This window comes from Zootoca vivipara, chromosome 2 (genome assembly GCF_965207765.1).
Source record: "Zootoca vivipara chromosome 2, rZooViv2.hap1.1, whole genome shotgun sequence".
In the NCBI taxonomy this organism is placed as follows: Eukaryota; Metazoa; Chordata; class Lepidosauria; order Squamata; family Lacertidae; genus Zootoca; species Zootoca vivipara.
Window position 1 is genome coordinate 93,525,276 of NC_142584.1, and position 72,089 is coordinate 93,597,364.

A 72,089-nucleotide genomic window follows, 5' to 3' on the forward strand; every position below is an offset into this window, starting at 1 on the left:
CTCTCTGATGGCACTCAAACAGCAGCAAAGCTGGTAACACAGCAGCCACTAACAGAAGAAACACAAAAAAGATAGATTGAACATTTTGTCTGGAAAACTTTGAGAAACATCATTGCTAGGTACTGTTAGTGAAGTTAAAAGCTCTAGATAAATATTATATGTCATTATTAGTGACTATTCATAAATAAAGTAGGTACTAGAGATTGCCAGATCTTTAAGAAGTATTGCTGTATCTCCTCCGGAGTAATTGCTGCAAAATCTGAAGAACATACTGTATGCACAAACTGTCTGATATTACAATGGCCCTATACCAAAAGTAATAATTACATTTATGAATCTACTTCTCTGTGGAACACACTAGCATTTCAGCTATGATAGTCCTGTGAGAGGTTAGACTGAGCGAAAGTAACTTGCCCATACTTCAAAGTGAACTCTGGTCATTGCTCCACACTGGCTCTCAGTGTGATTATGTCAGTATATACCTGATGGTCAGGGGCGTTTACAGAACAACCAGAGGACTACTGTAGTACGGTAGAAGTTCAAACTTCTCATGTGTTCAGAAGGTCATGCATCTCACAGAAAGGATCACAGGAAGCATCCAATTGTAGCTTCTATCTTCAAGATGGAACCATATACCGTAACTGGGGGGGGCAGTGGGAAGAGGCTTATTTTTTCAATCCATGTGGCGATTTTTATTTTATTTTTGCAGAAAGGGATCGTGCTCCAACTGAATAGTGATGAAATTTAGCCAGTTAATACAAAATGACTGTGTGTGCATGTATGCCAAAAAAACCACAAAAATTCATGAGGATTCCCCCCCCCCCAGCTCATAGTGCGCTGTCCAACCATGTGTGCTTGTTATTCACAATCTGCAAGTGCAATTCATGCACAAAAGAAGCAGAACATGACACTGATTGAAACAAACCACGAGTTCTTCATACATTACGTGTAGAACTTGAATGTACATGTGGGGAAGCAGAATCATGTCCAAAGATTCTGGCTGTGAAAGACCTTACCTGTCTGAACAGGTAGACTGGTAAAAGAGCCAGTGGAAAGTGTTAATATTTGTCCAAGAGGCTTCAAATTCCACCTCAGCCTACTCTGGATGCTCAAAGTATACACGCCGGTGAATTTTTCTGCGTCTCTGCCCACTGAACAAAGCTGGTGTAAATGGGGCAAACCCAATGAAGGCAGCTGAGTTTAGGCTGAGGTGGAATTTGAATCCCAGCTTCTCGAACAAAACCAACACCCATCCAGATTCAATTTATCGCAACGGCTTGGTTTAAAACTCACTTATGGCGAGTTAGAAAGCGGGCCTGTTGTCTTTGTCCATGGAGTTTTCTTGGCAAAATACTGGAGTGGTTTGCCAATTCCTTCTCCAGGTGGATCACATTTAGTCTAAACTCTCAGTTATGACCTGACCGTCCTGGGTGGCCCTGCACGGCATAGCTCATAGCTTCTCTGAGTTATTCTCTTGAGTTATTCAAGCCCCTTCGCCACACAAGGCAGTGATCCACCTCATCTCATGAGACGAGAAGACTCACTGGAAAAGACCCTGATGCTGGGAAAGATTGAGGGCACTAGGAGAAGGGGACGACAGAGGATGAGATGGTTGGACAGTGTTCTCGAAGCTACAAACATGAGTCTGACCAAACTGTGGGAGGCAGTGGAAGATAGGAGTGCCTGGCGTGCTCTGGTCCATGGGGCCACGAAGGGTCAGACGCGACTAAACAACAACAACAACAACAACAACAACAACAACAACAACAACAACAACAACAACAACAACAACAACAGAAAGCGGGCAGCGAAGAGAGAGTGACAAAAACCCACCCGGGGACTAAACAACAACAACAACAACAACAACAACAACAACAACAACAACAACAACAACAACAGAAAGCGGGCAGCGAAGAGAGAGTGACAAAAACCCACTCCGGGATCTGCTCAAAGGACCAGCTGCGCCTCCCTCTACTGTGACGAGATTGAATGGAGGAGACATGGGAGGGAGAGGAGACTGCAAGCCGCTCGGGGCAGGGGGCCGCCGCTCAGCCAAACCCGCGCGCCAAAGGCGCTATAAATAGGCGAGATCTCCCCCAGCCAGCGAACGAGCGAGGCCTGCCTGCTCGGCGTGCCAGGTTTGCAGCGGGCGGCCAGAGCCCCCTGCTGCCCGCCGGCTGTGTACGCAACAAGGCGGGCTTTCGCCGAGCGAGGCGGCGCTGACTCAGCCTGGGCCGAAGAAAGTGCAGGGCAATGGCGCTCAGCCCCCCCGAGAGGCAGCCGGGCCCGCCCGAGCCCCCGAACCCGGCGGCGGCGCCGGCGGCGCCACAGCAACACCAGGCGGACGACGAGGCCGACCTCGACCCCGACCCGCAGCAGCAGCTGAGCGGCCTGGAGCCCGACGCCGGCGAGGGGATCCCGCTGCACTCGCCGTGGACTTTCTGGCTCGACAAGTGAGTGCGGGGCCGCCGGCACACCGGATGGGGAAGGCAGCAGGAGGAGAAGGAGCTCGCGGGGAGAGAGCGCGGCCTGGAGCTCGCATCTCCCGAGCCGGCAGTGTGGGGAAAAGGCGCGCTCGAGGGGGCAGAGACGGGGGTGGGCGGCGTAGGACCGGCCTTTGTTCGCCGCCGCCTCCGCTCCTGCTCAGCTCGCTCCTTCCCCGTCCCCAAGGCGAATTAATTCCCTTCTCCGCCGAGGGAAACGAAAAGGGGGGTGGGGGGGTCTGTTCTCCAGCCCCACCGATTGCTTCACGATGCTTAACCCATCCAGAGCTGCTGCTTCTGCCCTTCCTTGGCTCGCCCCCCCCCCAAAACCAAACCAAACCAAACCAACCCTGGGCGCCCTCAGGCTCGCTTTCTCCTCCTCGCTATTTCCAGGGCTCTCAACGCGAGGTTTTGAACTCTTGAGACCTCTTTTTCCATAGCCGGGGATCATCCCTGTTAAGCGTGTTGAAGAGATAGGGGCTCTCAGAGGGAAGTGAGAGAGGCTCAATTTTGCCTGACTCGGTGGTATCCACACACAATGCACGCGCGCACCTAGTTTGCAGGCAGAAAAGGCAACAAGTGCAGCTTTACCCCTCCTCAAGGTTTGAGACGCACAAGAGCCTTGGCCGGGTGGGAAAGGGGCAACATCACTCGGTGGGTTGCTTGGAAAAGGCTTGCCTCTTAGGATAGAAGAACTTGGGGCATCCTAGCTCTTGTGTTTTTATCCCATTGGATGGCATTTCTGCTCCGCTTCCCTTTGTTGCCAGTTTTGGAACTTCTTTTTAATGCTTCCAGTGCTTAAGGTGGTTTGTTTATTGATTTAACCAACCTTCTCCTGATAGTTTTCAGACCAGCTGCTGTCTGGAAATATATTCCCTAGGGGCATGGATTCCCTAAGCTAAAGCAAAACAAAACAAAGTATTTGTTTTGCCCTGGCCTCCTTTGGGAGGAAGGGTGAGATATAAATTTAACAATAACGTTTTTTAATTGCATGTACCATAAAACAGGCCTTGATGAAAAACTTATTGTCGTGTGCACCCCGTTTTCCCCACTGGTGACAAGAAGTTAAAAAGGGGTATTGCTACTTCCTTTGCAGCAGAGGACACTGCAGTCCATATGCTTTATTTATATAAAAAATGGCATAAATTGAGGCAAAGACTTAGCCATAAAAAGTTAGCCATAATCCTTTACCCAATATCAGAGAGGGGCTGTGCCACCCTAAGGCCTCTTTTACCAGCTAAACAGTTTCTGTCTTTCCCTGCTTACTTTCAAGACTGTTTACTATTGTTTCCCCCACTCATTCTTCCTAGTCTTCCCCTTAGACCCAACTCCACAGGTAAATTTGAGGGGGACACATCCACACCCACTAAAGAACATCCTATACACTTTTACCTGGGAGTAAGTCCCACTGAAACAACATGTAGGATTGTGCTGCAAGGTTCTTCAGTCCAACATCACGGAGTCACTTTAGAAGTCATCTTGGGAGGAAAGCATAGTGGTAGACCCATATAGGTAATACTCACAATTTAGAAATGACTCTTTTTTTCGCCCTTTAAAGGTGTGCATTCCAGGCCACAGTGCAAACCGATGACTCCTTAACAACCATTAACCATCCTATTTGGCATTGTTGGTGAAGTGGATTATAATGAAAGTTAGGGAACCAATGGTAGTTATTCTGGATTAAAGGCAAATTATTTACTCTTAGGTTTCACACACACAAAGACACTTACTGAACATGTATCAATGGCAAACATTATTTCAGTACAAACCTTACAATCCGTGCTTGGTTGCCCCCTTCCACCTTTCCTTTAAAGTCCTACGATGGACAGACATTCAACAGGTCTTCAGGGCGAGCATTGGCAATTTTTACAAAGGATTAACTACGGTCTCTTCCCTTCTCATTAAGTTTTGTGTTGCTATTTTATTTTATATCAACCCATATTCTTGAAATATCCTTCTATGGTTCAAACTTTGATCTGCTCTTAACTGTCCATAATTTGCAACATGATCTCTTCCTACCTTGTTTTTCATTCACTGCTTTAAAATACAGTAGAACTGTCTGAGAATTCATCCTTCCCTCCACTCATTATTAAAAAAAAACCCAAACCTTGGTATCCCTCTCTGTTTTGCTATGAAAGCATAATCCTTTCTTAAAATCTCTATCCGGTGTTTATTTTCCACAAGATTCAAAACCATGTAATACTTGTTCCCAGTGTCTCTCACTCCAGATCCACTCCTACAGTCATTACAAAATAAGACTGACATGCTTGCTTTCTTATACTGCATCAGACTACAATTGGTTGCTTTTTTAGCCTTGCTTTTAATAACTCCATGATATCCCAGTACTTGTCACTTCACACACACGCACACGCACACTGTCCAGTCGGAGCTTGTCATAGGTGGTTGGCTTGTTTTCCTGTACCAATCTGCTTTTTACAGGTAGGTAGCCGTGTTGGTCTGAGTCGAAACAAAATAAACAAATTCCTTCAGTAGCACCTTAAAGACCAACTAAGTTTTTATTTAGGTATGAGCTTTCATGTGCATGCACACTTCATCAGATACCTGATCAGGTATCTGATGAAGTGTGCATGCACACGAAAGCTCATACCTAAATAAAAACTTAGTTGGTCAATCTGCTTTTGTAACTTGAGAAAGAAACATGTCCTTGATCAGGTATCTGATGAAGTGTGCATGCACACGAAAGCTCATACCTAAATAAAAACTTAGTTGGTCAATCTGCTTTTGTAACTTGAGAAAGAAACATGTCCTTGAGGTATAAACAGCTTTCTCTGGCAAGCTAGATAAACCCTGCAATGTTCTTATGACCAATTTCATTTTATTAGCACCTTTTACAACCACTGAAGGGTTTGCTGAAATGAAATACTAAGGGACAAGCTAGGATGTGACCATGGTAGTTTTGTGTACTTAAAAATGGAACTCTTGATATCATGAAGATAGTGTGAAGTGCATCTGATTTTAATAGCAAAAGGAACCTCTGACAACCAAAGTCACTTGATGTATTGGAGCTCAGCAAAAGCAAAAGTACTTGGGAAAGAAGATGCAAGGAGGTAAGGAAGTAGCATTCTGCACTCCTCATCTGGTTCCCCATTTTTGCTGCTAAAATCACATCTCATTCTCCACTTAAACTCATCAGGAAATTATTCTTTTTAAATTTTTTCATAGCTTGTAGGCCAAGATTGCTTCTGCTGCCTTTAAATTATAGCCATCTTGGACCAGGTATTTTAACACATGGCAGGGCATCTTGCTGTAGGATAAAGAATGATCTAAGCTACCTCACCTTACAAACCCCTTCGGTATAATCCACATATTGATTGTAGAAGCAAGCAAGGTGCCAAAAACAGAATGTGTCTGCAGGCCAGGAATAGTTCAGCCAAACCATTCAAAAGGCCTTGGGCAAGCAAACCAAGCAACAAAAGAAAGTGACGAGAAATCTCTAGGGTCACTATAAGCCAACATTTATATTATTTAATGTATTTATATCCCACCTTTCTCCCAAGTTGGGATTCACCAAATGTGGCACTGAAGATGATGTTAGGTGCTTTCCTGTTGTTGCTTTTTTAAAAAATGCCCCCCTCCCCTCGGGACTAATACATAGCATCCAGTTTTCACCAGTTACATGAAGTACCCAAAGGGTTATATACTGTGGTGGGGTATAAATGAGTTTTGTTCTAGTTTCTTAAGGCCAGGAATTGTGAAGGAGAGATAATATTTAAGCGTGCAGAAGTAGAGGACAGGGATAAACAATCAAATCTCTGTCCAGATTGTAATTTACTTACTAAATCGGGGGTATAGCCAACATCAGGCAGAGGCAAACTCTGGTCCTCCAGATGTTTGGGACTACAATTCCCATCATCCCTGACCACTGGTCCTGTTAGGTAGGGATGATGGGAATTGTAGTCCCAAACATCTGGAGGACCAGAGTTTGCCTATGCCTGGCCAACATGGTGACCACCAGATGTTTGTTGGACTACAGCTCCCACCTCTAACAGTTGATCATTCTGAACGGCACTATGCTGGCAACTACTTCCCAAAGCTGTTAGCAAAAGCTGTTTTGTTCATTAAAAAAACAACCCTTCATACTCTTGAGTTTCTATTATTGTTATATTATGTGCTGGTTTCATGCATAATTACACTCACGGAGCCATAGATATTTACAACCTTTCATTTCAGTTGTCTGTATCTCATGTTGTTGTTTTTTTTGAAAATAAATAAAATATTGGGCCTTTAATGATACAAATCCTTCCAAAGTTGTTTAATTACTTGGAAGCCAACAGTAAGACATTACTGAAAGGTAACAAACCCAAGATCAGCTTGCAGAAATGCCACCAAAGTGAGTGAGACTCACATAAATGGAATACTCTGAAATTTCTGTACATGCTGGTTATACTGCAAATTATGTAATGTGCCACACAAGGAGAGAATCCCCCACTCAAGATGTGCCTCCTAATTTGAGGGCTACTTTAGCAGGAAGTCAGCCCACTGCACGTTTTCCATCACAGGCTTGTTTTCAGTAAGGAAACATTTGTAAAAGACTTTTCTTCTGCGGTTACATCAGTGACCCTACCCGACCCTAAGCTATTATTAGAAGCCATAGTCTTGAGGACAGAACAGGGCAGCTGGGCACTTTGTGAGGTTTATTATTATTTAGATGATTGGAAATTAGAGTAATTGGCAGGCGAAGTCTGGAACAGGACTCCACTTCTGCCTTCAGTTCCACCCCAAGTTAATCTGGCCTGCTCACATGCAGAATGTTGTTGTTGTTTAGTCATTTAGTCGTGTCCGACTCTTCGTGACCCCACATGCAGAATAGAATCTTCTGAAATACTTTTTGCAGAGGTGGGTAGGCTGGGGCCCTATGGATGCTGTTGGATTCCAGCTTCTATCAGTCCCAGTCAGCCTCATCACTGGCCAGAGATGATTATGTGAGTAGTAGTCCCACAATATATGGAGGGCCAGTGTTTCCCTACTCATGTTTTAATGTTAATTAAAAGTTTCTGTACAAAAGTTTCTGATGGACTAAAGTGAGGTGGTCACATTTTGCAGTCCATCTGAGGCATGCATAAAAGCTAGGCCAGCTTAAAGGCCCATCTATTTTGCTTAAACAGTGGCCAACCAGATTCAGGTAAAGTTGGTTCTCATAATAAATACCAAACACATGCAAATAAACACGTGCCCATAGTAAGCACACAACGCCTTCTTTGTATGAAAGAGCAGAAGTCATTGGTTCGTTTTTTGGTCGCCCTCCTCTTCACATGTTCCAGCTTCACATGGTAGGTAGTTTGGCTAGATTACTGTGACCTATGGTCCAGGAGGCAGGATGAATTCCAATTGGGTCAAAGCACCTTTGGAATTTCCCTACTTGGCAGATTACGACTGCACAGCCTGCAATTGACACAGCAGCTCTGTGGATTGAAGGCAGTTAGCTTGGTAGCCAAAGTGACAACCTTCAACCTTACAGGCTATTCTACAAAAGTTACCAGTTTATTTACCCAGCCATATGTTAGCTATTCACGCCATTTAGATTGTGTGGGAAGAGAAGAACCTGTTCTTCCAACTAAGTTACCCCACCTGATTGCCAAGTGGTGAATCTTGCAAGCTGCAGTGTTCGGCTGCTTGAATATTAGAATCTTAAGAGTTGGAAGGGACACCAAGGGTCATCTCATCCAACTCCCTGCAATGCAGAAATCCCGGCTAAAGCCTGTGGACTTTTAACAAATATTTGTATGCCAATTTTCCAGACAAAACCCATCCAAAGCAACTTACAACAATAAAATTACTAAGTATAAGGAATTATTGTATACACTAAGAGTAACTGACAAAACTGAAACAGACTCAGAACTCCTGCCCCACAACAGTACTCTAGATTGCAGTCAGTGCTAGGGTAGGCCAAACAAAAGAAATGATTATTTAAGGCCTTCTGAAAAGCCTGAATAGTAATCACATGCTGCCACTCTAGGGGGGGGGATTTAATAGTGTGGAGCCACACCAGAAAAAGCCCCCACTTGTGATCACCCACCTCTTAGATCCAGGAGGTTTTCACAGTCCAGGGGATGCCCTCAGATGCTAGGGCCTCACTGACAGGAGATAAAAGCCTCTCACTAAAGTATTCATAAGCAAGGGTAGCATTGCAGAAACAACACAGTCCAAACCAGGGGCCGGCAATTTTTTTTAGCCATGGGCCAGTCCACTGTCCCTCAGACCTTGTGGCGGGCCAGAGAAGCAGCACTGGGGGGGGGGGAGCTGGAAGAAGAGGCGAGGGGGGCAAGTAGTCCTCCCCAGCCCCAGCCGCTACGCTTGCCTTCCCAGGGGCTGCCACCGCCACCGCTGCTTCTGCTTCTTGTGGGTAGGCAGAGCAAGCTCGTCCACTCCACTCTCTGGCCCACAGGAGCACAAGGGCAGTGGCAGTGGAGTGAAGATGAGCGGTGTGAAAGGGCTGGCTCTGGAGAGGGGCTGCTTAAAATGGTGCTCAGCCAGCTCAGCTCAGCCCCCTTCCTCCTCTAGGCAGGGCAGTGAGAAGCCAGGAGGAGGGAGGGAGGACACCGCCGCAGTGTTTGTGAGGGGGGGGGGAAAGGAATGGTGCGGGGGGGGAATGGCGCAGCCCAAACAAACAGAATCCCCACACCGATCCACAGACAGTCGGCGGGCTGGATCCTGAAGGCAGTTGGGCCTGATCTGGCCCGCGGTACTAAGTTTGCCAACCCCTGGTTCAAACAAACCAGGATCAAGCATCAAGAATCAATCTAGATTCAAATGTGACCTAGGGAGAAAGTCAGGCAACAGTCCAAGGGCACTATCCCAGGTAGTTCAGGTAAGGCAGAAAAACTAGGAGCTAGAGACCTGTGTTATTCCCAGCAAGTGGAAAGCTCGAGATAGAGGCCTTACACTAAATAGCCTTTTAAACCACACCCTGACCCCCAGCTGCTAGCGTTGAAGGAGTAAGACCCAGAACAGTTTAGGGGTTGTGGGGTGGAGGGAAGAGGGGATATGTCTCATTGTGTGAGTGGACTTCCATCCATGCACACATTCCCCACTTAGTGCTACATTGAATTTCATCCATAATCGTAGAAATAAACCTAATGAGAATCAGCATCGCTCTGTATAGTACTGTTCTGTATGGCATTGTTATAGTGATCAATTAGCCTCTGTTCCAGAAAGAGAAAGAAAGAAAAGGGAATAGGTAACTTGGAGAGCTTCGTTTGCACATATCACCACCTAGAGGCACACCTGACATTTGCAGCACAGTCATTTAAAGTTCGGTCTGTCACTCCACTCTGCAGAAGGGGAGAGGAGGGAGGTCATAAGGATTGCAAAACTTGTGCACATCTGGGATTAGCACATAACTGGATCACCAGATTTAGAGGTTGTGGTTTCCAGGAGTCTCAGCACCTTTGTTACTGCTAGAAATGTTAGTAGTAACTTGAACCAGGATTTCCCAATCTGACTTTTATCTCTCCGTGCTACTGCACCACATTCTTCTAATTGTGAAACATTAGATTTTACTCTGCATGTATTTGTTTAATACTACTGTACACTTTTTGCGTATTTTGTGGTTATAATTTTGCATGAAATGTAATGTACATGTACATTTTTAGAGAGCCCAAAAATATTCATGATGTAGACTAAAAACTTAGAAAAATGTTTGTTTCACCTAGCATACTTACATTTCTCTGGGGTGTGTGAGGGGGATTTATGGTGCTGTATGTGTTATGCATGGTTAAAAAGACAGGGTTGTAGTCAACTATCTTTTACTTGGAGTAGATCTATTGAAATTAATTGACCTAAGTTAGTTGTGGTCACTAATTTCAATGTGTGTACTATGCATAAAAGTTGACCACAGCCCACTATGAGTGAGTTAAAAGCACTGCAGCCAGATGTTATTTAACCAAAAAAGGTTTAGTTTAACATGTTAAGTAAGGGTTTCTCATGTTCACTCAGTGGCAGGAAATTTAATTTAATTTGTACAAATATCTATATACTGCTTATTCATAAATGATATCTGAGTGGTTTAAAACAGTCATACTTAAAACTATATAATAAAAAATATTTTTAAACCAGAGATCAACTAACTATTTCAGAAGCGTATAAATTGCAGCTATTAAGGGACACACACCCTTAACAGACATGTTGTTTAGGCATCGGTTGTATGTTATCCTCTGCTGTTGTTAGTTCCAGTTTCACTGGAGTAGGTTAGTTCTTACTCCACCATGGCATAGGGTGACTGTCAGTGGCCATCTGACATTTGCCCTCTTAATTTTAGGGAAGTAAAAGTAATGAAAGCCTTGTAGAGTAAATTACTGGCCAAAAACAACTTGTTGTAATCACCATAACTACATTGAGTATCTTCTGAAAGCGGCTGTATAGGAACCACGCAACAAAATTTGTTTCAGGCATGCACTGTTGTCTGATTACAGTCACTTAATTTACACTGAAATACCATTCTCAGCCTGGCAGGCCAAGGTTACCAGGGTGGATAAAAATCAATGATTTTTTTTAAAAAATCAAAAAAATCGGATTTTTTTTTATTTAAATCGGATTTTTTTGATTTAAATCGATTTTTTTGATTTAAATCTGATTTTTTTAAAAATAAAATGCTTTTTGAGGAAAATATATTACCATCCAAAGGTTATTCCATCATGAAATAAAGATTAGTTTTTTAATTATGTAGAATAAGGTTGTATATGTTTATTTTGGGGGGTAAATAAATGCCATTAATCAATTCACAATGTCATGCTCTTCCAGAGGTTTTTGTAAGATTATTGGGCAGATTCTCTGCCTACAAGATATTATCACAGATGCTTGGTTTACTTTTGCAGTTCTCAAAACTGAATTTGACTCAACAGAGATCACATGCCTCTTCTTCACAGCAAAAATGTTATAACATGAACAGAGTTGAGAAAAAGACCTTAATCCTATTGTTCTACAAACCTATGAATACAGAAACAACCCCTTCAGTGCTAAGTTTCAAGAAGTTCAGTGAATAGAATAGAAACAATATTTTTCTGATTGTTTGGAGTGGACAGTATTTAAGTTTTTCATGTGATTTAAATCGACTATGATTTAAATCAAGCCTTACTGACTAGTGATTTAAATCGTGATTTAAATCATGATTTAAATCAGTTTGATTTAAATCAAATCCACCCTGAAGGTTACTCTTGGAGAGCTTACAGAATGTTTTCACATCAGTATTAATTGTCCCCTTGGAACTCTTTCATGGACATTTTGATATTGCCAAACTTACTTTGCTGTGCCAAGTCTCTCCCTCCCTTCTTCCAAAACGTATTTTAGTTTGCTAGAGAAAGTAGTTTAACGTTCAGGTGGGAATGTCAACCCAGGCCCAGTCCTGGCCTGTATTCCAAACCTCTATAAAGTTAATGATAAATCTCTCATTGACATAACCAGATTTAGACAATGGCATCCTTCGGAAACATATTTTACCATCTGATATAGCAGGAGAGCTACATTTTGTCTACACTATGGGGCAGATTCAAAATGAGGATCATTTTGCTTCATGGATTCAGCACTTAGGTCTGTTTCACACCAAGATACATGTTTGTATTAAGGTAGTTGTTCCATAAACGGAAGAAGAGCTTCACTTACAGAAGTAAATTCATATACCAAGGCTGCCAGGCAGACCCTGCTTTGCACCCATCTGCTTGTTTCTGTTTAGTGAGGTATGGTAATCCAGGATTTAGTATGCAGCCTGTGTTGGACAGGGCTGCCCTCCTCATAGGAAGTTGCCTTTCACCAAGTCATGCCATTAGTCTTATCTAGCACTACTAGGGACGCAGGTGGCACTGTGGTCCAAACCACTGAGCCTCTTGGGCTTGCCAATCAGAAGGTTGGCGGTTCGAATCCCTGCGACAGGGTGTACTCCTGTTGCTCTGTCCCAGCTCCTGCCAACCTAGCAGTTCAAAAGCAAACCAGTGCAAGTAGATAAATAGGTATCACTGAGGCAGCAAGGTAAATGGCGTTTCTGTGCGCTCTGGCTTCCATCACGGTGTTCCGTTGCACCAGAAGCGGTTTAGTCATACTGGCCACATGACCCAGAAAGCTGTCTGTGAACAAACACCGGCTCCCTCGGCCTGAAAGTGAGATGAGCGCAGCACCCCATAGTCAAGTTTGACTGGACTTGACCGCCCAGGGGTCCATTACCTTTTATACCTATCTAGTGATGTATGGAAGTGAGAGCTGGACCATAAAGAAGGCTGATCACCAAAGAATTGATGCTTTTGAATTATGGTGCTGGAAGAGACTCTTGAGAGTCCCATGGACTGCAAGAAGATCAAACCTATCCATTCTGAAGGAAATCAGCCCTGAGTGCTCACTGGAAGGACAGATCCTGAAGCTGAGGCTCCAATACTTTGGCCACCTCATGAGAAGAGAAGACTCCCTGGAAAAGACCCTGATGTTGGGAAAGATTGAGGCCACAACGAGAAGGGGACAACACGGGACGAGATGGTTGGACAGTGTTCTCGAAGCTACGAACATGAGTTTGAGCAAACTGCGGGAGGCAGTGGAAGACTGGAGTGCCTGGCGTGCTCTGGTCCATGGAGTCATGAAGAGTCGGACGCGACTAAACGACTAAACAACACAACAACAACAACAACCTATCTAGCACTCTATTGGTTACACTGACTGGCAGCTCTCCATGATTTCAGACAAGGGTCTCTGGAGCCTTTCCTGGAGACGCCAGGGATTAAATATGGGATCCTTTTGCATGCAAAGATTTACTACTGGGGCATGCCCCAGCCACTTTTCGGATGCAGAGTTGTAGTCAATCTGTCTCTGCTTCTAATCACTGCTGCTACCTGATCATCCAGGAGTCCCTTTGTCTAGGCTTGACTATTACACCACCTGTGTTCTTTCCTGGAGATGACTGACCTGGCCACAGTCACTCATGCTTTAGTAACCTCTAAACTGGATTCCCGTAATGTGTGTTTGGTGGGATTGCCCTTGGAAACATCCTGAAACTATGTTGTCGAAGGCAATCTGCAGTGAATTATATGTCTTTTACCATTATTGCCCATTTGGGTATTTCCCCCCTTTAAAATACAACTTATCAAAGCTTACTAAAGAAGCCTGTGATAGTAATAATTAGTAGATCACTAGTAGGTTCTCGGGCGCTGTGGTCTAAACCACAGAGCCTACGGCTTGCCGAACCTAGCAGTTTGAAAGCACGTCAAAGTGCAAGTAGATAAATGTCTTCCCAACAGGGAAAACTGCTCTGGTTCACCAGAAGCAGCTTAGTCATGCTGGCTACTTGACCCAGAAGCTGTACGCCGGCTCCCTCGGCCAGTAAAGCGAGATGAGCATCACAGCCCCATAGTCGTTCGCGACTGGACCTAATGGTCAGGGGTCCCTTTACCTTTACCTTTAGTAGGTTCTCAGGAATCTGTTTTGTGTTAGGTGCAGCGGATGGAAGTTAATAGTCTAAGCAGCTAACTAGAAGCTATCAGTTACAGGTAGGTAGCCGTGTTGGTCTGACGCAGTCAAAACAAAATTAAAAAATCCTTCCAATAGCACCTTAGAGACCAACTAAGTTTGTCATAGGTATGAGCTTTCGTGTGCAGAAGAAGTGTGCGTGAAAAAGAAGTGTTCGTGAAGAAGTGTGCATGCACACGAAAGCTCATACCTATGACAAACTTAGTTGGTCTCTAAGGTGCTACTGGAAGGATTTTTTTTTATTTTGTTAGAAGCTATCAGGTTGGGTAAAATCTGACTTGAGTGCATGTGCATTTTCTAGTTAAGTTTGTAATAAGATGATTCAATATGTCTCTTCAGCATACCAAAGGAGAAATCAGTTTTCTCAAGCTGTTGTAAAATGACATGTGGTTCATCGCTATGTGAGGCAAATTACTGGAAAATCTCTGTTCTACCCATACTTTAAAAATAGTTTAGATAGCTAAGTTTTCTGCCATCTGCAAATGTACTGAGTGTTTCTCCAATCAACAGAAATAGTATTTGGAACTAAAAACAAGAGGTGTGATCCAGAGAGATGTACAATTAGAAGTGAAATCTTTATGTCTAGCCATTCCAACAGTCAGCCATTGGTTTTGATGTTGTCCATTACGTGCTTTCCAGACAGAGTCTAAATCCACTCATTCCCTATATTGTCATGGATTTGGGTTGCTTTTTTAAAATAAGATGTTGTAATGTAATGATTACCTCTGGCTAGAGCAAACATTACAAGAAGGGATACTTTTTCAGTACATTTAAGCATTATCTCACTTTCCATCTGTTTATCATTTGCTTATGAAACTGTTATCAGAAGACACGTAGCTCCAAGCACACATTCATTTGGCTCATCTTCTATTATAAATAAATAAATAATCTCTTTGCTATCCTGAGTTTGGAGGTCTCTTTTGAAGGCCCAAAAGATAGCTTGCTTGATAAATTATGCCAATTTGGAGCTTTTTGTGGTACAAAAAAAGGTCAATTCTTACAGCAAGCCAAGTGTTCCCATTTTGTAGCTATAAAGGTGTGCCTGTGGGTTTCAGTAATTCTGTAGGTGAGCAAAGACTGGATCCAAGCCCAAAGAAAACACTATCCCTTTGCTACAGATGCTGCTAATGGGATCTTCTTGCTTGGCAAGACTTGTCCATCTTGCTCCTATGGTTGTCAGTTTGTGGTTGTAATTGGTTACTGAAGCATATTGGGTGCATGTCGCTTGCATGAGGTTAGAATTAGATAGATCCTGGGAACCTAATAGTCCATAGGATGCTGTTCAGGTTAGTTTCGCACGGGGAAGCAACATGATTCCGCCAGAGTCAGTCTCTCTTAAAAAGTATTCCAGGGTATCTATATGCAGTGCTTTTTTGGGGGGGTGGGATGCTGGGGGACGCATACCCTTAAACATTTTGTGAATCTGAGTTTGGCCTCATTGGGGGCAGTATTTCAATATGAGTAGGAAAATGAGAGTACCCCTAAACATTTTTTTTAGAAAAAAGCACTGTCTATATGGACAACTTAACCACAGGTATATGGTGGTAGTGTTTAAGAGCAGTGGACTCATAATCTGGTGAACCGGGTTTGAGTCCCCGCTCCTCCACATGCAGCTGCTGGGTGCATAGCTGCCAAGTTATCCCTTTTTTAAAGGGATTTCCCCTTATGCTGAATAGGCTTCCTCGCGAGAAAAGGGAAAACCTGGCAGCTATGGCTGGGTGACCTTGGGCTAGTCACACTTCTTTGAAGTCTCTCAGCCCCACCCACCTCACAGAGTGTTTGTTGTGGGGGAGGAAGGGAAAGGAGATTGTTAGCCACTTTGAGACTCCTGAAGGGGAGTCATAGGCGGCATATCAAGTCCAAACTCTTCTTCTCCTTCTTCTTGTACTGTGCTGTATTTGTAGGCAATGTATGCAGATATATTTATGGTATAGATATGGCCCGTTTCAGTATGAAAACAGGGTCCCATGATAAAAGAAATAACATGGCATTAATTAACTTGTGTGAGCTTTTATTTTTGGATTTTACTTACTATAGAGAGGGTCTTGCTAGATTTATAGAATGTGGCCATCTAGTGGCACAGATGTAAAACGAATAGAATAATTTATTAAAAACCCCTGTGTTGTGAGGATAACGCTCTTTTAAGCCTTGTGAGATGCAGAATATGTTTAAAATACGTATATGCCTGTGGCTGGTGCTTTGTTTTCTTTAAAAAAATGTTTAGGGGTACTCTCATTTTGACTGAAGACAATTACCATTTTACAGTTCAAATTGGGGAAAATCAATACAGTGGTACCTCGGTTTGCGACCTCAATCCGTTCCACGGAGGCGGTCGCTCACCGAAGCGGTCACTCCCCAAAAGGCATGCTTCTGTGCGTGCACGAAGCGCCGATAGAGCGCTTCTGCACACAAACGTGCTGCGCAGATCGCTTCTGCGCATGCACGAGCTGTGCAGATCACGTCTGCGCATCCGACGCCGCGGAACCTGGATGTAAACACTTTCGGGTCCGCGGCGGTCGCTCGCCGAAGCGGTCACAAACAGAGGTAGACGTAAACCGAGGTTTGATTGTACAGTAAATGGACAAAAGTACAGAACTTCACAAAATGTGTAGGGGGTATGCATACCCCCCGAAAAAAGCACTGCCTGTGGCTAAAATAAGGGTTGAAGCTAAATAATGCGCATGGAGGTTTTGGTGTATATGGGCAGCCCACCCTCCTCAGACAGCATTTCTTCCCATTTGACAGTGTTCAGTATATTTACAAAGAAGTAATTTCCTACTGTATTCAATGGAGGCAAGTGTGTTGCAGTATTACACAGCTTTAACACCCTCTGAATAGGAGTTGAATGGCTTTGGAAGATTGGAACTTTAATATTTTTATTTAACAAAACAAAATGTGCACATGTTGCCTCTTTCCAGTATTATTATTATTATTATTTTCTTTTAAAAACAACAACAACGCTTGTGATTATAGTTTAGGAAAAAAATAGGGAAATTTCTGGATTCACATAGAACTTATGCAGAATTACAACAACAAAATGTCTGTAAAATTAAATAAAAACTGTGTTCTACTTCAAAATGAATTAACCAAATCGAAAAAGAGGATTGGAAGGAAGCGGGGATGGGAAAGAGAGAAACAAGAAATACCATCACCTTCCCCAAACCTGACTTCAAAACAGAATAGTTTTTTTTTTTAATGACTTCCATTTTCCTTCCACCCACAAACCGCGTGGTATTGGTAATTCTCAAACACACGGCTTCGTTGTGAAGCAGACTTGGATGATCACACAAATATATGGATTTTTTTTTTAAAAAACCACCAAAATATATTGATCAGATTCACCATTTTACCATGTCAACTTCCATAATGTAAGTTATGGTACCTGCTCTCATCGTATATAAATGTATTTTAAAAGCATGCTTTTGTGTTATTGTAATTATTATTATATCAATGTTTTTTTCATAAATCTGATGAGTACACTTACTATACTGAATCTTTAAATATATGGTTTCTTCCTTTCTCTTTTTTCAAGGTCACTTCCTGGGACAACAGCTGCTGAATGTGCATCAAATTTAAAGAAGATCTACACAGTACAAACTGTACAGGTAACAAAGATGTTGCATACGAGACTTTCATGTGGCAATATAAAATCCCAGATATTATCAATAGGGATGCAGGTGGCGCTGTGGGTTAAACCACAGAGCCTAGGGCTTGCTGATCAGAAGGTCGGCGGTTCGAATCCCCGCAAAGGAGTGAGCTCCCGTTGCTCGGTCCCAGCTCCTGCCAATCTAGCAGTTCGAAAGCACGTCAAAGTGCAAGTAGATAAATAGGGACCGCTACAGCGGGAAGGTAAACGGCGTTTCCGTGTGCTGCTCTGGTTCGCCAGAAGCGGCTTTGTCATGCTGGCCACATGACCTGGAAGCTGTACGCCGGCTCCCTCGGCCAATAATGCAAGATGAGCGCGCAACCCCAGAGTCGGTCACGACTCGACCTAATGGTCAGGGGTCCCTTTACCTATTATCAATAGAGAGACCAAACAGGTTTTTTCCCCAGAGCTGAGATGTAACTTCTAATCTAACAAAACATTTGAAAAATCAGTCAGTTTGGTTTATAATAAGGCATTGTACTGTATTACGATCGGTAGAAATTTGGGGGGAAATGCTTTTGTGAACACCCTTTACAGGTCTAAAGTCATTGTTATTACAGGAATAGAAAACCTACTACGTATCACTGAGTTTGCTCCTAAAACTTGGCCCTCCAGCTGTTTTCGGACTACAACTCCCATCATCCCTAGCTAACAGGACCAGTTGTCAAGGCTGATGGGAATTGTAGTCCCAAAATAGCTGGCGGGTCGAGTTTGGCCATCACTGCCCTAAAATTATCATTCTTTATATGTTAAATTTAAAAGTATAGTTTATTCTTTTAAAAGAAAACACCCACACATTTACTAATTTACTTTAAAAAATATTTTTTGTCACAAATGGATCTTCAAGCTGCTGAACTGTAGGGAATCCAGCATCTCTTAGTTTTTGCTAGTTTACGATAAACAGGCAAAAATTTGAAGCTGAGAACAGAATAATTCCTCAGTGCTATAATAAAACAAAGGAAATTACTGTGTATTCTGACTTGGTCTCTTCGGTGTCAAGCAGACACAGAAAGCACTCATTTTCAGTAAGCAGGGGTTTCTGTGAATACTAATTTTGGTGCATGAAACAAAAGGAATTGGAGGCCCTGTGATGTAAAGGCCTTCTCACCATGTTGCAGTACAGATGCGTTTGGCAGAATCCTAGGCTTCATTCCTGCTTCCAGTGTCCATTCCCCATCCTTTGAGGCCTACTCAGGAAGACAGAAATGGACCCACCAATCTGTAGACCAAACATCAACAAGCAAAAAAGGCACTGAATAATTCTCCCTTATCTTGTGGGAAATGCCAGTGCCGCCTTGGAAGCAGAAGGGCAACTTACTCTTGCATTTGAAAGTTGTGCTGTACTTCTTGTTCTCAGTGTACAGGGATTGTAATGATCTGTTTCAAAGATGAGTCCAACAACGTCATTGCATGAGTGGAATAAAGTCTGTTCATGCCTTGGATTGTAGCGCTCCCCCCCCCTGGTGTGCGCCCCCCAACTTGCTCTGGAGAATTGGAGGGTCCCTTAGAGCAGATATTTGTGGGGGGAGAAGTTCCGTTGCACAAGTGGAAGATGCTCCCCCACACACACAGTGATTTGGTTGGATGCAACTAGCTGTACATAGTCTTGCATAAAATTCTTCCCTGAGTAGTCTCCTAAGTGTTACTAAGAACAGATCTATTGAAATCACTGGACATAACTTAGTCACGTTCTTTAATTTCAGTGAGTCCACCGTGAGCAGAACTTAGTTGAATACCGCCCATAGTCTTTAGTTTGGGGGAGTAAAGGCCAGGTAGGAATATACGGTATGCGCATGATTGTCTTGAAGATTTTGCACCTCAGGATTCCCCTTCCCCAATTTCTTAGTAGCAGCTAGTGGCATAACAGAATTTCTCCTCTCCATGCACTCCCCCCATGCACATTCAAAAATCTGTACCCACAAAAAAAACCCACAGAGCAGATGGGTGTGTGTGTGTGTGGAGGCACATGAAAAGGAAGGTGAAGATTCATTGCCGAAACAGAATTCATTCCGCTTGTGCAATTGCTTCATTGGATACAACCCTTTGAATGTTCAATGCAGAACTAGTTAGCTATAGGTATACTGGATAGTTGTCCTTTTAAAAATAATTTTAAAAAGCATGCTTAAAATGTCATGTTTAAAATCATTGTTTAAGATACTTATTGTTGACTCAATTCCCTTGTTGTTTAGGATGTTGGGGGTTCCTGTTTTCTTTATGAAGATAACATTATAGCTACAATTTACTTTAAAATGTGTCAGTTTTGCCAAACGTTAGGGGCTGTAAGTTTAAGTGGTGACTTACAAGCTCATCTGAGAGGGCATTGAATATAGAACTGTTGCATTATTGAAGATCAATTGTAGGCTAGTGGCTTAATTTCTACCACGGTGAAAGAAAACCAGCTTCCTTAGGAAACACAACTGGGTCTTGTTCCAATGCCTTGCATTTTGCTTGAAACGGTTTCACTTGGTTATTGCTTTTTAAATCACTGTAAAGGTTTTGGACTATATTTTATAGTAACCCACCCTGGCATATTCTGGTGAAGGGCATATAGGAAATCAAAAAGTCTTGGTGCAGCTATCCTTCAGGATAGGGAAACATGTGGAAAAAACCAAGAGCAACACCCTGCTCCCTATTCCTGAACATGGAGAGCTCTCTTATACCAATTCAGTTCCTTGGACGGGCAGTGACTCTCTTGCAGGCAGAACATGTGCTGTACCACAGAGCTAAAGAAAGCAAGGAAATGCCATACTGTTATGTGTGAATTTATATAGTGTAATAATTCTCTTTAGATCTTCTGGAGTGTTTATAACAATATTCCTCCTGTGACAAACCTGCCTCTGAGATGTAGTTATCATTTAATGCGTGGAGAAAGACGGCCACTGTGGTATGTTTATATTCACATTATTATGGCGCTCTGGGCACAAACTGCATTCATTATTTGCTTATTTACGTGCAAGTTAGAATAATTTTTTTAAAAAAAATATGAACAAAAGTGGAGAGGTGGGGGCAGGGGGAAGACCAGGAGGTTGTTTTTTTAAAAAACAACCTATGTTTAGTAAACATGATAAATTACACTGAAATTGTTTATGTTTGCCCACGGTGTTTTTTAAACATTAATATTATGCAATATGATTTTTGCATATAATTGCCTAAAAGTAGGCCTTGCAAAATCAAGTTAAAATATGTTGAAATTTGTGTTATTTGTAGCAAGTGCTGCATAGACAAGACTGGGCTTCAGGGAACTGTGCAATCTGTTGCCCTCTCTCAGCATGAAGCTTTGGATTTATGTTTCTTGAACAGTAGAGCACTTTTTCATGTGGCAGACCACCTTTGAAATGGATACAAATGCAGAGATACAAGTGGGGTTTTGCGGGTAGTGGTGGTGGGACACATCTTATGATCACAAAGTGAAATATTGTGCTGGGTATGCTCAAGATCTTGGACATGCCTGAAGTAGCTCAGTCCAATGTATTTATACAAAACACCCCTATGGATCTTGCTGACTTGAATCGAACTTCTGCATACTTGAATGTTGAAGGTGACAGTCTGCTCTTTTTAAAACCTAAGACCAAAATGTGGTGCACGTTCTTGTTACACGCACAATGTATTTGCCTTAAAACCATGAGAAGAGTCTACTGAGGAAAGCAAGACAAATACTGTAAATCAGGCATCCCCAAACTTTGGCCCTCCAGAAGTTTTGGACTACAGTTCCCATCTTCCCTGACCACTGGGTCCTGTTAGCTAGGGATCATGGGAGTTGTAGGCCAAAACATCTGGAGGGCCGCAGTTTGGGGATGCCTGCTGTAAATCATAAAACAGTCTGTACAAATGAATACATTAAAAAAACACCACAGAGATGGTGTTTTTTTTAAGGCACTTGCTGCTTAAGCTGCAGTTCTGAAAAAAGTACTGGCCATCAATGGGGAAAGGCAATAAACCATTCTGCCAATCTTGCAGACTCAGGAAGTTAATGCTATGAGGGGCTGCACCAGTCTACAGTATAGGTGTAAACATGGGCAGATTGCAAAAGTGAGCAACACTTGATAAAATTGCTGCTTTGTTGAGCCTCACCTAGTTTGCTGACAAGTTCCACCTGCACCTGATGCAAAAAGTTTCAGGTAGGTAGCCGCGTTGGTCTGCCGTATTCGAATCAAAATAAAAAAAATCTGAAGAAGTGTGCATGCACACGAAAGCTCATACCAATGACAAACTTAGTTGGTCTCTAAGGTGCTACTGGAAAAAAAAAATTATTATAATTTTGTCTGATGCAAAAAGTGATCAAGGTGAGCAGTATGTTTGGGCAAGTGTTTTTGCCTCTTCCGAAATTATTTTAGACTTGTTATAGGGGATTTGCTCCCTTTTTTTTCTGTGCTAGAAAGATGCCAAAAGGAAATGAAAGCTGATTGGTTTCCTTTCATACCTGCACTTGTATTTGAAAGCTGCATCTAAGAGGGGTCATAGTTTGAAGGTCATAATTGAAAAAATATGCTTGTTTCTTCTGAAGTCCCATTGATCAAAAGTTTAACAGTCACTTTTTTGTAGCGCAAAATTGGTAGCACTAATGTCACAGCTAAGTCATTTCCTTTTAATTATTTTGATAGTGGCCTTGTTTTTGTCTTCCAATTCATGAATGTTTGAGGAGTGTATTTATTATACAGTGGTACCTCGCAAGACGAATGCCTCGTGCAACAAAAAACTCGCTAGACGAAAGCGTCTAGCGATTCTTTGTTGCCTCACAAGACGAAGCTTTCTATGGCCGCGTCTTGCAAGACGGATTATTTTTGGCCGCTTTTTTTTCTGTCTGCCGTTCATTTCCGCAAGACGAAAATTTTCATAAGACGGCACGACCCACGGAACGAATAATTTTCGTCTTGCGAGGTACCACTGTATATAATAAACCATAGACTTGTGGTTCTTCCCTGACATTTTCACTTGTTCTGAAACTTTTACCACCAGAGCTGCCTATCCACAACCCAGATTTTGCTTTAAATGGCACTAGAATGTATACTTGTATCATAACTGTTAGGTTCTGAAGTAGGGTTACCTAAATTGCAGTATTGTATTCAACTAAATTATTCTATTAGCGCAAAGACTTTCACCTGTGCACCAGAAAGTCCTCTCCCTCTGCATCCATCAATCTATTCTAGAGGTTCCTCCAGTGCTTTAAAACAGATTGGGGAGGGAAGGTAGAAAAGTCTCATCACACAGGAAGATGGTCTTTGCACTATTGGGACAAACTTGTTGGAAATGATCCATGATAAATACATGTTTAGGTATGATCAGGCTATGTTCAGAAAAAATCTTCCATTATTATTATTTTGACCGATTTATTGTGTTGGCTTGGGAAGGGGTGAAGAACTAAAGCAGGCATAGGCAAACTCAGCCCTCCAGATGTTTTGGGACTACAACTCCCACCATCCCTATCTAACAGGAGCAGTGGTCAGGGATGATGGGAATTGTAGTCTCAAAACATCTGGAGGGCCGAGTTTGCCTATGCCTGAACTAAAGCCTGACCTGTTGACCACTAGGCATCCTATTTGGTCCTTTCCTACGTTCTGAGAATTCCCTAGGCATTTCCAACTGCTCCAGAGCTAAAAACTTGCAGTTATTTTTATGTTTATATGAGGTAAGATTCTGGGCTGTTGGAATCTGTGCCTTTGCACTGTACCCAGGTGTAAATAAATTACCAGCCTGTGCAGCCAAGCGTTGTTTTTTCTCACAACTCAGGGAAGAAGAAAGCAATGCCAAGGGAGGTGTGTGGAAAATGAAGGTCCCCAAAGACAATACGGTATGTGCTTAACACTGTCGAAACTCCCCCTCCCTCCTCCTCCTCTTCTTCCTCTAATAGCATTCTGAAGTGTATGTTGTTTTCTGAGCATCAGTCTTCCACTCATGTGGGTGCTGGCTGCTTAAAAGCTGCTGTCACTGTTATTATTTTCTTCAAATGACCGCTGTATATTTATCAGACAGCCTGTATCTTCACTTTTACTTTTGTCCTCTTTCCTGCCTATAGTACCTGGTTTGCTCCAGAACAGATTTGGAGTCTTGATTGAAGTTGGTATGATATCCAACTAAATCATACTCTGAGTAGACCCTATGAAATTAATGGACAGGTCCACTGGTTTTATGGTTCTGCTTTGAGCATGAATTAGCTGGATATCACCTGTTGAATATGTTCAAGTTAAACCTATAGGTATAATTTATGTGAAATTGTATTAAAATGCACCAGAATAATGTTGTGGCTGTTGCGGACAGTATAGCTGTTCAAACTGCAAATGGAATACTGTACTTCCAGCAACGTAACCAGGTTCTTCATTTTCTTGGTTTTTTTTTTTGCTAGTCTGCAGTTTGGAAAGAGCTGTTGCTTGCTACAATTGGGGAACAGTTTACAGACCGCTGTGCAGGAGGTGAGAAAGTACTTCCTGTTATCTGCTTTTGTTTTGATTTTTGAGCACCCCTTGCTTAAGTTTTAAGAATAAAATAGGTGCAACACAGAAAACGTTACTCATTGCTAGCACAACTTGCAAATAAAAATCCCCTGCTAACACTTTTCATCCTATCAAAGTGCATTGTCCCTTTGCCTGATTAAGCCTCTAGGGAGAGGTATTGATTTTCTCTAATTTTGGTTAGGGGACCTCCGTAATCCAAGAGAATTATCCAGCTGTTTGATCCTTGCCAGGAAAAGAATGTAAATGTCTTCACTTGCCATCCTACTTTAGACATATCAGCCTTGCTCGCTTTTTGTAGAATTTGTGGACAGAGAGTGGGAACAGGACTGCCACAGATCCTGCACAAAGTGACTCAAAGGAAGAAAAGAGAACCTAGAGGAAAGAGGTTGCCCCTTCATTGGCTGCCATCACTTTCCGTCATTTCAGTGGAAAGGCATCCTCCTGCTGTGTTGGTTAATGATTTGAAAGGAGTACTTCTTGACCAAGTAAGAGGGCACTGGTGCTTTGGCAAAAGATTCTGCCTCCCTTAGTTCCTGATTATGCACCAACAGAAAGTCTGCACCACACACTGCAATGCAATGAGGGTCCTAGAAATGTTATGCGCAAAAGATTCACGAATCATGCTGATGTTCTTTGCATCTCTCTAGACTCCTGTGCTCTTATTCTGAGAACAGGCTTACCTTCAACAACAAAAATACAAATGCTATTAAATTTCATATAATAGAATATCAGTGTTACCAATCATGCTTAGATTTAGTCTTAGTGATTTGGGGACCTCTTAAATTGTCTAAAAACACTAAACAATACAATTGTTGTACCATTTTAAGTTATGTCCACTATATATAGTGATTGGGATGTCTAAATAGTCTGTTCTGTCCCCCGTCCCCGTCCCCCCCAGAATAATTAGAGCAGACAGAATTATACTGGTGGTTAGGGCAGCAATCCTGTACACACTTACCTGGGTGAAACCCCATTGAATTTAACAGAATTGTCTTATGAGAAAAGATGCATTGAGCCAGGCATTCAGCTACTGCCTGACCATATTTGGTCTTTTTGTATATGCATATACAGTAATATTTTAAAATCAGATACAGGGCTCAGCTGTTTACATTATCCCCACAATGTGGCTTGTGACCTTTTTACTGGTCTGCACTTTTATCTGTAGTGTCATATTTTCTTATGTAGCACTTCTTGGGATAATGCTAGCAAATAGCATTAGAAATAGGATAGGTGCTTTTCTGTGTAAAAATCTGAATTTTCCTGATTGGTCTCCCTTCCTGGCTTTGTATACCCAATATAGTACCAACCATAAATAAATGGCCTTTTGTAGGTATAGTTGTTTTACAGCAGGCATCCCCAATCTTCGGCCCTCCAGATATTTTGGACTGCAATTCCCACCATCCCTGACCACTGGTCCTCTTAGCTAGGGATCATGGGAGTTGTAGGCCAAAACATCTGGAGGGCCGCAGGTTGGGGGATGCCTGTCTTACAGTGATGAAATAAGTAATAAGTGTCAATGGGTAGTAAAATAAAATAATACTATTATTTGATTGGATTGGAAAGCCATGCAGGGTTGGATTACTTGCCATCTCCCAGACCCCTGTGGTTCAGGCAAACCCAACAAAAACAAGCCAAAAGCACAAACAGGGCAACACATTTCAAAAATCTCTATGATAAGCTTAATACTAAAATTACCTATTTCTAGCTAATAATTATTGAGGTAGAATTTATACCAGTTACATGGGAAAGTTGTACAAAAAGCATGTTTACAGTAAAGCCCCCCCCCCCAATTTCCTTTAGGACTAATTTGCTGTTTTTTATTCTTGGTGTGTTTTTGATTTGGGGTAAAGAGTCCATACTGGCTTCAGTAACAAAGATAGCTTTTAATGATGATGATGATGATGATGATGATGATGATGATGATGATGCTTTCTCTTGGCAGGTGATGAAGTAATAGGAGTTAGCGTCAGTGTTCGTGATAGGGAAGATGTTGTTCAAGTTTGGAATGTAAACGCGTCGTTAGCAAGTGAAGCAACAGTTCTAGAAAAGATCTATGAACTTTTGCCCCAAACATCTTTTAAAGCAGTTTTTTATAAACGTAAGTAAAGTGTGCATGTACAGTGGTACCTTGGGTTACAAATACTTTGGGTTACAAACTCTGCTAACCCAGAAGTAGTACCTTGGGTTGCGAACTTTGCCCCAGGATGAGAACGGAAATCGCGCGGTGGTGGCAGTGGGAGACCCCATTAGGGAAAACGTGCCTCTAGTTAAGAACGGTTTCGGGTTAAGAACGGACCTCTGGAACAAATTAAGTTCATAACCTGAGGTACCACTTTAGCAGGAAGCAGTGTGCGCTATCCAAATGACTTTAATCAACAAAATGTATTTAATACTTGCATATTTAATAATTGTGTCATCTTGTCTTTCAGCTCACAAAGAGCACCATGCTTTTGAAGGTGGACGCAGGAGACATTAACACAGGAGACAGTCCTGAACTCAAGTTGTAATTTTTAGTTTTTTGGGGGTTTTTGAGATCATCACAGTGGAAAGATGGACAAAAACACTTGCAAAAGCACCACAAAGCCTGTTATTTTAGATTGTTATATTCCTCTTGAGCTGGTGCTATTCAAAAGTAAGGAGTATTGCTGCCTCAGTTGCTGATTGTGATGTTTCCTTTCATGACTTCTTAACAAAAAAAAGTCACTTTTACTTTTTAGTATTCCTTTCTTTTTAAGGTAGAAGACTTTACAGTTAAGTAGTTTACTATACCTAGTTCAAATGCAAATATGCACAAGCATGATATGCTGCTCTTTCTAGACTTGCTGTACCTAGAGAAATTAATAGCTTTGTGAACCATGTTTTTCTGTAATACTTTGCTTTGAGACATTCCTATCATGTTAAGAGATACACACAGATTTGTCCCCCAGAGAGGTTGTAATATGCACTGTCCTAATAGGCAGTGGGAGAAATCCCAAGGGGAATCCTGCTCAAGCTCCATTGAAATGAAGGGAGCTTGCACAGCACCTGGATTGCTTCCAATGTCCTCTGCTTATGCACTGATAATGCGCATACTGTAAATATATTTTTATGATCACTGAACAGAGCCTGTAGACTGAAAATACACTTCTGTTGTGACTAATTTTGAACTCTTTAAATACAAGCCCCTTAAAATAAGGGGCTGGTTCCCACTTGATGATGGCCCATATCTGCCCCGAGAGCATGGGGAGGCTTGAAACTGGACATTGCTTGGGTTGAAGCATTGTTTGTGATCATGTATCACTGTTGATTTCTGTGATCATTGTCACACTGGAACAGGTGCAGTTATGCTGATGGAAGCTGCCATCAGGTGTGGAGCAGTCAGTTCTTGATTGCATAGCTGCCAAGTACCCCGTTTCCCCCGGGAAACCCCCGTTTTTACTTACCTTTTCCCGGTGGTCCCCCGTATCACTTCGTCTCCCGTTTTTCTCCGTTGTTTTCTCCTGCCGGCGGCCATTTTTTTTCTTTCTGATTTTCCCTTCTATGGGCACCAAAAATGGCCGCCGCCTGCTTCAAAAGTCGCATCTACGCATGTCCGGAAGTGCATAGACGCGACTTCCGGTGTCGGCGGCGGCCATTTTGGGGCCAATAGATGGGCAGAGCGACACCGGAAGTTGCGTTGACGCACTTCCTGACATGCGTAGAAGCAACTTTCGAAGCCGGCGGCAGCCATTTTGGTGCCCATAGAAGGGCAAAACGACACCGGAAGTTACGTCGACGTAACTTCCGGTGTCACACGGCTGCCGGTCCCGGATTCTGCAGTCCGGGACTTGGAAGGTAAGTGATTGGCATTTGTTTTTAGCTATTTCAAATACCTATTTAGCGGGGCGAGAATGAAATGAAATCACAACTCTTTGTTCCAGAGGTGCCTAATATAGTTTGAATTAAAAATAATAATAAGTATAATATTTCTTTTTTAAAAAAACACCAAAACGTAAACCCCTCTGCTGTGCTCTCACTTAAAATAGGAACCTTAACAAATCTTCTTTAGCAAACTTTTTATAAAACAGATCTTCCCCTCTTACCCCCCTGCAATCATATCAGATGTGTTCTTCACCCATGAAGGTCAGTATCAAATGCATAGTAATTTTTATTGTAAACATAACCAACTGTTCAACTGTAGCTAGTTGCAAGCTATGATGGCGCCTTAAATACATTTTTCGATAGAGAAGAAAAGTTGATTACACTTTGAAGCATGAATGTGAAAATTATCAACATTAGTTTGTGTGTTTTTTTCCTCTCCGTGCTAATTATTGGAGTTTTTGTTGTGCTTTTTATTACAGTACCAAAGATTTATTTAGTTCCTCACAATGAGCTAGAGGAATGTGCATTTTTTTCTAGGCAGCATTACTGGATTAGCATTTAGTATTTTGGAAATCGTTCTGACTGCACTGATAACAACCCGTTTAATCCTACAAGAGGCAGCCATTGGAATTCAGTGTGTTTCTAAATAAATCAATTTCCCCTTTTTAATTTTTGTACTAGTTCATTTGTATTTATGAATTAAGATTTGTGCATTTTAACTAGCATTATTAAAAGTTTTATAAACTCGTACACGTCTATTCAGAACTGCATTTATTATTGGGTTCTCTTTTTTGGGTTTTTAATAAAGAAATTTAAGTGTTCTTCAAGGTCACCACCCTGATATGCTATTTTTATACATAAGAGTAGACATTTGTCTATATTTTTCAAGGACCTAACAGTACAGTATGTCCACAGTATTTACAGAATTCCGAAAAGGGCTCATAAATACCATTCGTCTCATTGAGGAAACATTGGAGAGGCAGCTCAGCACTGAACATCACAAGATGCTCTAGTCTAGAACATGGATAGGGAAACTAAGGCCCAGCGGCCGGACCTGGCCCAAACGCCTACTAAATCCGGCCTGCGGACATTCTACATGAGTAGAATGTAGAGTAGAATGTGTGCTTTTATTTAAAAAGCATCTCTGGGTTATTTGTGGGGCATAGGAATTTGTTCATTTCCCCCCCCCCCCAAAAAAAAATATAGTCCGGCACCCCACAAGGTCTGACGGACAGTGGACCGCCCCCCTGCTGAAAAAGTTTGCTGACCCCTGCTCTACAATATGTCACTGTCATTCTCTAACTTTTATTTTATTTGGCTTCCATAGCAACATAGTAAAGTCTGCCTGCTGCAGTCCCTCTTGGATAAAACCCTCTTGGACCATGCACAATAAAACCATACCATTTAGCAACCATACCTGCATTGGTGGGACCTCTTTCCTTTTGGTCTGTTGCCAGCAACAGAGGTGACTCAGGAGGTGACAATGAACGACCAGGACAAGACCTTGGAGTCATAGTGGGTAGCTCAATTATGATATTGACCCACCAGGGTGCAGCAGCTATTAAAAAGGCAAATTCCTTGCTAGGGATCATTAGGCATGGAATTGAAAATAAAACTGCCAATCTCATTATGTTCTCATACAAACCTATGTTGTGGCCGTATTTGGAATACTGTACAGTTCTGGTCATCTTGCCTCAAAGAGGATATTGTAGAATTGGGAAAGGGTTTAGAAAGAGGCAACCAAAACGATGAATGGGATAAAGTTTGGCACATCTTAGTTTAGAGAAAAGGTTGGCGTGATAGAAGTCTATAAAATTATGCAATGCATGAAAAAAATAAATGCAATGCATGAAAAAAGTTTTCTCCCTTTCATAACACTAGCTCCTCCACTCCAGCCACTCTTGGATGGCACTGATTTTATAAGAGTCCAACTCGGAGTGACTTTTAGCCTGATTGGCACCAAAACAGTCTTGGCTGCCCTGATGAACAATATGTACTGGGGAAAAGGCAAGGGAGTGTCATGTTGGCAATTTCCCAGGATTTATCATTGGTATCTGACACAAATCAGCCATGGTATCCTTCTGAACTCATCCTAGTATCCTTAGGATACCTTGGCTTGCAAACACCTTGGAAGTCAAACGTTCCGTCTCCCAAATGATCAAAAACCAGAAGTGATTGTTCCGGGTTTTGAACATTCTTTCAGAAGCCAAACATCTGACAGGGTTTCCATAGCTTCCGATTGGCTGCAGGAGTTTCCTGCAGCCAATCAGAAGCCGCGCTTTGGAAGTCAAATGTTTCAGAAGTCAAATGGGCTTCCGGAATGGATTCTCTTCGACTTCCAAGGTACGACTGTAATTCTTTTCCTACCTGCCAAATTAACTCCTGAAAGTGGTGCTGGGGAATTCTCGCTCTGTTTTCTGACACTTGTGCTGTGAAATCCTGCAGTGCTATTTTTGTTCGCCGTGCCATAAAACGTACTACAACAACAGCACCAAATGATGTTGTTTGGAGTCAGCTGTTGTAACAGTCAGAACTTCTATTTCCATTGATATAGTGCAGGCCTGTCCAACTGGTCGATTGCAGGCTGTCCCTGGTCGATCCTGGTGTTGATTGCGTGATCTCAATTGATCGACCGAAGAAGAAGAAGAAGAAACCGCTGTCTCCCCCTAAAAAAAAGCTCAACAACTCTGGTCTCTGGTCAATTCAATGGGTAGATCACTGCCAGTTTATTTATATCAGGTACCTCATGGTGTAGTTAATGGACTGGATGAAGGTGGACAAACTGTAAACTTGGAGTTAATCCCGACAAAATGGAAGTACGGTTAGGGAGGGGAGTCACTGGATTTGGGTGGTGACATTCCTCTTTGTTTTTGGGTTGCATTGCCCACTGACGATTCAAGTTTGCAACTTTGGGATGCCCCTTGATCTAGAGGCTTCTAGCCCTTACTTGGGTGGTGTAAGTGGCTTTGTTGATGGGGGGCTTAATTTATAAATATCCTTAGGAGTGTGCCGTTAAGGTGCTCAATAACACTGCCTCTTTCTCCAGTGCTGCCACAGTACAGCTCAGTCGGTAGTGCGTGAGACTTTTAATCTCAGGGTTGTGGAAGTTTCCTGCATTGCAGGGGGTTGGATGATTATTATTATTATAAACGGCCCTCATGGTCCCTTCCAACTCTACGATTCTATGATTTTGCTCTCATGCACACAGTACTTCTTCTGCTGCTCTTGCCTTGGCATAAAAAGAGCTCTGGCCCTGTTTAACGCTTCTTCCAAATGAGATGGGCCTCTTCAGTGAAACAGGGCTCCTAGCTCCCCGGAGTACAGCTTTGCAGTTAACACAATGCCTTTTAATTGTAAATTCCTCTTAATAAGGATGAAAGGCTGTCCGCTGGGCCAACTAATTAAAGAGGCGTCTACAGCAGTAATTACATAGAATTCTGCTGCACTCACTTCATCTGAAGAAACATTTGAAATGTCAGAAACCTGAGGTAGGAAAAGTTCATATTTCCCATAACCTCAGGCTCTCTCCTCCCTCTGACCCACATGTCTAGTTTTTTCTCTATCCACCTTATTTCATTTATTATTAGCATCTTTTGTTTTGTTTTCCTGATCTGTCATTAAATGCCTGAGGTTTTTTAAGAATGGCTCTCTTTTCTTGCTCTTTGTTTTCTTGACATTTGTGTGGACCCAATCTTCTTGTTCTGACTGATGAGTTTGGCATATCCCTTGGCTGTGGAACCACTACTGAAAAGGCCCTGGGAATGCCCTCCCTATTGAGGTGTGCCTGCCTCCATCCTTACTTTCAGGAGGAATATGAAAACATTCCTGTTTACTCAGGCATTGGGGTGGCTGATGACACCCACAAGATCCCTGGATGGAAAAATGTTTTTAATTGTAACTGCTATTAGAGATATTTAACTCTAGTTTTTTCTAGTGTTTTGACTATTTTATAATGTTTTTGCTTTGTTTTTAAAATTTGCTGCCCTGGGCTGTATCAGGAGAAAGGTCGGAATATAAATTCAATATGTAATAAATGCTGTAACTGTAGCAATTCAATAAGGCTCAGATGCTTCACAAGGCAAGGCAAGTGCTGGTCTCAAGCACTCCATGTGAATCTGCAGAACAAATGCATTGAAATGGCTCTAACAATTCCTACTTAGAAGAAACTTACTCTTTTTGCATCACAGCGGAGAAAGTTAGCCTTTTGAATCTACATGATCTTACATGTAGATCTTATATCCATCATATTTTTTTGTGAGATGTTTCCTCTCTTTTTAATAAGCAGCACTTATTCAACATCTTCAGAAATGCTGTGATTTGAAAGCGAAACCGTATTCAAGTTCACTTCCAGTTAGAGCAATTGACTTTTTTTACATCTTCATATTACACATTGAAAAACATCTGGCTCAAGAATTGCTGACAGCTTGGGAGGATTGAATTGTCCCACTGCGCTAAAGCTGAGGCTGTTACTCTGGATCTCAAAACACTCCTGCCTTGGATAAAAGAATTTAACTGGATGGAAGTAAAACGGGGAGGGGGAATAAAGACAGCAACCTGCTACTTGAGAGACGGTACATCAAGGACCTGTATCTCTTACAACTGCCGCGTCTGCCTTCACTCATCTCCTGAATTCCATGTCTTACATATTCTTCAAAGGAAAACTCCAAAGAGATCACACACTTCTATCAGTGCCAATTAATTAAATGTTGTCCTCCTACATAGTGGGTACAAAGGAGCGACAGCTCCCCAAGGACTGTCAATGCATTTTCCTGCCAACTGGAAGATGTACAGAGGAGAATGGTTTGTGTGTGTTCCTCCTGCCATGGGATCAACTTGAAGAGTTACGAACTGGGAGTGGGGAGGAGGGAAAGAGAGACACACACAGAGAGACTTGTTATAATGCAAATAACTGAATGCAAGAGACACAATAACTGACATAGTGAATTACTTGTATAAACATTTTCACATGTACCTAAATGTCAAAATTTATCTTTTTTTCTTTAATTAACAAAAAAAAAGTATCATGAGCAGTTTTGAGTGCGTAACAGTTCATCTTCCCCTTGTGCTAATTTCTCATAGGATGCTGGGGGAGTAGGAGGAGAGATGAGGGAAATTAGATAAAAGAAGTAGAGGAGGGATATCCCAAATTTTGATCTAAAAAAACCGTCGTCAATCTTAACTACACTTAACTCTGACAGATCTCCTAATTTTCCTAATTTGACAAGTTAATGAAGAATGAAGTTCTGTCAAAAATCTCATGCTACTTGAAACAGACTTAAAATATGTGGTGTGCCATTGTGGGTAGCTGACAGGAATTGGATTTAATGTGTGAACAATGGTTCCTAAACTAAAGAACAGCATCTCTGCCAGATTTCTAAAGACTAAAATAAGGGGTTAGACTAGATTATTTTTGAGGTCTCTGTCTTCAAACTTTTGTGAGCCCTAAAGCCTTTCCCCCTACAAGAGTATGGAACGATCATTCTGGTGGTCATTCTATAGGCCAAAAAAATACCATCCTCTCCTCAATTTCAAATTCTCTGCCCTTTACCACATCTCTAAATCCCAAATGACTTGCGTACTGGAGCAGGCTCTCTTGAGTTTCCATCTCTGACATCAAGCAGAATTAAATAGTAGGTGGAGAAAGTGGGTGGATAAATGAAGCTGAATGTTAGGACAATTCGGGAGAGACTGAAGAAAGCGCTTCTTCACACAGCACATTGCTAGACTATGGAAGTTATGGCTGCCAAGTTGGATGGCTTTAAAAGAGGATTAGACACATACACAGAAAAGGAAGCTATCTGTAGCTACCAGCCATGATGTCTATGCACTACCTCCACTTTTGGAGGCAGGCAGTACGCCTTTTAAGTACCAGTTCCTGAAAACTGCAGGTGGAGAGATGGCTTCTTACGCTCAGGTGCTGCTTGCAGGGTTCCCATAGGCATCCGGCTGGCCCCTAAGAACCAGTGAAGGGAAAGTCCTCTGCCTGGGACCCTTGATACCGGTAGCAGCTTCCAGTCAGAATAGAACAGACTGGGCTAGAATAGAAGAACACACTAGGCTAGATCTGTCTTGTTTCCTGTGCAGCTATGTAATCAAACCACTCACTTCCCCTTTCACGTTGCAGTAAACTGCACACAGGAAACCGCAACATCTGCTTGGCTACTTCAGGGTTAATGTTGTAAAGTTGTAAGACTGCCATTGAGTGGGAAAGCAAGTGCTGTCCTTTTGTCAGCTTATTTTAGTACATGGAGCTCATTCTTAGGAGAGTTAGAAGACAGCCAGGGCAGATTGCAGTAGGAAGTCATATTGTAGTTATCATAAAAATCAGCTCCATTACATTTATTTAATTTTTATTTTGTTTCATAAAATTTATACACCATTTGATTGTAAAAAAACAAAACCCTAAGAACAGTTTGCACACATTTTTGTCTCACCTTTATATTAGGGTTTTCTAGGCAGCAGACAAAATACTATCTATGATTAGGTTGGACAGCAACAGCTACAAAACAGAGAAAGTGAAACAAAAATGAGTGGAACAGCAATGAAACTTAGAACAGCAGTGTTAACATTTTCTAAAATTGCTGACTGAATAAATATATTAAAAGGTCCTTTCCAGGGAATGCATTTTTGCAGGTATTGTTGATACTATTTTTTATTTTTAAAAAATCAATATTTGTGTATCACCTAGATTTTTTTTAGGGGCTTCAGAATGATGCCCAAAGTACCGGTACTGCAGAAAGTCATGGTTTAGGGAATATATTAAGCAGCACCTGAGCACTGAAGAAAGGAAAAAAGGCAAACTTGAGATGTATTATATTATCCTTGGATGAGTCTACATGTGGACTTCCCCAGAGTGGCTGGGAAAACCCAGCCAGATGAGCAGGGTATAAATAATAATAATAATAATAATAATAATAATAATAATAATAATAATAATAAATAATGGAGGGTTAAAGAAGGTGATACATCAAAAATAGCAAGCCAGACAACTTAAAAGGCCATTCAAAACAAAATTTAAAAAATCCTTCCAGTAGCACCTTAGAGACCAACTAAGTTTGTCATAGGTATGAGCTTTCGTGTGTGTTAAGTCGTGAGTGTGATTTCAGCTCTTCGTGAAGTCAGCTCAGAATAGTGATTCAGCATACTAGCAAGGAACTGCTAGGAGTCAAGTATAACAGGAACAGTCTTCTTTATTGCAGTAGGAATCTTGACTGAACTGGAGGGAAAGGGTGAGCTCCTTTTATACTCTCAGGAGCAGGGGTTGGAGAAAGGATACATTTAGATTTTGGCGGGAACCTATCAGAGTGAGGATCCAAATTGTGCTAACAAGTTAACCAATAGCAACTGTCACTGCACCCATTTGAATCGCCCAGGAGCGGGAAAGGTAGTTACAGGACTAGCAGAGAAACTCATGTACACAAATTAAGCCAATACATAACAGTGTGCATGCACACTTCCTCAGATAATCTGACACACTTCCTCAGATAAGATACTGTTTCAGTGTACAGTATCTGTTTCAGTGTATCTGACGAAGTGTGCATGCACACGAACACTCATACCTATGACAAACTTAGTTGGTCTCTAAGGTGCTACTGGAAGGATTTTTTTATTTTGTAATGATAAATTAGATTCCCGTTATTAATGGCATGGTACAAAGTAGATATTAAGGTATTTCATGTACTCTGGTGCTTTAACATAAACCTGGAAGCCACTCAGGAAACAGTAACTCTACAAATAAGAGAATGCAGAAAAGTTTGGGTTTGGCATATGCCCTCATGATTCCACTTGCTATATGGAAACTATCCTGCTTGGCTGCCAGTTGCTTGCATCTGCTACATAGACAGAGAGGCAGAGGATTCATGTCTTGGGGGGGGGGGGATCCTCCAGGAGGGGTAGTTAAGAGCTGAAAATGTGCTAACGTCTCTCAAGAGAGCAGTGATCTGTATTCTTCCTCTAGAATTGACACCACAGCCCCTCCTAAGCTGTTCTGCCACAGACAAGCCAGTCAGTGGTATTTCATGGTTTACTGATGCCTAATTTCCTTTATCAAGCCTCCAAACTGTCTGCTTTTAGTATCATTGTCTATGACACGTTATCTGTGATGGAGAGGGGCTAGGAGAAATGCTTTCCGCTACAGCTGCTGTCAATAAAACTCCATAAATCAGCGAGCCAAGGCAGGCTGAAGGCAAAGACCAATACATGAACCATCCATCACATCCTCAAGTAGCACAGAACCTGCTTCTACGAAAGCCTAGAGAGGAAAACATGAATTTGATTGTAATTGAGGGCGGGAGTGATGGGTTTATAACATCATGATTTTGTGCGAGGAAACCCATTAGGTTATTTTTATCTATATACTGTAGTTTATTGCAGTTCTGTTCTTTTAACTTCCTGTAATGGACATCGGACTGTGTTAACAAAGCCAAGGACACTGTGTGTGTGTGTGTGTGTGTGTGTGTGTGTGTGTATGTAAAGCGGCTAAAGCCCATTCCATGCACAATACTGTCCCAGTTAATGTGTATTATAAGGACTAGGACACTAGGTCATAACTGCAGCCTGGGCCCTCAGTGAAGCTAAGCCTAAGGGCACCTGAGTCAACATTTTCTCATGTCCCATTTCTTGCTTCCCTTGCCTCTACTAATTTCTATGGGTTTCTTCCCTCCTTCACTGTTGAAAGGGGGCTAGAATGGAATGTTGGGCAGAGTTAGGCCACATTCCCACTATATACATTTAAAGCACTATGATGTCGCTTTAAACCAGACATCCCCAAACTTCGGCCTTCCAGATGTTTTGGACTACAATTCCCATCCTCCCCGACCACTGGTCCTGTTAGCTAGGGATCATGGGAGTTGTAGGCCAAAATATCTGGAGGGCCGCAGCTTGGGGATGCCTGCTTTAAACAGTCACTCTTTCCAGCAAAGAATTCTGGGAGCTGTAGTTTGTTAAGGGTACTAGGAGTTGTTAGAAGACCCCCCCCCTATTCCCCTCCCAGAGCTGCAGTTCTCAGAGGAGTTTACCAATCAATCTCTCTTCCAAGGGAATTCTGGGGAATGTAGCTCTTTACAGTACTGGGTCCCTTTGGCCTGAGCTTTTTCTACGCATGGATCCTCTGGTAGGCAGTTTGAATTAATTATTTGCTTCCATTCTTCTGTGTAGGAGACAGAGCTGTGTCTGGTAAGTGTGGGCTTTTGGAGAAGGAGGGGGGGTGGGAGAATTGACTGAATGCACAACGTGAAGGATTGTTTGCTTGTTTGCTTTGGGGGGGGGGGAGAGAACTATTCAAAATCTCTGGTATTACACCAGCTTAAAACAGGCTCTTTTTCAAGGTAACATTGCCACGCACTAAATTGCCGCTAGGAGGATAATCTCTGATTATAGCTCTTTGAGGCTCAAAACACAGAAGAATATTTTGCTTGTGAGCTTTCCAGAAGCCTATGGTTGACCACTTTGAGGAATGTGATCTGGCAGAGCTCTCCTCATTTATCCCCAAGTATTACTGTAGATTTGCTTTCTTGGTGAAAGAGTGGAGGTGAAAAGACAAATAAGAGAGCTTATTTTAAGCAGAGCTCCAAAGATGGGCTTCAGGGATGGCTGGCTGTTTGCAAAGCTGAATATGGATCAGTCTGTAGAGAATGGCATTGTAACAGGCCTGAAACAGCGAGTGCCATTAGGAGAGGTGGCTAAAGGCCCAGACCTCAATTTTCTGCTTTGAAGTGAACCTTTTTAAAAAAAAAATTACAGGCAATTTGTGCTGAATATAACTATAAGCTGATCAAAACATTATCATTTATTAGATTTGTATACTGCCCTCCATCCAAAAATCACAGGGCGGTTCACAAAAATGCAAAAAGACAATACAAAACTTAGTAACAGGGTCTTATCTGCAACCAGGAAAAACCTGGAAATGGGTTCACTTTCTTTCCTTCTAAGTCAAAGTGTCTGGAGCAGCTTAAATCTGAGGGCTTTATCTTGTCTGGGAGTTATCCGCCTAAAACGTGTTTTGAGATCATTGTATGTATCCATTTGTCACCGTGGGGTTTAATCATTCCTGCAGTGCATCTTCTAGCCCCATAAATATACACACGATGATCTAGAAGCACCAACGAAGAGTGCGCTCTGTCCATACAACCCAAGGTGAGACAGTGGTGTGAAGCTCTCCAAAAGAAGTTGATGAACATTAATCCAGGGAGTACACACATTTCAGTGGAGGCACATATGCTCTCCCTGGATTCCTTCAATCTCAGTTTTAAAATGGGAGCAAGAACATTTTCTGACATTGGAAGGATGCAAGGATGCAGCTATTTATTTATTTTTTTAAACTTACTTTACAGCAGAGGTGGAAAAACTGTGGCTGTTGGACTCCCATTAGCCCCAGCCGGCATGGCGAGTGGTTAGAGATAATGGGATGTGTCACCCAACAACGTCTGGAGAACCAGAATTTCCCCATCTTTGCTTTATAGTACAGTCGTACCTTGGAAGTCAAACAGCTTAGTTCCCGAATGTTTTGGCTCCTGAACGTCGCAATCTCGGAGGTGACTGTTCCGGTTTGCGAAATATTTCCGACGGGGCTTCCGGGGCTTCAGATTGGCTAAGCCGTGCTTTGGTTTTTGAACGTTTTGGAAGTTGAACTGACTTTCGGAACGGATCCCATTCGACTTCCAAGGTATGACTGTAAGATAGTTGGAGCTGGCTAGAGATGTAGCCTGCTTGCTCTGCAGCCACTCTTGACGATAAAGCTACTTGCAAGTGCTACAATTTTCAGTCAATTAAAGTAAGTCATTTGAGGACTCTTGAAATTATTCTAGCCTACACATTTTAGAAATAGCATGGTTTGAATAGCTTCCAGCAGAGCAAGATCAAGCTTAACATAAAGACATGTTTCAACAAATCAGAATTAATCGAAAATTAGAAGGCATCTGTAATATACCTGTGTGTGGACTGGACACTCAGTTCTTGTCAAGCTCAGTTTAGAGATGAACTTGCTGGTGATCTGTCCTGTATCAAGAGAGCAAGAGCAGAAAAATAAAATACTACAATGTCTGGGTCTGGGTGTTTCTCAGTGAGATTAATACTGTACAGCATCCAGAATATATGGAACATTTAGAAAGAGGGTTGTTTCACAAAACCTCTTTCTATAGAGCTGAGGAAATGTTTCCCTGTCTAGAATTGAGAAACACTTTTGGGTAGGGAAAGCTTTTTTTCATTTCCTTGGCTAATGACTGTGTTGTTAATTGAAAGAGGAAATTGTCATGCTAGGCATATAGTTACATTTGAAGCAACATTTTAAATTAAAGTTCAGCTTTCCGATTTTCAAGCCAGCGTGTGATTGCCTTTCTGTTTAATATTTGATACTTTCAGGCAGCTATGATAGGACTGCTTTTATCTAAATGGTCAAAGGGGCATTATCCAGAGTATTCAGGGACTCAAAACAGCTAGAGGAAACAGGAAGGCTTCACTGGCAGAAGTAGCCCTTTGGGGCTTGGGAAATTCCCTCGCCTTCAGGTCAACTGCAAAATGAACTGAGGCAAGAACCAGAAATTCAAATGGCCTTTCTGTGGCATTTGGTGTCTGAAATGTCTGAAAAAAACACAAATTACTGATTTGTTTGTTATTATATTAATAGTTCACATATTTCACTGGTTACAGGTAGGTAGCCGTGTTGGTCTGAGTCGAAACAAAATTTAAAAAAATTCCTTCAGTAGCACCTTAAAGACCAACTAAGTTTTTATTTTGGTGTGAGCTTTCGTGTGCATGCTTTTCGTTTGTATCTGATGAAGTGTGCATGCACACGAAAGCTCATACCAAAATTAAAACTTAGTTGGTCTTTAAGGTGCTACTGAAGGAATTTTTTAAAATTATATTTCACTGGGTAAGACTGGATTTCATTTTAATTCGCTGCAGGGAAACCTAAGTTTTTGGCATTCATTTCTGCTCTGTAATTAATTGCTGCCCATTTACAGCAGAGTGAAAGGGGAGGAAGAAGCGCCATTCCCTCTGTAAGGTTCCTCTTGGTTAGTCTGTTTCTCTGTCAAACAAGTTGGTCTTTGAAGAAGAAGCTACGCAATACAGTAAACAACTTTGTTTATTTCCTCATTTGTTTTGAATGTGGTTGGGAGGGGGAATTCCTCCATGTTACAACTTAATGGCATAGGATTCAAGTCTGGAATTTTTTAGATTTATTTTACTTTCTCACATTTATACCCACCTTTCCTCCAGTGTGGAACTCGCAGACACATATATGTGGCTCTCAGGTGGCCTGCTATCCAGAGGCACAGGCTGTCACGGTCCAGTTTACGGGCGGTCGAAGTCCTGGCTGAGGACGTCGGGACCGGGGGCAAGATGGCGGGGTGGGAGTCAGGAACGGGAGTCAGGAAGCCAAGGGTCCGAGGATCGAGGATCAGGGAGCAAGGAATCAAGAAGCCCAAGGCAGGAAGTGTGTTGCTGTGGCAAAGAGCCAAAGGGAAATGCTGACCTTATATCCCTTCCCGGCTCTTGCCACCAGGTGCTGTGCGTTACCAATCGGCCTCAGCTGTACGGCTGCGCCTTGCCTCTTCAGAACAAACTTAGGAAAGCCCCTGTCCTGCGAAGCCCTACTGTTCACAGGGCCTGGCTCCTGCACACACTCCTGACACAGACCAGCCTCAGAGCTGTTTAGCTTAAGCAGGGTGGTGCCTCAGACAAGTATTGAGCCGTGTATTTGCTCTGAAAGAGAATCCCCATGCTGAAATGACAGCAATGAACATATTCAGTTTCCGATTTCTACCTTTTCTTTATTCTGTGTCACTGTTTATTATACCAACTATCAATACAGGACCTGCAGTTCAGATTTGTATTGCATGTACAGATCTGACATATGCAGAATATCAGCTAAGTCCTTTCTAGGGGAAGAACCCTCTGACTGAAATAATAAAAGGTTTTTCTAGCTGCAACTTGCAGCTATGAATTCTGTCTTAACACTCTTTGCTACTCCTTGAAGTTATTATCCTTGAAAATCCAGTAAAGATTAGTGTTTTGCTTTGTATTTCAATGCCGTTTCTGTCTGATAGCTTGGCATTACCACTATACAACATTGCGACCTATATCTTAGGACAAAGGTGGGTGGGAGATAGAATAGTTCAGTGTTCCTCAACCCCAGAAGTTCCTCAACTCCCATCATCCCTGACCATTGACTAAGATGGCTGGGGATGATGGTATTTGACCCAACAACATCAATGGACCCAAAGCTGAAGAACATTGGAGTAGATCATGGCCCACTGACATATTTTGTTAGATCTCCTAATACTTGCTGGTTGCTGGAATTCTTGCAAAGAATGCTGGACTATGTGGACCTTGGTCTAATCCAGCACTTGCATATCCTCAGTGCACATTCATGAAGATTAATAAATGCACATGCATTTTCTAACCCTTTCAATACATTTATGTCCCATCCTTTCCCCATCAAGCAGCATATGGGGACTTCCCAGGCATTCTCCCATCGAGACCCAGATCTCCTTCACTTCAGCAAGGTGGGTTCGTCATGTCCCCTCATGCCATACTTTGGGACATGTGATTGCATACTGATTTTGACATGGAAGAAAGGCCTCAGGCTGCAAATCACTTGGAATTGAGACATCTCTTCATAATCAATGCCAGCTAAGTGTTTAACTGAAGGCTGTAAAGCACCACAGTGAGGTTCTGCATACTATAAAGAGTTAGCAATAGTACAGCCAATAGCAGGAAATTGATTCTTTTCAATGCCATGTGAATTAAACACTTCTCATTGTTTTCTTATAATATCTAATTCTATAGATTAACGCTTCTTTTTAATGGGATGGGGAACTAGTGCAGAATACAGTTAATAAACAAAATATTTGCTTTTATTATCCATAAGACAGTAGAAAACCTCTAAGGAAATCAGTTGCTTGAGTGTGTGTCCAGTTTTGTTCCATAACTCCCTTTCAAGTTCTACATTAAATAACCATCAGGCTTTGTTTTTTAACTTGCTGTAAACCTTTAAAGTCATCAAGAAGATACCTACGAAATCATTAAACAGACATAAAATAGTGGTAAGAAGCTGCCATAAGATGGCACCATAACCTAATGTATGGAGAAGTCATCTCTATATGAAACAGAAAACTAGCATAAAGAGATATGCTAGCTAGCTTGAAAACTGGCACACATCTAACTTTCGCTCCCTTCTTCCCTCAACTCTCTCTCCCCACTTCTGCTACTGAAGACAATCCGAGGACGTTAAGTGGCGTGCATTAAGACAGAATTTTAAAAGCATGGATATCTGCCGAAGCCTTTCCCCCCTTTGTTTCAGTCTTTTTATTAATGTCCCAGCTGATTTGTACATCATTCTAACATATTCTGAAACAAAGTGTTTCCAAGACATAAGCAGATATTGAATAATAATATATCAGTGGGAGGTAAAGTGACATGTATCACTTTGATTAGAGGGGAAATGTGCAGGGCTTTAAAAGTTTATGGTATCACAAAGCGCTTTTACTTGTATAATGAAGATTATTTCACTGCCTACAAAAATGAATAAATCCTATACAGTACACAGTTGCCTGGTAGTAAGCTCCACTGAAGTAAGTAGAGCTTACTTCTGCATAGATATGCAAAGCAAAGATTGTACTGTGAATAATCATTGAATCATAGAATTGCAGAGTTAGAAGGGACCCCCTGCAATGTAGGAATCTCAGCACACAGGTCGATATCCAAGTTTGTTTCTTCCTCCCTTCCCTTAATTGTAGTATTGCTGGAGCACAGGGAGCAATATAGAATCATAGAGTTGGAAGAGACCACAAGGGCCATCCAGTCCAACCCCCTGCCAAGCAAGAAACACCATCAAAGCATTCTTGACATATGGCTGTCAAGCCTCCGCTTAAAGACCTCCAAAGAAGGAGACTCCACCACACTTTTTGGCAGCAAATTCCAATATGATAGGAAGCTCTCTAGTCCAGTGTTTCCCAACCAGTGTGCCTCCAGATGTTTTGGGACTACAACTCCCATCATTCCTGACCACTGGTCTTGCTAGCTAGGGATGATGGGAGTTGTAGTCCCAAAACATCTGGAGAAACACTGCTCTAGGCCACTCTGTGTTCTTCTTATCTTCCCTTCGGGGCAATATGATGTTCAGCCCTCTGATAAGGGGCTGGGAAATGCAATCTTCTGGAGGCCACATACAAGTGGTGGGCAGGGAGAGAAGCAAAAGTGGTGTGAGCAACAGGTGTTCATTTGGTCACATCTCTGTCTCTGTCCCATACCCTACAACCTTCCTTAGATGAAAACCAGGAGCAGTGGCAAAGCAGGAGGGGGAGGAGGCTGCCGCAGTCGGCAACACTTTCTTCTTCGCCCTATGTGAAGCCATTTCTAGTTGGTGTACCTCAACAAGGAGGGGGATTTGGGACTCGATATGATTTCTTAAGGAAATCAGCCCTGAGTGCTCACTGGAAGGACAGATCCTGAAGCTGAGGCTCCAATACTTTGGCCACCTCATGAGAAGAGAAGACTCCCTGGAAAAGACCCTGATGTTGAGAAGGATTGAGGGCACAAGGAGAAGGGGATGACAGAGGACGAGATGGTTGGACAGTGTTCTCGAAGCTACCAACATGAGTTTGACCAAACTGGGAGGCAGTGGAAGACAGGAGTGCCTGGCATGCTCTGGTCCATGGGGTCACGAAGAGTTGGACATGACTAAATGACTAAACAACAACATGAGAAAGTGAGAAGCTGGGAGGGCTTAAGGTTTTTTGTGACGGTAACAGCATTTTCAGGGCAGGTGGAGACTATGCTATCCTCCAAGCAAGGTGCATTATCAAAGTTCTAGGGCACATTTTAGCCAGGTAAAAGCACCCAGTCGGGGAGCAAAGCCAGTGAGGAGTGTGGACTGGGATAGCTTTGAGGGCAAGATAAGAGAAGCATTTGACTCATGGTCCTAAGTTTGCCCATCACTGGGTTTTCTGTGATACCTCTAGTTTTCTAGATACATAGGCTGAGTTTCATGAATTTTATAGATCTATAGGCCAACACATTGCATTTTGGGTAAATTAAGAAAGGAGGAAGCCACCACAGATAGGAGCCAAGCTTGGTTCCCATTTAAAAGCAATGGCGGTGGCACCTGCCCACTCCTTAAACAACCATTCAGAAGGGGTGATGGTAAGTCGTGGTGCAGTCAGGCCAGGCCAGTAAAGGGCCCCTGGCCAGTGCCCAACCTGGTTGACCACTAACACCATCCTGGACCCAAATAATATGAACAGGACTCGATTTCTGCAGTCAGTACAATGTAAGAAAAGCATCTTCAGACTGACTTCATATTCCTTTCTAGTTGCAATGAGTCCAATAAGTCCAGCACCTACAGAAATCTGGAGAGGGTGTTAAGAGACCTTAGGTTTCAAATGCACCAAGTGTGACAGCAGCCTTTGCAGTCAATGAAAAGGAGCTCTGTTTCCCCTTTGGCTAGCACATGCAGGTGGCTCTGGATAAACATTTGCCACCACTTCTGAAGCCATGAGTATTTTTGTATATGCAGCACTTGGCACAATGCACAGAAAACAAAACAACCCACCACTTTGGATGTGGTGGTGAGTGCATGTTCAAAGCTGTGATTACATACAAGCCAAGCTGTGTTTGGGCACGCTGTGTGTGTGTGTGTGTGTGTGTGTGTGTGTGTGTGTGTGTGTGTGAAATCTGGTGTTTTGTATGGGGAAATTTATATACCAACTCAAGACATTTATATACCACCTTTTGGGGGGGGGGTGTTGGCGACTGAAAGCTGTATCTTTCCTCATCTTAGGGGAAGATTGTTTTTGCAGTGTCCCATGTTGCAATCAGATGACTGATGGTTACTCCCCATTAACACCAGTGCTGTGGCATCAGAACATTAAAATGAGCAAAGTGTGAGGTATCTAGGATTTATTTTGAAGGTCTCTGGAAAGTCAGGCCTATATACAGTCTTTGCAGTGGTTGGGAAAGGCAGTGAGCACCTCAGCTGGAGCGAGATGTTGGCCATTCTGTCCTCTTATCTTCCCTTCAAGGCAAGATGTTGCTCAGCCCTCTGGTAGTAGCTGGCAGAGGTCAAGGTCACATCAGCTGGAACACCAAGGGGGCGAGGTGGTTGACGGTTCTCCTTCCCTCAGTGTTGGAGAGTCCTGAAAGAGAAGTCCGCAGGATTCCAGCTTTCTCTGCATTAAAGCAAGTTTCTAGACATCATCATTGCAGGGATAAGATTGCAGCTATGTAAGTTGCATCACACAAAGACTAAAAAAACCCAACTGGAAATGACCTCAACAGGAATTTAATTGATCTGAATAGACATTTCTGTTCAGAACAGAACGCCTGGGTTTCTCTTCCATCGCCTTCCAGTCGAACTGCCCCCCCCCACCCTGCCTGCCAACACTTATTTGTTATTACCAAACCTTTCACTTGGCTTCTCTTCCCACCTTACTTATCCCTGCCTAAGAATTCCAAAGAAGCTACACAAAAGTGTGCCTAGCTAAAACTGCATTTGGACATGCAACTATTATTGGCTTGTATTAACATATAATTCTGCTATTCGGCCTGGGTTTCCTAAAGGTATGAGAGAATTTGGAGCTTGTGGGGTAGAATATTAACTGAGAATAAAATAAGCACTAGTAAATATTCTTCTGTTTATAATTGGTCCCCTTCTTTATACATTCCCCCCAAAAGCTTCAGTTATTTTGTGCTTTCTCCCACATCCGGGTAGGCTCTGTTTATATTTCCACCCTTGTAACTCGTGTTTGTGGAGAGCAGCTTGTCCTTGCCTTTTCCATGCTGGCTGATCACTGAGGTGACAGGCCACATCTGGCCATCTTAGTCACATTCTGTTATATAACAGCAGCCTGCCAAACAATCCCTTCAGTTGGCACAATGCAGCAACCATCCAGCAGCCAGGGGAGATTGGTTCTGAGCACATTGTTTTTGAAAACGGCACTTGGCAATGACACGGTGGATTAAAGCTCAGCTAGACACTGAAGAAGGCTGAGGGGGAGAGAGCAAAGGAACCTCTGTGTTGTCTGGTTTGTTCTGAACAACTGATCGCAGGCCCTCCATGGCACTCATAAGTAGTCTTTAGGAACTGGAGTTTTTTCCAAATACAGAGAAGGACTGGACCTGTTTTGATGTTAATGAGCCATGAATCCAACCCAGCTGTTCCTCACATCCTCTTCCTCTTGAGTCAGATACATTTCTGTCAGGTTGATAGAACCTTTGCCACTGGTTTATGCAGTAAGCCTTAAAATGGGGAAGTCCCAAAATATAGGCATACCTTACTCCCAAAATTAAAAACTTAAAAAAATGTCCAGTAGCACCTTAGAGACCAACTAAGTTTGTTCTGGGTATAAGCTTTCATGTGCATGCACATTTCTTCAGATGCACACGAAAGCTTATACCCAGAACAAACTTAGTTGGTCTCTAAAGTGCTGCTGGACATTTTTTTAATTTTTTAATTTATTTCGACTGCGTCAGCCCAACACGGCTACCTACCTGAATCTTACTCCCAAATGTACATGAATCTAAGCTTTATTTTAGCTGAGTACGGGGGCATTAAAAGCAGCATCCTTCTGCATACCTAGGGTGTCTCCCAGGCATGAAGGAATCTCCTTCTTCATGAGTGGCCCTGATACACTGCCATACTAACCAGTATGGAGCCACTTCTCTATTAGTGGGAACAGTGATTGGTTTCATTCATGGGTACAAAATCTTTTGGATTTGCCAAGGCCAAACATGTTTGGATTTGCCAAGGACAAACACGGTTTGCTTGTGCATCACTCCCTTTGCCTAGGTGGTAAAATATTGGACATCTTAAAGGCAGGCCAATGGGGAATTAACCCATGAACTTCAATGGAGCAAGGATTATCCCAGCAGCTACCACTGCATTGAAGGATACTTATTACGAGAAATCTAGTGGCATATACATTTATAACTAAAACGAATCCTGACTGATGGTGCTAAAGTGCAAAGGGGTAAAAGGTCACATGACCCAATTGCTTTGCTGCCATCTATGCACCCGGATGAGCTGTAGTTTTGTACAGCTTGCAACTTATTCATCAATGCATATGCCAATAAGTAAGGCATTACTATACTTTCAGATCCTAGCATGGGTGAATCCTGCCCGCAATGGCGATTCAGTCTAACATGTGCGCTGTCTATTAACAGAGAGATACAAGCCTTGGCAATGTCCCATGTTGCAATCAGATGGCTAATGGTTAATCCCCATTAACATCAGTGCTGTGGCATCTGAACATTAAAATGAGCAAAGTGTAAGGTAGCTAGGATTTATTTTGAAGGCCTCTGGAAAGTCAGGCCTGTATACAGTCTGGCAGAAAAGTCACAAATGTGGTCCAATTATGGATCAGTGAATCTCGACATGGATGGGATAGTTCATAGCTGCTACAGAGGTTAAGATTTTCTGATGTGCTATGTGACACACAAGTCTGCTGAACTTCAAATTCCCCAAATTCACTGGCTCAGTTGCTAGAACAGTTGTTATTCCTGCATTGGACGGGGTTGGACTAGATGACCCTTCCTTCCAACTGTACAATTCTATGAACACTCAGTATGGTAGGGGTCACCAGTGTGGCGCCTCTAGCAGTGGCTCTCTCTCTCTCTTAAAAAAAACATTTTATTAAAGATTTCTTGGTTTACAAAAGTACGTGCAATGTCTCTCTTTTTTCCCAAGTTACATTTTCTACAGTTCAGTTTTCATTTGTTGAGACATTAGTGTTACATTAGGAAGAAAAGGGGGAAAGAGGTGGAGGGGGCCACGGTGAGTGGTTTCTCTGGTGCCCACAAAGCCGCTGAGCCCACCCCTCCACTCACTGGCCCCCTTCATCGGGAGTTGATGGGGGTGATTACCTCCCTCCCTCGTTGAAAAGTAAATGGAGCTAAAGAACAAAGTAGAAGAACGGTACTCTCTCCCACTTCCTCTTTTCAGTTTGTGTGCTTTTCACATCAGCACCTGAGCAGCTGAACAGAAAGTGGAGCACCTAAAAGAGTGGGAGGGGGGAAGCAGTTTGGAAGACTTGGAAGCGGGTGGGAAATGGAACAGTAGGGGAGGCAGTGCAAAGCAGGTGCTGTGGGAATAAGGAGAGGGAATAGAGTGCCTGGAGTGCCTAAGGCATGTCCAAAGTCAGTTTGGGGGGCCTAATCCAGCCCGCCGGTTGATTTAATCCGGCCCCGTGGCAGTATATGTCATGGGGTGAAAATCCTAAAAAAGCTCAACAACTTTGGTCGGCCCTCATGCATGTTCACATCATCAAACCTGGCCCTCTCTGAAAAAAGTTTGGGCACCCCTGGAGGCAGGGTGCACATGTGCACAGACAGTGCACAAGTTGAATCCTGTAAAACAGATCGTACTGAAATGCATGTTCATGTGAGCACAACCCCAAGTGCTTCTTTTTTGTATCTATCATCTATCATCCTTATCCAGTCCCTGATTTTTTTTTAAAAAAACCCACAATATTTAAATAAATAGTATTTTTCATCCAATGCCATACCATTGAATGAAACGTAGATGTTTCACTTCCTTTGCCGTTCATGGTGAACTGCTTGTTGACATGCAATCATTCCAAAAATGATATACATGCCCTTGGTTTGGGATGCCATATTTCTCCTACTTGAGTGGAAATGAAGTCACTTAGTTAAATAGTTATGATAGCTACCCTACCATAATATAGACGTCTGTCTACAGCAAGGCAGTACAGTACTGTTGATATCTATTATCCACTAAGATTGAAAGTATTGATCTCAAATAATTGCAATGGACAAAATAAAAAGCAAAAGGGTAATTGACAATCATGTCCCTCATTGATCCAGCGTCACAATTGACGGTAACTAAATGATTTTCAAGCTACTTTGGTCTATTACTTTTTCATTAACTAGTATAGATTTGAGCAACATGCACCTATTAGTTGGAGGGGTGGAGTGAAGAAGAACAAAACATTTATCAGTGCAGATGGAAAGATCTCCATTCTTTCCCATAGGGCAGAGATTTCCAAACTGTGTGTCTCGACACTTAGTGTGTCGGTTGCAGTGTAGGTGTGCCAAAACATCTGAAGGGCCGCAGTTTGGGGATGCCTGGTTTAACCTCTGGTTTGCTAGTGAAACTGAATTACTGTGTCGCAAAATGATGCATGCCTAAAAAGCGTGTCACCGACAAGAAAAACTTGGAAGGCTCTTCAATTGGGATTATGTAGTATTTTGACATGAAACCTATTCAGATAAATAATGTTCATGAGCCATTGAGTCCTTTGTGGATTTAAGGCTACCAGCTGTCTTGATTTCAGCAGGAACAGTCCAAAAAATTCACCAGTTTGTAAGCACACTCCTCCTAAGACTACTTTAAGGTGGCTTTCTCCCTCATGGTGACTGCTTAGAATGTCTCTCAGCTTGCATAACGTGTGGTGCACATGTTTATGAACACAGAAAATCTGTCCCTCAAAGTCTGAGCTGATTTAAGCATTGTGCCCCCCCCCCAGTAGCCACTAGCAGTATTATGATGATCCTGACCCACAGGTCAGCAAATCCTGTAAGAGGCTTGCATGGGGAGAGCAACCACAGGTGGTCATTATGTATGTAAAAAAAAGGAGTGGGTGGCGCTGTGGTCTAAACCACTGAGCCTCTTGGGCTTGCCGATTGGAAGGTCAGCGGTTCAAATCTCTGCAATGGGGTGAGCTCTCCATTGCCATGCTAAGAGAATGAGGAAGGTGTCCATGATGAGTTCCAGCACTTCTTTTTCTAGAAAGATAGCATTGAGTGGGTCTAATGTTGCCAGTGTGGCATGTTTGTTGATTCCAAGTGAAGGAGGGAACCATGTGAGCAGATGGGTAATGTGGCTATTTCCTACTGCAGTGCCGGGAGCTAACAAGATAGGGAAGCAGCCACATAATACTCCCATCCAATGTGGTTCCAACATTACCGGTGTAGTTTAAGGCCTGACTATGTGCAAGTGGCAACCACAACACACAGGAAGCATTAGCCCTCAGTCAGATGGTGTAAGGAAGCAGTAACTGTTTTGTGTGGTGCACATGGGAAAGATGGAGGGCCCAAGGAGAAGGGGACGACAGAGGACGAGATGGTTGGACAGTGTTCTCAAAGCTACGAACATGAGTCTGACCAAACTGCGGGAGGCAGTGGAAGACAGGAGTGCCTGGCGTGCTATGGTCCATGGGGTCATGAAGAGTCAGACATGACTAAACAACAACAAAACTGTTTTGTCAGATGGGCAGAAAAAGAGAGAGAACCCGGAGCCACTACCCAACTATCCCAACTATCAATAATAGTGTTGTGAGTTGCGGGGGGGGGGTTAGCCTGCATGATGCCTGACCACTAGGTCCAGTCGTGACCGACTCTGGGGTTGCGGCACTCATCTCGCATTATTGGCTGAGGGAGCCGGCGTACAGCTTCTGGGTCATGTGGCCAGCATGACTAAGCCGCTTCTGGCAAACCAGAGCAGCACAGGAAAATGCCGTTTACCTTCCCGCTGTAGCGGTACCTAAGAAGTGTGCATGCACATGAAAGCTCATACCAAAATAAAAAACTTAGTTGGTCTTTAAGGTGCTGCTGGAAGGAATTTTTTTACTTGCACTTTGATGTGGTTTCAAACTGCTAGGTTGGCAGGAGCTGGGACCGAGCAACGGGAGCTCACCCCGTCATAGGGATTTGAACCGCCGACCTTCTGATCGACAAGCCCTAGGCTCTGTGGTTTAACCCACAGTGCTTTGGAAAACACTTCCTGTCCCTTTTACCTCTGTGCACATTAAACAGTTTCCCCCGATATGGAGAAAGGACACTTTTCAGCCCACCCAATATGTGTTAGCAGCATCAAAGTGACCTCCCCAGGGTGCAAGCCTGGGCAGTATGTATGGAGGTGCTAAGCTGCCCAGAAGACAAGAACCCCCCCCCTCAGCCTCACTGATGTGGTCCAAAGGAAAGCACTAGCTGGGACATTAGAGTTGCCAGAAGGAGGTATAGGTAGGTGCCCTGCAACCATCTTAGGAACTCCTACTCCAGATTTGCGTTTTCTTCTTCCAAAGATACCCCACAAGGCAGCAGAGGATTCGGATCAGAGTTTCCCTTCTCTTAGGTAGGCTAGTGCATCTCAAGCAACAGGTGCTTCTAGATGGCAACAAAAAGCCTCAGAGCTGGTGGGTGGCAGCAGACTTAAATGGCTGTGGGGTGGGATGGGGCAGACACCACCCTTTGGGATGGGGCAGACACCAGAAGGACCCACAAGATACATCAGAATGAATTCAAAAGCCAAAAACCAACAACGCCAGAGCACATTGCAGATCTTTCCTACTAATATGGAGATTAATTTCACAAAGCAGGGAGCGCTTTCTATCTTGTCAGAGCTGCTCTTTGTTTCCCCCCCGTAACATAATCATTACCCTGCATTTTCCTTATTATCCGTATAAATGGCCGTTGCAATTACCAGGCTTCTAAACTATGAGCAATGTGCTTCTCCCTATTAACTTCATTAGTTAGCATGACAAAAATAAAAATAAAGGATAGCACATTAATGTGCTTTACAGCGAGTAAGCTGGGCGGTTATCAACAGGAGGCCCTAATGGAAAGGTATTTTATTTATTTACTTAGCTTGTCAAATTAATTTTAACAAACCTGAAGGCTTTTCTTCCTCGTGTGTGTGAAGCATTCCATTGCTGGAAACCTAAGAAGCAGGTTCAGAGGGATGGAGTCTGCAGGTGACTAGAAAACAACTTAAATAACATCAAATTATGTTTTGTTGATGGGCCATTAAGAAAGGGGTGCTGGGTATGTGGTACAATTACTGCGTAGTGCAGATGTTCATATTAGACGAACCTTACTTTGCATACATTGAGATGCAGGCAGGTACCGCCTTGCCTCACGCAGCACCGAGCAATGAGGTAAATAAATATGCAGCTGCTGAGTGAGAAGGAAGTCCAAGGGACTAGACGACATCATTTGGAGGGTGTTTCAAAATTGTTTATTTGTGTTCCAAGAGCTTTCCAGTTGTTTTGGCAGCTTTCTGGTCTCTGCTTTTGACAGTCCCCAAGGAGGAGTGAATAGCAAGTGAGATGGGTTACACAAACAAGCCAGGATGGAGAATTAGGCAAACTCTATATATCTCATCCTTTAAAAATGTGTACAAGCCTGTAACAAAATCTGAGACAACATTCCTCCTGGTAATTAGTGTTTCCACCGCTTGCTGCAGAAACGACATCGGTATGAAGAATTCAGGAAAAGTAATCAGTAGCACAATTAAGCAATCTGCTATAATGACGGAACACAACATTTAGTGCCGAGTAATCAGAAACATATTTATTTTCCCCCTTTTATTTTTTATTTTTTAGAAAATCCAAATACTCAATTATTTGCTTTGGCAGGCTTAGAATTGAAATGACCTCTGGGTGTTTTTTTTTTAAGTATTCTCCACAGTAACGCTTATGTTTTATTTCATGGTATGTAGCAAAATTAATGCTTGCCACTTAGCACAGTTTCCATTTTTTACGGTTTCCATTTTTTGTACAGTTGTAGAGCTTCAGGCTTTGATTAGGCATCCAGACATCAATTTCTCCTACATATGTTTTAGTAGCAGATGATGTTGGTGACAGCTACAGTTGTGCAAAGACTACCTCAAGAGAAAAGTACCGACTAGCAGTGGATGAGCATAGTACATTTGTTGGCATCTGTCTATCTTGGGAGACAATGGGAAAGTGTGCCTTCAGGGTTAGCTAAAGTCAAACCATTGGAGAGTTACAGTGCCTCCTGTGGCTGTGGAGACCGATATGGGTTTTATTGCCCTTGCGTCTGGTTTTGCTGCTAAGGTCTCTTCAAACTGTGCTCCTCCTTATTGGTCATTCCTCTCTGGTTACTGCTGTGGATACACGACCTGACTGTGTGTCTCCTGCCACCGCAATTGTCTGCAAGGGATTCCCATACAGCAGGGATAATGTTGCTAGCCTCCATGTCATGTTTGCAGAGATCTTTATAATGCATAGATCCCTGGGGATCCTGCCATCTTCCATCGTATGTTCATGACTGAGCCTTCGTAGATGTTGCGAATAAGCTGGGAATGTGGGCTTGGAGAGCTTATCTTTGAGACTCGTCCTGCCATGTGATGCCCAAAATCCTCCTGGTGCAGCGCAAGTGGAAGGCATTGAGGCATCACTCCTGGCGGGTGCAAGTTGCCCATGACTCACTTCCATAAAGCAGCATGCTCAACAGGCAAGCCTGGTAGACCTTCATCTTGGTACTGGTCATTAGCATCACAGTCTCCCATACCCTTTTGGAGAGGCAAGCCAGTGCTGTAGCTGCCTTGCCAATACGCTTGTCCAGCTCAGAGTTGATTGAGAAGTTTCTGGTCATGGTGAAGCCCAGGTAGACAATATCATTTACTACCTCAAGCATGCGGTCACCAGTGCTGATGTGTGGAGTGCTGGTGACTTCCCGATCCAGGATGTTGGCCTTTGTCAGGCTGATGGTGAGGCCGATCTCCATAGGTTTCTCTCTCTGGTTTTCTCAATGTCCAAAAGTGATCCAGAGCTTCCTTGAGGTTGAGCAAGAACTCATCTTTGCCCATTTTGCAATCTTGTTCCAAACCTTCTCAGTAGTATTTGATACTATCAACTTTTTGGATCACCTTTTCCTAAGTCACAGATAGAGTCCCAAAGTTGGTGCAGAGGGACTCCATAGCACGATTATTGATTATTTCGCAGTTGTGTCATGAAGTCCCATGGATTCCATCTCATCTCTGTTGCTGTTTAATATCTACATGAATCTGCATGGAGTTGTCATCCATATTCTGCTCTTTCTCCTTTTCATCAGAACTACCGTAAGTGCAGCAGTTGGCTCAGGCATAGGCAAACTCCGGCCCTCCAGATGTTTGGGACTACAATTCCCATCATCCCTAGCTAATAGGGCCAGTGGTCAGGGATGATGGGAATTGTAGTCCCAAACATCTGGAGGGCCGGAGTGTGCCTATGCCTGAGTTAGCTCCTCAATTGCTAGCTTGCATTTTAAGGGACTAGATAAGACTGAATAAACTGAATGAATCAAGATAGGATGAGTTATTTATTGCTGGAGGCTGCAGAGCCTGGGAAGTACAGTGGTACCTCGAGTTACAAACGCCTCCGGTTACAAATGCTTCAGGTTACAAACTCCGCTAACCTGGAAGAGTTACCTCGAGTTGAGAACTTTGCCCCAGGATGAGAACGGAAATCGTGTGTCAGCGGCGCAGCGGCAGCAAGAGGCCCCATTAGCGAAAGCACGCCTTTAGTTAAGAACAGTTTCACGTTAAGAATGGACCTCAGACAGTGAGCAGTCTGGCCAAGAAAGGATTTGAGATCAGGTTCCCCAGTTCAGCTCCAACACCATCTCCACTATGCCCAGATGTTTTCATAATACAGTGGTGCCTTGCTAGACGAATTTAATTCATTCCACGGGTCTTTTCTTATAATGAAAAATTCGTCTAGCGAATCCCATAGGAATGCATTGAATTTTTTTTTAATTTGATTTTTTTTTGCCTATAGGAACGCATTAATTGAATTTCAATGCATTCCTATGGGAAACTGCGATTCGCTAGACGAATTTTTCATAAAACGAATTCGTCTAGCGAGGCAACCTCCACTAGAAAAAACCTTTCGTTAAGCGGAAATTTCGTTAAGCAGGGCATTTGTTAAGTGAGGCGCCACTGTATAATAATAATAATAATAATAATAATAATAATAATAATAATAATTTATTTCTACCCCACCCATCTGGCTGGGTTTCCCCTACCCACCCCGTTTTTAAATATGTAAGCTTGCCCTCCTTCCTGGTGTGTGTCAGGGCAGCAAAAATATTTGCATAAGATGGTTACCAGAAATATGAGGGTAGGGAGAAAATATGTGTATGTATCTCTTGCTTTTTACTGCAGTGAAAGCATAAAGTTATAAACAGACCAGTCTAAATGCATACCATTGCTCTAGAAAGCGAGTGCTTAATACAGAATGACTTTCCGACTGCTGCACCAACACAACATCACAAGCTGTGATTTTATGCCAGCATTGCAGGTTGATAGGCTGCTGCAAATGCTTAGGATCAGATTGACAGGCTCCAGCTTGAAACTCAAGTTATTGTTGCTATCATGAAAGCACCAGCTTGGCATCTTAGTTCAAACTGCACTGCCAAGTTAAAGCCTGCAAACCTCAGATCATTGAAACCAATGGGATGCTCCAGAAGAATTGTTATAAGAACCACGGCCAAAATAACTCAAATGTACTCCATGGGGCATGCATGGATTTTAGCTACAGAACTTAGTAAACATTGTGCAAATCGAGAAACTCGCCACAGAATCTCTCTTCAGACTTAACGCTTCTATTGCTGTCTGTGTTATCAGATTAAAAAGGAAGCAAGTTTAATAGCCATACATATACTGTATGTTCTTTTTGTGTGACAGACTGTGCACCATGCAAAACTAGATGTCACAGAAAGCAGCAAAATTGTGAGAATGAGCAGATGTTCTGCTGAGCAAAATCGACATACATCTCCAAGGAAAGCACGAAAGACTTCAGGAACTCGTAAGAGTCACTTCATGTTATAATATCAGTTGAGAGTGTTAACGCATTCAGCACAAATGCAGACATTGCCGGTGCTAATATGCTGCCTGATATGTATTTTAACATTATATTATAGTAGAACTCAATAAGAATATAGGGGGTGGTAGGTGAGGATTGAAATTGCTGCTGGGAACTTGCTTTTTGTTCAGCGTAAGTGCTGAACATCTCAGCAGTCGGGAAAAGCTTCTCAGCAAGATTATATTGTTACATCAGAACCACAGTGGGTTGAACACAATTCTCAATTTGCAGGCAAATGGATGTATTGTGTTGGGGTTTACCAGTAGGAGGCTGCAGAAGTATAAATTACAATCCAGCAGCATTCTCTTACCGAGATTTGTGGCTAAGCACAAGGACCTTTGCCTGTGGAAGGAAAGGAAGTTCTGCATAGGGCCTCCATGTTCTTGCATATTACTTTCAAGTATGCCTTCTCCCTGTTATGATCTTAGACGTAGCCTAAATGGTTGAATAATGTGATAAGCATATACATAACTTTGAGTGTGTGTGAGAGAGTGCTCCTTGTGCAGTGATGCATAGTTACTACTGCCACAGCTTTTATCATCATTTAATGTTCCTCCAGCATCAAATCTTCTAGGTGCTGCGCAGAGCATGGAAATGACATGGTCTTTGAGCGGAAGGCTCACAGTCCAAATGAGATAGGTGAGTCAGTAGTCACCGGAAAGGGCATGGATTTAAGAAGCTAGAATAACCAGCGTCCACTGTGGTAAGGGCTAACACCGTGCCACAATAGGTCCTCCAGTTTCTTCGTCAGTGAAAGACGTTTCCATTTTTTCAGCCTCTCTTAGAATTTAGAATTTCAGTGGATACGCTAGCAACCTTCCGTGGTACCAGCACTGTCCCTCGCTGGGATGATCCAGGGTGGCAGCAAGGGTGGGGCTGCACCAGCTGAGCCAGCAGGGCCGTCTTGAGGTCATCGGGCGCCCTGGTGCAGGGATCCCTCCTGGCGTGCTGGGCGCCAGGAGCCTCACGGTGGCTCCCACGCCTCACAGCGGGGCCGCGCTGTGCTGGAGGCCGCCCGCCTGTCCGATGCCGGATTGAGTGGGGGAGGGGGCTCCGCGCGGCCTTCCTCCCTTCTCCCAGTGGGCTGGGGTGCCTGGGCAGGCCGGGCCGCGCCGGGTTCCTTCCCGCCAACAGGGTGCTGTGTTTCATTGGTAGAGGTGCTGCCATGTGGCGTCGCCTCTACCAATGAAACGCAGCGCCGGGGTGAGGGATGACCCTGGCGCTGCAGAGCGGAACAGGGTCCTAGTGTCCCTGTTCTGCTCGCTTACCTCCCTGCTCTCCCGGTGCGGCTGGTGGAGGGAAAAGGGAGGCCGCCGCGAAGCTCCCCCACTTGCTGGGGCTCCCCTCAGCTCCCCCTGATCGCCCAGGCGCCGTGCGCCACTAGAGTCAATGGGCAAGCCAGGCCTGTGAGCCACTGTGATGTGTCCATTGCTGTGCACATACAGCTCTATCCTAGCCGCATTCGAGATCTGCCCCTGCATTTCCCCAGTGGCAGCAATTCTGCTATCGGGGGGGGGGGAGGGCAGTAGTACACTGCATCTCTATGTGTAGAGTTTAGCTTACTTATGCAATATGACCAAGAGCAGTATATACGCTTTGCTTCCCAGTAAACATTTTTTCAGCACTCTGCAGCTTCTCTGGCTGCCTCACACTTCCAGAAAAAGCCCTGTGGGAGGAGTTATCTCAATATGCCTTTCCCAGGCATTTTTGATCGAAGCACTGGCACCCAGGAAGGCTGCAGACCGCTTGAGAGACAATGTGTAGAATGAAAGAATGGACGTTCACAAACACCACCTCCAAAGTAAGGTAATCACTTAAAAAAAAAAACACACACACACACACACACCACAATTTCCTCTCCCCTGTGATAATTCTCAAATGCAGTTTCTAGTCATATTAATTGATGGAGAATGGTCAGGAAAATATCTAGAAGAACTTTTCAGCACAGCATTAGTAAAAGTAGGAAGAAGACCATATTTAGCTTCTTAGGTTAATCTGTTAAATCAAAATAAAAACCAAATACCAAAATAAAATCTTAGTTGGTCTTTAAGGTGCTACTGAAGGAATTTTTTTATTTTGCTTCGACTCAGACCAACATGGCTACCTACATGTAACTGTTAAATCAGGACTGGGGAACTTTTCCCAGCAGAAAACAAAATCCTAGCCTCCTGCATCAGGGACAGTGGCAACCAGTGAGTCACCTCAGCTGCACCAGAGAGTTCCTGGTGGAAAACTCCCTAGTACAGCCCATCTCAGTAGGACTTGCTGTCAATGCCCACCAGTGAGCCCTGCTTGCTGAAGAACAACTGGGAGCTCACTTTAAGCTCCAAGGGTTCCTTTGCACCTGTGTCCTTCCTTGCAGCTGATGTCACAGGTAGGCGTTGTTTGAGAAAACCAGACTTGCAGGCTAAATTAGGATCCCTCCCTGGCCTAATTTGCTCTTCGGCCAGAGGCTCCCCATGTCTGTGTTATATTGACCTAAATTATCAACTTACTCAGTGTTTCTTGTGCCTATCACTGACTTGTAACTTACCTAGTAACTTACCTGGTTGACTATGACAAGCAATAATTGCCTCCTTGCAACCAGCCAATGAAGCTTCTGTGAAATGGAAAAGGCATTGTGGTCAAATGTTTTGTGAGCTAGCAGCTACTGAAGACTTGTTTACAAAAAAGAATGAGGGATGGTGATGGTGACTGTTTATGTTTATGCTGGGCGGGGTTAGGTGGGAAATGCCCAATTTGCTTCCTTGTTTGCTTCACACAGCCAGCTGACTGCACGGCAGCAATAATCAAACCCAGTTTCTTAATATATTAGTAGCAGCAGTTTCAGTAGGATAGTGGGATTAGTAGTATTCTGCCTCTGCCTTTTTTTGGCAGAAAAGGCGGCTCACATCAATAAAACCAGTCAACAATCCATAACAAATCTAAAGCTTTTTTTTTTTTAAATAGGCCTAAAAACCAAATAAAACCATTAAAGCAAACACCATCCATTCAGAGGGATAGAATCCTTACAACGTGTAAAGCAAACAGTAGCAATGACCCCACGAAAAGGCTGCCAGGAGAAGAATAGATGGCCTTCATTGGCTTTCTAAAAACCAACAGAGAACAGGTCCCGCAGGTTTCCTTGGGGGTGGCGAGTGCATTCCATAGCATGGGTGACACAACAGAAAAGACCTCTCACAGCAGCTGTGAAGCCTGCATACATACGACATATTTAAAGCACACACACACACACCAATCCTGGGAACCATCATTAACCCTGCACTAAAGACGCCTGCACTCTTAATGAACTACAGTTCCCAGGATTCTTTGGGCAGGGAAAATGATTTAAAAATGTATGATGTGTACGCACTATAGTGGTCAGGCCATGTTGGAAGTAATGCAAATCCGATAGTAAGAGGTGTTCCAGGCAAAATATCTGTGCATTGAGCTCGACACATTCACACCCACATATAGATTCAGAAGCATGTCTTTTTCATTGCTTCTTTCAGCTATCTGCTTGGAAATTAATAATATGTAACCATGAGTGGGGTAATATTACGCTTATCTCTCCTCTCAATCTGATGGGGTGGAAACAGAGCATATATTTCTATCGAAATTTGCATATTGCATATTAAATGAAAGCTTAGATTTAATAGAATCCAATAGGAAGGGAACCGCTGATATGGCGCTCCACTAGTAATTGCCTCAAGCCAGTCATTGCTCAAGATATCAGTGTTTGTTTACTTTGATTGCATTTTGTTCTGAAATGGTGTAGGCAATAGCTGCTCAATCACAACATGTTATTATTTGTTATTGGATTATATTTTGATCATTGATCATTTTAATGGAACTGTTAACTTGAAAATTGTCAAGAGTTGGCTTATGAAAGTATGAGAGCAGATCACCAAGAGAATTCTGCTCTGGGGCTCCAAGATCTTTGCTAATGTCTGTGGTCACAATTCAAGGTGCTGGGTGTTGATGACAAAAACAATGTGTTGTTATTGGCAACAGAACAGTTTAAGAGCAATCTGTGATTCACCCTTCTCCTAGCCTCCACACACATCACATGCCCCTCTGCAGTGTGGGGATAAATATGGTTTACTTATGTGGCTGTGGTAAGGATTATTGAGATTGTTTGGCACATTTTTAACATAAATTCAGAATAAATTGTGTCTAGCATCTGTATAAATAAATTGTTCCTAGCACCTATATAAATATGGGTGGGTGGTGATGTTGCTGTTGTTTACACATCTGCTTTGTATGTAGAAATCCTTCCCTCTCTGATTAAAGGGATATTAGGTGATGAGCTAGAGAGGCAGCACCAACCAGAATAGAGAGAATATTGACTACATGGAAGATTGAACTGGCTCTGTCAGGGGTTGTTGCGACTACTCCAGAGTAACGACTCTCCACATGCTTGTCTTTTAACAGTCTTTATTGGTGCACTCTATTTACAGTGAAACGGGGTGTTGGAAACATGTCTGCTCATTCCGATCCAGAATCCGGCACTGCCCCCCGGCGTGACTTCCTCCAACATAAAAGTCTCGGGACAGTGAATCTCCTCCCCTTTTTCCTCCTTCGTAATTCCGGAACCGGAGAAAAGGGTCTATGCTCCGTGCTTTCCCTCCCCCCCCCTTCCACCTCTCTCTCCTCCCTCCTGTGTAGCCGAGGCTCTCCCATGCTGCCAGAGACCGGGCACTCACCCTCCACTTCCTGACTAGCCTCTTCAGAGCCCGTGCTTTCATCGCTGCTTGGGAAGGAGCTACTCCTGATGCAAGGGGGAGGTTCTCTATACTGTCTTCCCCTTACAGGCTCTTTATGGGGCAGCTGCTCTCCCACACCCTTCAATGCATGTCAAGCACTTCGATGCAGGTTGCATTTCTGCACTGAGCAAAATGGAGTGAGAACAATCACAGAAGACTGTGGAAAAGTTGTGAGGTGTTTTTTTTTGGGGGGGGGGGGTTGTACTTAATCAGCAGCTTGAAGCAGGCACCCATAGTTTTCCTGAAAAGGCTTGAGCAAGAATGACCTTCAACAGCCCTGTGTCAAAATGATGCAAGGGCATTTTTGTGTGTGGAGTATATTAGTTGTCTTATCATACTCACTTCCCAGAAGATGAGGAGAGGCTGGTGGATTGTTTAGCAAACAAAGGAGTTGTGTTTGTCAAGGAACCAGGGCACTCTGTAATTGCACAAGTATTTGTCTTTGGCTGAGCCTTCGAAGAGATTCAGATTCCTGTTAACTCCAAAAGGCCGTTGACGCAAACCCCTTGATTCCTCTGGTCTGGAGCATGTTCAAAGACTCAATAGATGATAGCGAAGTTTCCTCTGGATCATTATTCCTTTTATTCCCTTCATTCCTGCAATGTGACAACACCTCACTCCACTAATCTGGGCATATAAAATAGCTGTTTATGGGTGGAATATGTTTACAGGAAATCTAGGTGTGGCATTGTGCTGTGCTATTTTGAAAAAAAAAGGGTTGGAGCAAGACGTGGGAACTTTATCTTGTTAAACAAGGCTTGGCCTCCCACACCTACATTGATCGTATACTCTAGCTCAGCCTCCCTCGACCTGGTGTACTCCTGGAGTTGCACTACAACTCTCATCAGCTCTAACCAGCCTGGAGGGCACCAAGTTGGGGAAGGCTGATCTTGCCAGTAAGTCTCGGTGCCTCTCATCAAACAAGCTGCCGGCAGTAGTGTCTTGTGTGGATAAAAAAACACATTTGCTTGAGAAAGCTGAGACAAGGTTTATTTGCTCAGCTAAGATGGAGGTGGTCGGGGGGGGGGGGCACACTCAATCTTATTAAGAGTTACACACCTACACATGAATGTTAGTTTAAGCTAAAACCTCTAAGGTGCTGCAGAAGGAAAGGGACTAAGAATTTAAACCAACATAACTCTTCAGGTAATCTTTATGGGAGAAATGGGGTTGTCAGTGGAAGCTAAGAAAACAAAAGCAGTTTAATAAGTGGAAATAGAATGCCTGCAACAACAACAACAGCAAGGCCAAAAGAAAAAAGAAAAGAAAAGAAAAGAAAAAAGACCTGGCAAAGTATGTTGCCATAAGTCTAACAACAATAAATAAAAATGATGGGTGACATCCAATTGTGTCTTCCTACAGGAGGAATGGAATGGATGCCTGTTTGTTCAACAAGACTTCTTCCTCTGCAGCTGAACCTACATGGAATCACCTCCCAAAATTTGCTCTACATAGGAAGTCCCATGTGAGATTGGATGTCACCCCATAATTCTGAAAATTGAATAGGTGCGTTAATAGCACATTTAAAACAGCAACAGCAACAACAATGCCAATAAGGTGCCTGGCAAGAAAAGGGCCCAATGAGGGGGGGAATAGGTAAAAATGCCCCCACTCTGCTATCAGCATGGATATGCCTTACACATGAGTGAGATGTGAATAGGGCTTCTGAATCAGTAAACCCCAAAGACACATCTTTTCTTTGCTTCTTCCCAACATGATATTCTGGTTAAACCTCATGCACTTATTTCCAAGTCAGCTTACCTACTGAAATAAAGATTTTCCTTTCTGGTGCAAGCTGAAATTATTTAGATGACCTTTAAAAGTGCATTACCATGACAAGGCAGAAATTTTCCAAAATTAGGTGGACAAAGCCTCATTATTTCTCTCATACACAAGCTACCTGACAGAAACATGGCCGTGTCTTCTGCCTTAAAAAAAGAGAGAGAGAGGAAAATAAACCAAAATATTTCTGTAGTACTCATCTTCCACCCTTTCCCAAGCTAAATATACACAAGGGGAGTCTGAAGGGTGAGGATGGTGGCTTCAGGAATGGGCTTAGGATACAAAATAACCATACAAACAATTGTGTATTGGGTCCAGGTCATTTTAACAATTGCCCCACCACACTACTCGACTACCACATGGGGAATGACAAATTAAGCCATATGGTGGAAGATTACATCGCACTGTTTCAGACTGCAGGTGGGAGTTCAGGTATTCGAATGATCTCCTGCATAAAGACTTCTTGTAAATGAAAAAAATGATAACAAGAAGGAAACGATTAAACTCAAACCCTTTCGGATGTTCAGTACTGTATTAGTTTTCCATTTGCAGTAGGTTCCCCACCACCACACACACACAGGGAAACCATTAGATGTATTTATTTGTTACATTTATATATTTCTCATTAACTGAGTCATCCGTGTGCTTTAAAAATGCTATTTATTTATTTGCCGCTTTTCTTTCAAATGAACCCCAAAGCGGCTTAACAAACAATAAAAGAACAATGTGTGCACGATATAAATCAGCACATAAAACCATGCAAAAGCCAACATGGCAGCATAAAATCAGCTTTAAACCAGTAAGGGGGAAAGAAAATTGTGAGAGACAAAATCTGTATGCCTTTTGAAAATTAAAATTCTTGGGATAATAATAAGACTTTCACATGGCACCTTAATGAACATAATGGGGGTGCCAGGTAAGCCTCTCTAGGGAGAATATTCCATAAATGTGGGGACACCACTTGAAAGACCCTGTACATTGCCATTACCTGCTTCACTACAATGACCAGGCATGTGCATTTGGGATAAGATTACCATTCAGATACCCTGGTCTCAAGCTGTTTAGGACAAGCCTTTAAAAAATGTGAACATGCAGTTAAAATGTATTCATTAGATTTTCTGATTACTGCTTATGTTTTATGAAATATCCTGAAGCAAAGACAATACTATGATCCACGGAGCCAGGTAAAAACCTCAAATACAGGTGAAAATCAATTGGAATACCATTTCACAGATCTGTTATACCCAGGCTATTCAGGGTGAAATTGAATAGAATAAGAGGTGGCAGGGGATGTGCGTTAGAGAAATGAGATTAAGGGTGAAATCCTATATACTGTACACTTTTCTAGCACTATTTCACTGGGGCTTACTTCTGAGTCAACATGTATAAGATTGCATTGTAAAAGAATTAGGCAGCCCTGCAAATAATGGAGGGATCACACACTAGGATGAAAACACAAGGGTTCCAAATTCACATTTTTATCATAACTTCAGAGAAGGCATTTTGCAGGAAGTGTTCAACCCTTTCACTACATACTGTGCCCCCTACTTACAACCCCCCTTCCTGGCTGTTCCCCCAACTAGGCTTCAAAACTGAAAGTTAACCCAGCTGAGCAACAGAGGAGGGAACTGGTGGGCATAGTAGTGGTTTAAGTTTATCACACTTCCGTCTGCTTTACAAATACTTTCTCCACCTTGCATTTGGACTAAGGGTGCTAGTAAGTGTTTTAACAGAACAAAGAACTTCATATGTGTACTTACATGCGTTAGGAAGGAACACTGCAGACATGACATGCAACAGATTATTATCAGCACAGTAAATGTATATTCACAATCCGCCTAAAGCTGCAAAATCTAATTTAGGTTGAAACCAGTGCAAGATATTCAGGGCCAACCAGGCTGTTAACCAATTAGCTGATTGACTGGCTTGCAGTAAATGTTGAATCAATTAAATGTGGTTTAAAATAACTATTATGGTATGTATCCACAGGTGGTATTCTAAGGCCTTTTCGTGACAGACAAATTGCTTGTCTCCATAAAATTAACTGAAATACCATTACTATTACTAAAATAATTTTAGACAAATTCCAGAATGAAGTGTTATATATCTCTCTTAGAAAAAGAAGAGAGGGTTTTATTTCCTGGGTTCTTGCTGTTGTGGGTTCTGCTTATTTTGTAGTTATTGTGGTTTGGTGGCTGTTTTAATATTTGTTGGCTTGCCAACATTCTTTATTAAAAACTACAGGTATTTATATGCAGCTAAATCATAAAACTCTAAGCTGTGTGCACAATAAAATTATTGATAAGACACAGCTAAAATCCAGAAATCTGTTTAAAAAACAAGTACACATGTTTATCAATAAAACACAGCTAAAATCAGCAAAATGCTAAAAACGAGTGCATTGTATTTTGCTAATGCTTTTATGAAAGCTGCCTTCAGAGTGCTAGGTCCTAAAGGCAGTACATAAATGACTCGTATAAAATAAAGGAGTAAAAACAGTGTTGGCACTGAACAAATTAATATTCTGTCTTTCGAAACTGGTGATGCAGAAGAATCCATTGTTTTCAGGTCTAATAAAGGCTCTTCCCTCCCCTCTGAGGAGTTCAGTTTGCAAAACAAAACAGACCATTTCCCCCACGCCACTCCCAGTGACTGTGTTTCTGTAGTACCACTTTGATTTTTGATTTATTTATTTTTGCAGTATAGACATAGTGCACCTATGGGCAAGGTACGCCTAAACCAATTCTGGTTCCCCCTCCCCATTTCTTCTCATGCGGTACAAAGCAGTCTTGTTGGCGGATTATGAGGATCTAATAAAACATCTCCTAAATCAGAAAGGCTCCAAAGAATCATGGCTCATAGGATATAAGGGGGTGTGGCACGGCAGTGGCTTGAAAAACATTCTGACTTTAAAACTGTAACACCTATAATTATGAAGGCGTCATCACCTCCATATAATTTTTTTTTACTAACAAGCTGTAGTCATAACTTGTGTACACCCTAACCAAAATCTGCCAAGCATTCAGTCACACCTGGGATTTAAGGACAAGAAAGGGAAGGAGCTTCTCTCTGTTTGCCCTTGCCCTTGTAAAAAAGACTATAGCAGTAAACAATTCAAGAGCAATTAACAATTGCATAGGAGAGGTAAGGGATAAATCCCACTGCTGTTATTGTCAGAGGAATTAATCATATTTTATGGCGCTGGCCGACTGGTTTAAATCAGCATAGCAAAAAATAAGATGTTTGTTCAAGGGCTTTGACTTTTTACAGAATGTTTGCTCCTGTTCCAAAAGATGCGAAGAATCCCACCTATATATTCTTGCTTCATATTCTTTCCTGCCCTTTCTTGGGATTGGAAACGAATGATGGAAGCAAACATGGAGGAAATGGAAGCGGCTTGATAAAAGCTACCTGCCTCAATCCTACCTCACACACATTTATAACTAATCCATTTTATTTCAGGTAGATGAGCTACAACATGAAGGTTATCATTTTGCGTCTGATTTTTTGACAACTGCATCTTCACAGTAATAACATGATATAAATGGCGTAGCTTTACTCGCTGTCATTAAAGATTATTCTTCAAGTACATCTAAGCCATCTTTTCCTTGGCAAATATTTATTTGCAATGATTTTCCTCTTAATTATTTAAAATATAATAAATTAGGCATAAGTACTTTGCCATTACTGCAATTTAAAGTGTAATTGCATATCAGAAGAGTCTTTTCTTTGGAACATGTGCCTGTTTCCTTTTTCCACCAAAAGGTGGCGTCCTATTCCCGTATCCTTCCTTTTACATTAAAATCCCTCCTGTTTTAATTTGCCAAAAGAAACTTCCATTTGATTACTGATCAATAAATTAAAATGTGCTCTATATGAGTGCAACGTGACAGTGTTGAAAATGAACAATATGTTAAGCTGCAGTTAAGTTCCCCACTAATATATACCAAATGGACATGCAAGCTTCTATCATTTTGGTTGAATAGACACTGGTATGCAAAAACCCCATATTGCAACATTTAAAAGCAACTTCCCCTTTTTATTGAGTTTTTTGTTCCAAACCACAAATACAGTAAACTCCACCACTAAATACAAAAAAGGGGAAGCAACAAAATGGCTCCTATAAGTCTCATTTAAGTTCAATGCAAAATAAGTTGCATCACTTGACTGAAACTTCTAGAGCTGCTGCGCCTTTTCCTTACAAATGACCAAGTTGCTATGACAATACATTCTTGTCTTCAGCAGTTTCAAAAACCGAACCTCAAAACCTTAATTTGTGCACCCTTGCAAGTGGAATATCACTCACCTGCTTTGCTTTTAATTCATTCTTACGAATAGTGTTTTGACCCACTGTAGGTCTCAGTCTCATATTCAAACTGTATTGTTTCAAACAGTGTGTGAGATGCGTGGGTATTTCACTTATGGAACGTACACAAAATGTAACAGTAAAATTGTGTTCTTGTAAATGCTTATCAATTAATAGACATAAAAATTAATGATACATATATATAATTTTAAGTATCATGATATTATCATCACCCAGTGGGAGGAACCCATCATCTTGATCTCTTGGCATGAGCTAATGTTGTTCCAATGTATTTTACTGCTATAAACTGTAATGGACACTCCCAACCAACTTTGACCTACTATATACAGAACTATCAACTATTGGAGAATGCCTGCAGCTCAGTGGAAGAGCATCTGCTTTGCATGTAGGAGGTCTCTGGCATCTTTACTTAGGGCTGGGAAGGGTTCCCAGTCTGAAACCCTGGTCAGCTGCTGCCTAAATGATGCTGAGCTAGATGGACCAGTGGTCTGACTCAGCAGGAGTCAAATTATTACATTTCCTATGTAAGGTAACCATTAGGTCCAGTTGTGGACGACTCTGGGGTTGCGGTGCTCATCTCGCTCTATAGGCCGAGGGAGCCGGCGTTGGTCCGCGGACAGCACCTAGGTCTTGTTTCCTATGTAGGTAGGTGATATACTTGTTCTTCTGCTACCAAGTACTTACTCCGGAACTGACACGGGCAACTTGATAAAGTTCAGAGAGCATCTTCAGGGTCTGTGGATTGCAACACAAGTCTAAAATCTACAAGAGCGCTCAATAACACAGTAATCTCTAGATTGCATCTCTGGCCAATTTAAAAGAGCATGGCTAAAAGTGAGTAATGTTTCTAACACTCGACATGATACAGAGCCCTGTGGCCTTCCACAGGCTGTTGTATTCCAAACTCCATCAGCCCCAGTATGGATGGCAAATGGATGATAATAGGAGTTACCAACCCCTGATATAGTGGAAATTTAGGTATGAAATACCCTATTACATACTTGTTGGGGTTGTTGGCATCTGTCCACAAAAGTTCACACCATAATAAATGTGTTACTCTTTAAGGTGGCAGAAGACTCTGACATTTTTGTTGCAGAAGACTAACATGGCTACTGCACGCGCACACACGCACACACACTTAGCACAAAATAATTTGTCACACTTCTGACAGTATCTGCAGTGCTTAGGCAAACTAACACGCACTTATCCACTCATTCCTTCACCCTCTCAACAACACTGTCCAGTATGTAGGCCACAATTCAAATGGGAACCGAGGCCCTGAGAAATGTTTGTAACAAAATCTCTTTCCCAGCCACCAGCCACCCAGGCTGCTAACCCTTGGTTTCAATAAAATAAAAGTACAATTAAAATAAAATAAGATGTGGCTCCTCAAACATATACTGGATAAAGAATGATTTGGAGAAGAGGAACTCCTGTCTACATGCACCCCCTTCCCATGCCCCAGTTCCAATTTCTCACCTAAATTTGCTTGTTTCTAGAATCAAAGACACTTCTTCAAGACTACAGAGTTCATAGAAATCAATGTGAGATTTGAACCCAGATCAAAATATAAGACATAGGCTTCCACTACAGATTAGTGTGAGAGCTATTTAAATTGTAATAACTGTAATTTCTATAGAATCTAAAATTCTACTAGGCCCTTTACAAAAGATATAACTTCTAAGAATGTGGTTGGAATTTTGCAGTTCAGGCCTCAGTTTATTCTGACCTTATTCATAAACTGACCTTTTTTTCTTTTACTTTGAACAAAGCTGAGGAGCCAAAAGGAAACCTACTACTACATATAATTTTAATTTGAAAAGTGTCTTAAATTATTTTAAATTGTATTTTCCCCTCACTACAGTTCCGAGGTAAAGGTAAAGGGACCTGTGACCATTAGGTCCAGTCGTGACCGACTCTGGGGTTGCGGCGCTCATCTCAGTTTCCGGGTCATGTGGCCAGCATGACAAAGCCGCTTCTGGCGAACCAGAGCAGCACACGGAAACGCTGTTTACCTTCCCGCTGTAGCGGTACCTATTTATCTGCTTGCACTTTGACGTGCTTTCCAACTGCTAGGTTGGCAGGAGCAGGGACTGAGCAACAGGAGCTCACCCCGTCGCGGGGATTCGAACCGCTGACCTTCTGATCGGCAAGCCCTAGGCTCTGTGATTTAACCCACAGCGCCACCCACGTCCCTTACAGTTCTGAGGTAGGCCACTATTATTCTAGTTTTGCCAAAGGGAAATTAGGAAACTGTGACTTTCCCAGAGTTACATAGAATTATAGAGTTGGAAGGGACCCAAGGGTCATCTAGTCTAACCCCTGCAAAGCAGGAATCTCAACGTGGTCCTCCATCCTATGGTTGCTGTAGGATTGGAATCTATCCCATCTGTCTGCTGGATCACATTGCCTCTTATCTTCCAAGGGCACAATCCATTCAACATTAAACACTTCTAACTTAAGTGGGAGAGGTTTAAGCATATATCTAGCTTTCCCACTGAAATCCCTTGGGCTTATAATGTGATTTAAAAGAAGCCCCCCCCCCCCGTTTGTATAATTTGAAGGCTGAATTCAGATAATCATCATGCATATAACTAAAAAAGGAGGGAGAAAGGTTTTTATTCAATATGTATAAGGTTAAAGTGCATGCCTTTCTTGAAAGAAAACTACACTCCTGACTATAATGGAACTAGTATTTCACTCTAATAAATAGTTTCCTCTAGTTGTCACTGGTTAAATTTCATATGGATATTTTTAAAACTCCAACAATGTAAAGTGTAAGAATAGATTGCTGAGGTTATGAAAGTGTTTTAGTAGTGATCCATTCAGATACCATTTTTATAAATAGTATGAAATGGGTGAATAAGTGGTTAGATTATGCATCACAAGGATAGAGTATTGTTTAGTGGTTAGACCACAGGTCTGAGAGTCAGAAGGAGTTCTGAATATTATTCACAGCTTTACCACTGACTCATTGTGTGAATCTGAGGCAGGTGAGATAACCCTTTCCGTACCTTGGTATATTTATCTATAAATGTAACACAGAACTGTCTTACTAAACTTGTTCATATACTTTTGGCTTGGATTAATTCTAAAACAACCAAGTTTAGCCAGTTTTGTAGTGATGGCAAAGTATCCTTTCTCTTTGCCCGACTTCTCTGGGGGGAAAGTCATTTACCGGTATAGCCACTGTAGCCACAAATGCTAGCAGCTTCCGTGCTGTGAATCTTTTTGGGGACACCCTCTTTTTATCTCACAAAAGGCAAGTTCTGCAGCATTGTGGCCAGAGCCTGGGATGGTGGTGCCAGCACAGATGGGACTAATAATAAAGATGAACAGCAACTTTTCCTCTCTTTTCCTCCATTTAGTAGAAAGCACTTTCAAGTTCAAAGATTTTGAATGCACGGGCAGCAACTTTTCTAGAGTGTTAACCTACCCAGCACTCTTTATTCTAAAATGCACGCAGGAGCAGGTAATATGTATTAAACAACCCATTGGCATGCTGGGTGTGTGTTCCTAAGAGGAACCGGAGAAGGCAAATAAACAACCAGCCACTCGCGAATGTTTTCTTTCCCAGTCGCTTTCTCGAAACGAGCTAGAGGAGGAAGAGAGTTTCTCCCCCTTCCTTCCGAGTTTCCTAAAGCGGGCTATTGGGAGACGAGATCTTTCTGAATGCGGGGTGTTGGGGGAGAGAGGGACTTTCTCCGGATCTAGACACCACGCACTCCCTTTGCATGGTGGACATATCGGCTTCCTTGCACTCATGGGCTTGCCCCTCTGCTGAACTTTCACCTCTCGAACTCGCCTCCTTTCATTGGGTAAAGTGCACAGGGGGAGAGGTGGAGGGGGGAACCCCTTAGAGAGAGAGGGGGAGAGAGGGGAAAAGAGGAAGCCGGCATTTGGCTCCCAAAGCACTTGCACTTTCCAATTGCTTCCCTCGCACTCTCATCTGTTTAGCGCCTCCCGCCTCCCCCTTACAAAAGAATCCAACAAAGCAAGCCGAAGTCCGACCCATGGAGATCGCCGCAGATCTCCCCTTACCTTGCCCCCCAACCCCTCCTGTTTGCTCTTCTCCGGGCTGCCTCCGCTTCCTCTTCTCGTCCCCCCCCCACCCCGCTTGCCGCCGCCTTCTCTTTAGTTTTCTTCCCCTCTCCCTAGCTCCTCTTTCCCAATCTCCTCCCGCAGATTCCCCCCGCCGCCCCTATTTGCTGCGCTCCCTCCTGCCCGCTCCCTCCTTCTCCTCATCTCTCTCCCATTCTTTTTGTGTGTGCGCGCGTCTGCAACTGCGATATCTCCCTCTCTCTTCTCCCTCTCCCCCTTCTTTTTGCACTGAGCCTTGTTTACCCAGCAGGTGGATGTGACGTCAGGGACTCATAACACCAAAAAATAACAAAATCTCCCTCCGCGGGGTGTTATTTTTCCTCGCCCTCTGTTTAAAAAAAGCTTTTTTAAAGGGGGAAAACAGCGAGCCCAACTCCAAAGTGGCCGCAAGGCACTCAGAGCAAAGCCGCGAGGAGCTTATCCCAGCGCGGGGGGTGTTATTGGGGGGAGGGAAAAGGGGATGTGGGGGGTACGGGTGGGGGAGGACTGCCCTCCCTCGCTTGCTTGTGCTGCTTCTGCTTCTGCTACTGGGTTGCCTTGCTCTGCCTTGCCTGATTGCTGCTGCTGCTCTGCTCTCCCCCCTTTGGAAAGCTAGTTCCCGACTCGAGCGGAGGACTCTATTGTTATTTATTGTGTGGCTTGTGTTGCACGCTGTGCCTGCTGCATGGGGCTGGCTGGCTTGGAGAGGGAGTGAGGGAAGTGAGTGGAGTGAAGGGAGGGACAGACAGACAGGCAGGCAGACAGACTCACTCACCCGCCCGCAGTGGGGGGAGCCCCTTAGCTGGCACCGCCAGGCCGTTTCCAGCGGGTGAGTTTGCCATTTCGCCTTTTCTCATCCACTTTTAAGTCTCCTGTTTTGTTTTGTTTCTATCCCCTCCCGACTCCTCTTCAGTGCTCCCCCCTCCCCTGGCCCTAACCCCCTCCTCCACCTTTCCACGTGCCCCGGCATCTCCCCCCCCCGTTCCTTTCTCTCCCCCACCCCCACTCCCAAACATTCCTATTTGCATAAAGCACCTCAGGCGCAATGGGAAGAAGCCGCGACTCCTTCACCTCCGAGGCTCTTCCTCTTTCTTTATGTCCCATATTTGCACCTCATGCTTCCCTCCCCACCCCCCAAATCCGGCCCCGCGCTCTCTTCCACCCTCTCGCTCTCCACGCGCTGGACGTTGCACACACGACCGCAGCAAGTTGGAAGCAGCTTCTCTTTACTCTTTGCCCCCGGTGTGTGGTGTGTGTATATGTGTGTGTGGTGTGCACGCGCGCGCGCGCTCTTGCGCGAAGAAAGTCCCTCAGGCGGGAGAAGAGCGGCGGGGTGGGGGTGAGCGAGGGGGGCCGGCGAGTGTTTGAAGGGTTCGCCGGCGGGGCGTGTGCGCTTCCCTTGGTCACTTGGGGTACTTCTCAGCGAGGAAGAGGCGGGCGAAATAACTTTTCGCCCACTTGGAACAAACTTTTTGCCCCGTCTGTTTCTCTTGCCTCCTCTCTGCTGCTTTCGTACAGTGAACTTCAGTGCATAGGCCTTGGGGACTCACACCTTTACACGCTCACTGAACTTGAACTCTCCGGTTGTTTTCACACACGCGCTCGGCTCACCATTTCTTGCGCTCCTCTGGTTCCGTGTGGAGCGGCTGCCGTCAGACTTTCCCCCTACCAC

At 43.0% G+C, this 72,089-nt stretch overlaps 2 protein-coding genes across 29 annotated transcripts in view; both read left to right on the top strand.

Annotated features, from left to right (window-relative positions):
* Nucleotides 1-1,557: 1,557 nt before the first annotated feature.
* EIF4E3 (eukaryotic translation initiation factor 4E family member 3) lies at nt 1,558-28,631 on the top strand. The gene is made up of 7 exons (XM_035106632.3): nt 1,558-2,453; nt 17,479-17,551; nt 20,382-20,476; nt 23,320-23,380; nt 23,933-23,999; nt 25,984-26,139; nt 26,471-28,631. Exons 1-7 carry the CDS (start codon nt 2,254-2,256, stop codon nt 26,515-26,517), a joined length of 699 nt encoding a protein of 232 aa, XP_034962523.1. The 5' UTR covers nt 1,558-2,253; the 3' UTR covers nt 26,518-28,631.
* A 41,603-nt stretch (nt 28,632-70,234) lies between these two features.
* FOXP1 (forkhead box P1) overlaps nt 70,235-72,089 on the top strand; it is a 544,444-nt gene continuing 542,589 nt past the window's right edge. For 11 of the 28 annotated variants that reach the window (XM_035106643.3, XM_060271342.2, XM_088662402.1 and 8 more), the window contains exon 1: nt 71,094-71,246. The gene's annotated coding sequence lies outside the window, so the exon portion shown is untranslated. Of the gene's footprint in view, nt 71,247-72,089 lie in introns of all 28 variants that reach the window. The other 17 variants (XM_088662392.1, XM_088662401.1, XM_088662409.1 and 14 more) reach the window with 5 other exon arrangements.

Bases quoted from the DNA above. Each gene is read 5' to 3' on its own strand.
- EIF4E3 (XM_035106632.3), top strand. From the start codon at position 2,254: ATGGCGCTCAGCCCCCCCGAGAGGCAGCCGGGCCCGCCCGAGCCCCCG. The intron at 17,552-20,381 runs GTAACAAAGATG...AATTCTCTTTAG, and splicing joins ACACAGTACAAACTGTACAG to ATCTTCTGGAGTGTTTATAA. The intron at 24,000-25,983 runs GTGAGAAAGTAC...TTCTCTTGGCAG, and splicing joins TACAGACCGCTGTGCAGGAG to GTGATGAAGTAATAGGAGTT.